The sequence below is a fragment of the Medicago sativa genome, chromosome 2 (assembly GCF_051527215.1).
Source record: "Medicago sativa cultivar Bolivia chromosome 2, Bolivia_mono, whole genome shotgun sequence".
In the NCBI taxonomy this organism is placed as follows: Eukaryota; Viridiplantae; Streptophyta; class Magnoliopsida; order Fabales; family Fabaceae; genus Medicago; species Medicago sativa.
Window position 1 is genome coordinate 79581285 of NC_140750.1, and position 60948 is coordinate 79642232.

The following is a 60948-nucleotide window of genomic DNA, read 5'->3' on the forward strand; positions in this document are numbered from 1 at the left end:
TGGAGCTGCTTTTGTTTTGCTATGATTTTGTATTTGATGATGCTTCTGTTAATTGTTGGGGTTAGGCGTTGAAATTGTAATTGCCACTCCGGGAAGGTTAATTGATATGCTCGAGTCAAATCATACTAACTTGCGAAGGGTCACATACCTGGTATTGGATGAAGCTGACAGAATGTTGGACATGGGGTTTGATCCCCAGATACGGAAAATTGTCTCTCAGGTACGGCTTGCATTCTTTGAAGTTACCTGTATTTATTATTATTTTGGGTGGACACTAGAGTAATTTTATTTGGTAGAAAGGTCATGACTTGGGAAAGATAATATATCATCTGAAGAAGTAAAACCGCAATATACTGAAAAAGATTAAATGACATCAAACACAAGATAGGATGACAATCCTATTCCTATAAGATTTTAGACAAAACCCACTCTTTGAAAACAACCATTGGCTGATATTGAAAACCATGGAAAGGAAGCACTTGAAAGAAATTATATTAAATCCTATAAAGCTGAGACAATTCGATTTTCTTAAAGTTTAGGATTGAGGTCAAAATCCTGTGCACCAAGTTGATAGCAACTGATGATGTTCAGACACAAGCACAAATTGTATTGAATCACGTGGCATTACTCTGTACCTCTTTCTGAATAGAAGAGCCTTATGGTTTAGATAAGCTCATCACATAAGTTCATGACAATGAATCTGAGTTGAATTAGCAAAGGCATATTGTATGGCTTCAGATTAACATTTCTTTATTGTTCTGGTTATGTTAGGATCCCAAGAATGGAATGGAATAGAAAGGACACTTGTATTAAGAAGATAGGAAAGATAAGAGAGAAAACCCTCCTCCAAAGGGCTCCCCCTTTTACAATAGAGTCACCACTCTATTCACTAAAGTTTACAATGCTTAATGATACCCTCTCGTAACTCCATAACCTCCCTATCTATACAAGATAAATCCTAACTACCCCCATTAACTAATAACCTCCCTTACTAACTCCTTAGCTCCAAACTTAACAAACTCCCCTTTAGTCTCAAGTCCTAACAGGTTATCTGATTATTGTTATTTATCGTTGTTATTTATGTAGATTCGGCCAGACCGACAAACTTTGTACTGGAGTGCTACTTGGCCAAAGGAGGTCGAACAATTGGCAAGGCAGTTCCTTTATAATCCATACAAGGTAAGATATATTCTTGTTGGGACTTGTTATGCTGTCCTTTTTAATATCATTTTTTCAATTGTTATGCTGTCCTTTTTAATATCATTTTTTCTGTTGAATGATGTATTCTGGAATTTATAATATCATTCTTTCTTAATAAATCACAGCTGTCAAGAGTTGTTGAGTCGTAAACTTGTACGGGTCTACCTATTTAGGTAGGAAAAATCAAGTCTATTCAATTTAAAACATGTTCCCTAGTAAACTTGTGCTGATTCATGTGGATTTGTTCAAAACTCAGACAGAGTCACGAGTTTGATGCAAATTCTGCGACTCTACGGATACACTGAAATAAGCCTATGAAATGTTTCAGAGAAACTTTGTTTTCTCTTAAGGTGCAATGTTAATCTCCCAACTCCTTAGGGTCTCAACAATTCTTCCATGGAGGAAATCATTTGCCTCCGGCTCTACGAAGCCCATCCTTTCCTGCACACTTTATTAACTTATGGCTTATGAGTTGGTTTTATATTTATGGTCATAACTTGTATTTTCATTCTTTTTTATGTAGTTGGGATGTAGAATATCTATATCTATTAATATGATGGTAATATGTTATTCTTGAATGCAATGTTATGTTTTAAAATATTTTTATCAGGTAGACTCGTGACTCTATAGACACTTCATGAGTTTGCATAACTTCTCGAATCTGACAATCTTGGGTGTATGTTTGTTTATGTATGGCATTGTATTTGTCAGAATTGTGTGGTTATATTGAAGACTGAATTGACAATATCTGTAACAATTGTGCAGGTGATTATAGGTTCCGAAGAATTAAAAGCTAATCATGCTATAAAGCAATATGTTGACATTGTTCCTGAGAAGCAAAAATATGATAAGTAAGATATGATCTACATTATTTTCAATCCATAACTTGAATAACGTCGCATAGAACCGTCTAATAGAGTCATTTTATCTCAGATTGGTGAAGTTGTTGGAGGACATCATGGATGGAAGCCGAATATTGATATTCATGGACACTAAAAAGGGATGTGATCAGATTACTAGGCAGCTCCGCATGGATGGTTGGCCTGCACTTTCAATTCATGGAGACAAAAGTCAAGCAGAAAGAGATTGGGTGCTTTCAGAGTTTAAATCTGGAAAGAGTCCTATAATGACTGCAACAGATGTTGCAGCTCGTGGTTTAGGTACAAAACTCGTGCTTAATTTTTTAAATGATATTTTTATTCAGTGTTAGAAATAGAAGTTGTTCTAGAACCATTTTTAATTGTAACATTTTATGTTCATTTACTCTTTCGTAAGGGGGGGCATATTTATTGTGTGGACCAGGCAATGTTGGGCGATCTTACCATTGTAAATTTTCCTAGTTATGCAGACACACTAGCTCATATTGACAATTTTTTTCTGATGAATAAAGTTTGCCTTCTGAAGTTAGAATTTCCTTCTATTGCTGGTCAATCTCATGTATGTGTTAGTCAGTTTCAACTATATGTGGTGACTTAAATGGCTAATGGTTGTTATTGTGACTGACGACTTCAAGTTCTATTTGTTAATTGCCATATCTCAAAAGCATCGAATTCGATCCTTTGGGCCCGCGGCCCGCCTATCAATGTAATCTTTGTATCCAAAAAGAATCCAAGTGCATAAGATATTGTTTTTGCTTTAAAGTGTCTTTTTGATTGGTTGCACTACTCATGAAGTGTCACTTTTTAACTTAAACCAATATATGTGCTTGTGTATATTGATTTTGTTTTCCTTTTATTTGATTGTTGCTGACAGATGTGAAGGATGTGAAGTATGTGATAAATTATGACTTCCCGGGATCACTAGAGGATTATGTTCACCGCATTGGAAGGACTGGGAGAGCTGGTGCAAAAGGAACTGCGTACACATTCTTTACAGCAGCTAATGCCAGATTTGCGAAGGAACTTATTAGCATACTTGAGGAAGCTGGACAGAGAGTAAGTTCTGAATTGGCAGCAATGGGGCGTGGCGCACCTCCTCCACCTTCAGGTTTGTTAATCAACTTTAGCTTGTATATACATTTGGTCTTTTCACCTGTCCTAAAAAAAATTTGGTTGAAGGTTTATGATATGCGATAATTTTGCTTGAATGACATGAATCCAAACCCAAAGGCACTCATTGTGTCTTTGGCATCTTGGTCTGGCTTTTTTAGTAAAATTATAGTTTAGTGCCACTTACGAAGGGGCAGACTCTAGAGGGAGTTTGTCAGAATAATTGGTGAGAGAATAGTTTGTAACCGGAAGGCATGCCTGGCCTATGCTCAGTTTGAGAAGGCTGGGGTGGGAGGCTTGTTCAATTTACACAACATGCATCATTTGTAGAATTCGTTTCTTATTTGCTATCCACTTTTACTTTATGAATGAATTTTATTTTTTTGATGATCAATCAGGAAGCTTCCGAGACCGAGGCAAGAGTTTTGGCAGTGGTCGCCCGTGGAGCTAACTGATGGAACTCCTACAATTATGCCATTGATGTAGCCTGACACATTGTACTGTCCTACTCCCAAATTATTATTTGTAAGAAAGTGGTAGGATTTTGGATTTCTTATTTGTTAAGACTCCTTTTTATCCCCTTTATTTGGTTGAAATGTCCATAGAACTTTGATAAGCCTTGTATCTACAATCAAACAGTTGTTTTGTTTATACTCGACAGTCCATACCACAGTAATTTGTTTTGCATGAGAACTTGGAAGGGTTAGGATCTCTCTATTTATGAGAGCTAAACACGAGTGGGAAATTAGTGAAAGTAATTATTTAAAATATTTTTGAAAGCGGATCTCACTAATTTCACATTTGTGTCTATAAATGAAGTCCTCCATCTCTTCTGAAAAATGAAGGGGATCTCAACTTGGCCATAGATAAATTTCATTTGATAATATAACCATCCCCTCGCTTCTTTGGAAAAAGAACTGGATTAAACTAAACAAATAAAAGACAACAAACTTGCCATGAAATGCTTCCTCATCCTACTAACAGTGAAGTCAGCAAAATTTGGAACAAGTGAGTTTAAAAATCAATTTCATTATGTTTTGCAAGCTGCTTTGAAAAATCAATTCAAAAAACATGTTTGGCATGGAAGAATTTAAAGTTCTCTTTTCGTTTCAAAATAAAAAGTTGTTTAACTTTAAAGAATGGAAAAAAAAAAAAAAATTCCCCTGATTCATGAATTGTCGTGTATACAGTTATATGAACTACTCAACATTTTTCGTTCCCGCCTTCAAAAAAAAAAAAAAAAACATTTTTCGTTCCCGTTTCACTATTGACCACAAAAAATCATAACATTTTAACTTTATTTAATTGGTACCAAACTTAATTTCTAGTCCTAGTAAAATACTAAGAAGTGTATTGAAATATATATTTTTATTAGCAATACACACACCTATATATCATTATATATATGTATATATTAATATTATGATTGAAAATAATTGAAAATAACAGTCTATGAGATTTTCTTTGGTAGATACATAATTATGAGATTTATTATCTTCTCATGAAATTCATTTGAAAAGTTCATATTTTGATGATCGATTAAAGAACATACCGTTTGTATGTTATCTATGACTTTATATCTACATACGATTTGTGGAGAATATATCATTTGGTAATATCAAATTTTTAAAGGAACATAACATTTGAAATAAATTTGTGGATAATATGTATTTTGAATAAGTGTCATTTTTTTTTTGTGGCCGGGATTCGAATCCCGGACCTTGCATATTTTATGCATTGTCCATACCAACTGAGTTAAGCTCACGTGGACGAATAAGTGTCATTTTAACAAGTGTTTTTATAGTCATTTGTTTTTTTTTTTTTGACAAGTTATAGTCATTTGTTAAAATGTCAAGAAAAGGAAATGATGATAAAATGTATATAAAAAAAATTGTCATGTTCTTAAAACAATGATTAGCATTTTTTAAGTGAAGTTTCAAAATGTTCAAAGCATCGTTCTAAAAATAAAATAAAAAGATTGTTGAACTTTTTAACAAGTGTCATGTTCTTAAAGTAATCATTAGCATTTTTTTAATAGTATTAACAAGACACTATGTACACTTTTCAACGGAGTTTCACAAAATTTAATGAGACTCATATGATTTAATGTGACACGTGTGAATTTTAATCAATTAAATATAATGTGATAGAAAAGTAGTTAGAAAGTAAAGTGTAAAGTGAGAAAATCAATTGTTTTTTTTTATAAATAAATTCATGATTTCTTATGACATGACTACAATGTCGATCTTTAATTTGTTAATTAACAATTGATATTATTCACTTTAAAGTAATCAAAATTATTAAAAAAAATGTGTGTTAGAAAGTATATTGCTAATATTCATCATATATATTTTTATTTATTGATTTATTATAGTCAAAGTGGAACGAACGATTACAAGTATAGTTAGGGTAAGAAGTAAATATATTGAAGTTGTTATCCATACAAATATGAATCTGAGTACAAATATTTTGTTCAAATTGCACGTTTGATAACGGCTTTTATAAATAAGTGTAAAAGTATAGTCGAAACCCTCGTAATTTTCTCCCAACTCAATTTAATCTTTTACAAAAAAAATATTGCTCAAATTAAAAATTAGTCCAACACTTTTATTCAATCAACAAATTAGTGTCGGACTTATTATAACAAAGAAACTAATTTATCTTCAATTTAAAAATGTCAATGATTGATTTGATTTTATCCAAGACGCCTCTGAAAAAATTATCATAAATTAAACTAGATTTGTTTTTTAAGAAGCCAATTAAACTAGATATATTCAGTCTATAAATAACGCCCAACTAACCAACCTACTGTCATCCCTTAACGAAAAGGGTAAAAAAGAATTTATGACCCAAACGACGCCGTATAACTCAAAGAGCTTTTATTCTCGTTGTCGTGTATATTGATTGACTCAGTTTCTTGTTCCATCGTACGCGACCCTCTTCTTCATCAAAATTCTCATAAAAGTTCGTTTTTTTCTTCATTCTCTTCAATTTCTAATTAGGTTTTTCTCTATAACATCAATGAATTTTGTTTCTTTTACAATTTTTCGTTTCACGTGTTTATATTTTTTGGGATTTCATAACCATGTATTGTTAGCTTACAAAAACCCATGGATTTGATGTTTTTGATTCTATATAATAATTTAACACGTTTCATTGTAAAAATGCTAGCTTTTTATAATATGAATATTAATATGCTGCCTTTTATTTCCATTAGTACAAACACTTCTAATGGAAGACGTGTCCGTGTCAGGATCCAACACGACACTGACACGTGTAATTACTTTGAATTATGTTTTTATTTTTCTAATTATTATCGGCGTTGACATGTCAGTGTTTGTGTCGTGTGTGTGCTTCATATGTGAATTGTAATTGTTGTGATCGTGTTTGTGCTTACCCTTTTAGGTAAATTGAAATGGGATCAAGACACCGTGTTCATAGAGAGCCACCAATGAGTTCCCGAAGAGGGTATCCATCGGAAGGTCCTTATGCTCGCGGGCCACCACCAATGCCACGACAGCATATTCCACCTCATCCAGCATTGTTAGAGGAAGAGCTTGAAGTGCAGCATGCTGAAATGAGGAGGCTGGTGGCGGATAACAGGAGGTTGATTGATGATCGGATGACGTTGCAGCGAGACCTTGCAGCTGCGAAGGAGGAGCTTCATCGTATGAATTTAGCGATTGGCGATATTCGTGCTGAACATGAGATGCATTCGAGGGAGCTTGTTGATAAAAATATGAAGTTGGAGTCTGATCTTAGGTCGACTGAGCCGTTGAAGAATGAAGTTATACAACTGCGAGCTGAAGTTCAAAAACTTAGTAGTATCAAACAAGAACTTTCTGGGAAGGTCCAGACACTTACGAAAGATGTTTCTAGGTTACAGTCTGATAATCAACAAATTCCTTCAATGAGATCTGAGATTGATGGTTTGCACCAAGAACTGATGCGTGCTAGGTTTGTGGATTGATTGCTAACACGGCTTTTGTTTTCTATCTTTAAGCATCCTTTTGGTTGGGATTTCTGCATTTGTTTTCTTGAACTGATAATGTTGCATTTTTGTTTTATAGAACTATGGTGGATTATGAAAAGAAGGCAAACATGGAGTTCATGGAACAGAGGCAGTCAATGGAGAAAAACATGGTTTCCATGGCCCGAGAAGTTGAGAAACTTCGTGCTGAGCTTGCTAGCATGGATGGAAGACATTGGGGAGCTGGTATGACTTGTTTTTTATATTGTCCTTTGCAGAATTTATCATCCTTCAGTCGTTAACTCCATATGTATTTACTAGCATAGCAATACAATCTGTGACTTGTCAAAACAATTGTAATAGTCTGATCTAATGAAATGACATGAATAATAGGTGAGTCATTTAATAAAAGACATGAAAAACGGTAAAAATGACATTTCTTCTATTATTTTAAAGACCCTTCATAATTGTCTGAAAGATGGTTGGGGGTGTCAGTAACCGTAATCACATAATACACAAAAGTGGCAGTTTTTTAGAATTTAAGGCAATTGGTAACTGAATTTAAAATAATATAATTTTTTTCCTATTCTTAATCACCTTAACTCCCACGCTTTCTCTAACTTGTCTATGTGATGATTTTGAGAACGGCAGAATTTTAGTATTCATCGAGGGAGTTCATTAGTGATAACAGGGCTTGTACTCATATCTTTCGATCTTTTGACTGGCAGTGTTGAGGGTGGTGGTATCCCACAAGGTGTATACGTAGGGATATGCCAAAAATGCAGATACTGTAGCATCCTATTATTTGTGTTAATTGGATACACATATAATATAGACACATCATGATGTTTGGAGTATCTGTGCTTCATTGACTGAACACTGAAATTATTAATTATATAGTTACTGAGATATTATTCTTGTTCTTTTACCCCTTTTTTAACGTTTGCTTCATTCATGCAGGTTTGCCTTATGGAACAAATTTTGGTAGTCCAGAGGGGGGTTTCCCACCTCCATATGCAGATGGATATGGTGTTCACATGGTAAGTGTCTTCCTTAACACAATAATTTTAGACCTCGTATTCAATTTTCCAAGGTTTCATTTACTTTGCTTGTGCTTCTGTTTAGGCTGCTGCAGAGAAAGGTCCTCTTTATGGGGTGGGTACTGCTTCTAGGAAAGCACACGAGAAGCCTCGCTCAAACCGTCGTTGAATCTAAGTGATTGATGTTGGTGATGAAGAAAGGCCTGCCATCCCTTTAGCTGTGTTAGCGAAGTAGCGGATTGATGCTGTGTATGCATGCCATTTTAATGGTCTTTTATCTCCTATTTGCAATTCTTAATATACTGTTAATTTTAAATTGGCATATGTAGGTTTTATTTGTGCTTTACTGTTTTTACCTGGAGAAAACATTGCTGCAGTATCTTTAAGTTTAAAACTTATTGTGTTGGAATTCTTCAATTTATCTATCTTCCATTGATAATATTTCTTGTTTTATATAATTATTGTTGTGCTTTTGTTTAGTTATTATTTGTTTTGGGGTAAAATATGGTTTCTGTTGGTCACGGGTTGTAACTCAGCATTGCAGCCATGAGGTTTTGTAGCTCCCACGTGTTGAATCATGTGAGCTGAAGTTCAGGATATAATGTGTTTAGCAATATTAGAAGACTCAACACAGATTTTTCATTATTGGTGTTGCCGTTTGTGCTCTGGTTAAACAAGTGGTGTTGCCCAATGTGTTTTATGTCAAGGATTGAGAGTGTGATTTTGGAACTAGTCTTATCTCATATCTCTCATGTAGTGGATATTTGTAACTGTCGGAGAAGTCACCACCGGTGCAGGAATTTAAACTTTAAAGCTTAATTTATGGTGTTAAACTTTCTTGTTTTAGAGTATGTTTCTTTTAGGATAGAATGATAGATTGAAGTTTGCAACTATGTGTACGATTGGATAACAATCTCCCAGGAATGCTGGTGATGTCTGATTTTCTGTTTCAATTGGCAATATGTGGTCTTGCAACTGGTGAAGGAAGCTGCTTGCACACATTATTAAGAATATAAATATGTGAGTGACTTATGTTACAAATGGTTATTTGGGGTGTATGGAAATATAGAATGCCAATGTTCATTTCATGGGCATGAAGTTGCAAGCTCTCAATGATGAGTGGATTTTTTGGAAGTGCTTGCTGTTATGGAAGTTTCCGTACTCACTTTTGGAGTCAACATATGTACCTGCAAAAGATATTTAAGATTGGGAATATTCAAGCATTATCTGCTCCGTATTTCTGTGCAAAGTTTTTGGTGGTAAATTGTAACAACTAACAACTGATGTTTGCTGGCATGGAGGGTGGCTGGTGTGAGTGTATTACCTTTGATTAAAGTGGCATGACATTTGCATTGTAAGTTGTATCAATGCAGGGACTTGTATTTTCCAGTTCAGTTAAGTTGGCATTCTATTATGTTGATTAGGGAAAACCACAAGTATGTTGCACATGGATAGAGTGATATGACATTAGATTTACTTTCCTCCACTGTGTTGTCTTGCTATTAAAAGCTTAAAATTGTTTGGTTAGACTCCGGATGCTGTAATTGGTATTTGCTTTACTGAGATTGAAGTCGGTGGTAGGGATATAGGTCTTCTATTGCTTTTGCAAACTATTTATTTGAAATGGACCAGAAATTGCCCAATCTAAAGATAAGATTAGATGTTAAGAGTTATCCTACCGATCTGTATAACAATAGTATTTAAGGGGGTGGGGTGTTGTGAGTTTTGTACCCTTTTTAAGCTTCAAAGAGAGAAATAAAGAAAAAGCTGTCTGGACTCTGGTGGTATTGGTTTCATAACACCATAAAGTCCATAAAGTTTCTCATTTTTTATAGTGGTTGAGGTGATGAAATATCATTGATCAAGGTCCTTTATGACTCAAGATTGTCCATATTTTCTCTGCGAAGTTTTTGGTGGTAAGTGATAACTACTGCTGTTTGCTAGAGGGTGGCTGTTGTTAGTGGGATGCATTTGTTTTGAACTGGTGTTATTGTTGACACATTGCATTCTAAGTTGTAGCAATGTTTAGGGAGTCATATTTATCCAATTGCAATAATACGACAATCTATTATATTTATGGATGGGGAAACCACAAGTATGGTGATGGTAGATGGGGTAATATGACTTTAGAAGTACTTTGCTCTTCTATGTTAGAAGGCCGGTGCCTGGGCCCGTGGAATATTTGAAGACCAGTTGCTGATCTGAATCTTATAGGTAAGTATTCTACTTCTCTTTTATGAATATAACCATGTAGAACTTGCTATTTACCTTGCTGATTACGATCATAAGATTTCGTAAGTTGTTAAATTAATTGTTGCACACCTGAATAGGATACTAGGTTAGAATTAGTTACCCATATTAATACGAAACTAATTATTGCACACCTGGAATAGGATACCCAGTTAGAATTAGTCATCTTTACCGAAATAAGATACCAGGTTAGAATTAGTCATCTTTAGATTTAGTTACTAGTGAAACAGGATTTTCAGCATAATGGTCAGGTTTATAAAATCTTAAATCATCTTGAGTAGTAATAGTATAACATTGTATCCTATTATGAATCTCAAGAATTAAGATCTTCTGGAGCTAAAATGATTCGACGGATACTTGGAGCTGGCTGAAGTTGTATGGTGGAATAACTTCCATATCTGTTGTTATTATTATAGGTCTCAGTTGTTACTGGGCTTCTAATCCGAGGAAAGGAAAATTAAGTCTTGATTTGTGTACGCAACAAAACTGGCCGCAAATCAAATCATCCCATATTGCTAATTGGTTCCAGAGTACAGGATCACTCAGTTAACTTTGATGCATTTGTAACTAAAGTTAAGTGTTTGCATCATATTATCCAGTGTTGGGATTCACTTATTGAAGAATTTGGAATCCAGTCTTGGGATTCACTTATTGAAGAATTTGGAGTTGTGGAAACTACCTTTTTGAAGGGCATTAAAATCTGGGGGCTTAGAGGCTAGTTTATTTAGGTTATGATCTTGTTATTAGTTATTTGTCGACTTGAACAGTCATGTTAAGAATTCGAATCAGTGGACTCTTGGAGTAAACTTGGTTATGGGATTATAGTGGAATAGATGAACCACCGGTTTGCCTAGTATGTGGAGGTTTTGGGGTAACTACACTAGTAACCTACTTTCCAGCTAGATTGGAAATTGGAAATGGCAGTGTTCATTTTTTTAGCAAGTGTATAAGCAATAAATCTTGTGAATCTTTTGAGGTTATTAGTGGACTTCATGGGGTGGTGAATGCTAGATGTTTGGTACCCTACTTATCTAGTGTTCATCTTTTAAAGAAGATTTGTTCAGATGTCATATAATAGTCATTTTATTTTGTTTGATACTGATATCACTATATAATTTAGCATTGAAAAATATGTTATTTCACTTGTCTTTATGATGCTACATGCGTAGATATGTTTTCCGCTCTGCATATTCAAGTGATTTACCATTTATTTCTACCTAACTTTGTATCTATTATTATGGTTGCAGATGGAGAGCTGGAAACCATTTTTGGGACTGAAAAGTAAGGATAAATCCCCACACACCATAATGCTGCGAGATTTTGCGGAAAACCGAGATGTTCTTCATTAGTTGAAAATGCAAAACCGGGTGAAATGTATTATGGGCTGAGGGCAAGTAGGGCACAGGGATATATTTTACCCTGTGATGGATCAAGATAACACATATTAGCCTGCCTTTGTTGTGTTTTGATATTTTAGCCGTGAGATTGGAAATGAAAGCTTTAAAAGGTATGGTGGAATGTTTTGAACATGAACATAAAAAGCTTTTAAGGAGGGATATATCACTAAGATATATTGAGTTTTTGTTAGTACATGCAGACTACACAAAACTCAGAACACATGATAGTCATGTTTTGTTCAATTGGGTTGTCCTCCTTGGTGCCTTACTATATGCTTTCAGCTTGGTTGATGAAAGAGTTTATCAGCAGGGCGGTTTAGTATTTTTATGCCGATGGTTTAATTGTGCTTTGGTCATGCTTCTCCTGATTTCCAAATTTTAGATTGTCACCCCCTCCTTTTTTTTTTCTTTTCCCTTTAGTTGGGCTTGTGCATTTGACATTTGAGTAGATGGCATTACATTTCCCACCCTATGAGTTTCTTGCACGCTCTATTTGGATTCTAAAATCCGAAATGTTTCAACGTGTTTTGGAGGTTTCTATAGGGTATGTATGCCGTTCGGATCCTATAATCCGAACTTCATAGAGCGTGCGGGAAACTCATAGGTTGGGAAAAAAAAAAGGCGGTCTGAGTAGATACCCATAATTTATTACAAAGTGTAGGAAATGTACCTACTGATGGGGGCCATTTAGACGCGAGTAGGAAGAATAAATTTTAACCATTTAATCATGCATATAGTTTATGAAACTTGCATGTTCTTAAATTGTATTTAGTGTAGTAGTTAAATGAAGTAAAAATTAAGCCACTAGGATTTGGATAGTATGCATGAGGTCCTAGGTTGAAGTCGTTACCTCCATTGTACACTACAAAACTAATTGTATGTTGGTGGGGAAAAAATAATGAATGTTGCATTGTTGAGACAAATGTAACACTTTTTTAACCTTATATATTACTTATGCATCAATTGAAACTATTCTTTCAATTACATTTTTTTTCTTTCATTTGGATACAACTAGAGACTATTTAAAGAATTAGATTTTAGTTTCATTTACACCAACATAAAATAGTGGTTGCATCAATTGAAACTATTCTTTCAATTACATTTTTTTTCTTTCATTTGGATACAACTAGAGACTATTTAAAGAATTAGATTTTAGTTTCATTTACACCAACATAAAATAGTGGTTGCAATAGTTGACAACTAGGTATAGACAATGACTTACGAAATTATATCACGTTATTCACACATTGATATAGTATACAATGATTTATGGATTCCGTTTATCGTTTTTTACTTTTTTTCTCAATCATGCTAGGTTGGGCTCCCTCTCAAAAAGTCAATACACTGTTTACATTATTTATTTAATTCTTTCTTTGGTGGAAGATCAATGAATTATTTGATTTTTACAAACTAATTTTTCACTTTATTTTATCAGTTTTTTTGAAGGATCAATCATTTTTTTAAGGGGTGTTAATTAATCATCTTTGGTGGAAGATCAATCATATCATATTTAGAAGGATCCGACACTAGTTTTCTGAATGTTTGTTTTTCCCTATTACATAGACGAGTTTCTAAATCAAGCTATTACCATCACTACCCACACAAACATTGCATTGGAGAAACTCAAATTCCATCAAAATTAAAATAAAAATATAAAACAATTTTATTAAATTCTCGTGTATACATTAAAAAGTCAAATTTTATTACATACCTAAGGAAGTGTGAACAATTTGTTTTGGTTAAAACTTTTTCTGTGCCTATCAAATTTACATGACTTCTATCTTGTCAGCATGTTAATAAATAACAAAATCACATTGTTAAAAGAATTGGTCGGTAATTTGTGTACATATTTCAACTCCATAATTTTCATGGCTAAGTGGTAATGACAGAGGGTAATAATTTTGATCTTGTTCCTTTCACTAGAGCTTTTGTATCAGGAAAATGATCCTCACCATTAGTTAGATCTTCCACAGATCCATTTTGTGTTACTATCATGGGGTAAGTTACTAGGTGCACACCCTCCATGTCCATAATTTCTTCACTGCTGTAGATTTTCCACATTTTATCTCCTATTGAGCACATTCTCTGCACACATTCTAAACTTTCTGGCTCTAAAAACAACTTCTCAGCACTACCAGTGTGTTCATACCACATTGACATTCTGTATTCGTGAATGTCACCTTTGCTTATGGGATGATCAACTCCATCTTGATGAAACTGGTAGCCTCCGATCGCAATTTCTGTGTCCCTTTGCCCGTCCATCGATCTTTGGTTCACATTTGCTGATCCTATTAGTATATATAGGTCATCCACTGGTGCAAGGAACAAAAACAAAACACATTTTAGTTAAACCAAGATCATGAATGGTGTTTTCTCTTCTTTCTAAAATGAGTTATTGCAATGAATTTAATTGTAAAAAATCACTCCTATTAAGTTTTTGTATTGGAAAGGTTGAATAGCTAACAATAACATACATAGTGACAGTAGTTAGTTGTTGAACATATATATATGGCTTGATCATGGTTTTGGTCTTCTTATTTTCTCTCGCTTACGAAATCGATCCCTCCTTTTAAAATCCAATTATTTGGTCCCTTACTCGTATTTTGGATCTAAAGTGACAACATGACAATTTTTTTTTATTGACGTGGCATAGAAACCTATGTATTATAAATTCACTTGGATGATTCTACATCAGCAGGTTTTATGACACGTCAATAGAAAATTTGCCATGTCCCACTTTTGTGTACAAAAGTCTACAAATTTCGTGAGCGGGTGAAAATATGATGACCAAAACTGCAATTAAACCAACATATATTTATGGTTTAATCATACCTATCACGAGCTTGGAGTGAACATAAACCATGAATCTTCTATTTTTCTGTGCACTCCAGTATTGAGTATCAGGAAGAGGAGAATGTGGTGGAAGATATTCCTCATTTTCCTTCTTTTCCCTATTTGCAAGGCAAAAGAAATTCAAGTAATCTCTCGGATGTCCTGGCTCACCACTTTCTATGATTGCTTCTCCAATCAACTTATACATCATTGTCATTGTTTCTCTTGTCCAATGCAGTATATCTTGAACTGGTTCACTTTCAGGCACTCCTTCTGGCCACATTGGTATGACTATATACACTGCAAACCTTTCTCTTGCTTTAATCTTGTTGACCACCTTGAGTGCAATCTCAATAGGAATCAAATTTGTGCATCCACTGTTCTTATCTTTCTGCCACAAATGGCACCCTCCAATGAAATATTGGTTTTCAATGTACACAAACCTATCGGCACGCCTTATTGCTTCGACGTAAGCTTCATGGATACTACTCTCAACTGTTAGCTTTCTAAACAGTTGGCTAGCTGAGACATGATCAATCGACCGGTATACTTGCACTTTCCAATTCCTTTCCATACAAGTGCTTGTTGAGGAAATAGGAATGAGATTTTCTAAGGTGTTTGCAGGGACTAGAAGAGATGAATCACATTGCTTTGTCCATCTTTGTTCAAAATTAGCTAACACATCCCAAGCCGCCTCGCCAGTAACACAAGCATGAGCATCATGCCATGGCTCTCTTGGACCTCCTTTGTTGAGGCTAGCCCCTGCAATATTTGTCTGGTAGAAATCATGGTAATGTGATTCCTCAGCAAGTGTTTCAAACAATGAATGTTTCTCGGTATCATATCGACCGTCGCACAAATCTAAACCACCCAAAAAGCTCATAATTTCTCTGTCATTGACAGAGTTAGGAGCTTTGGTATCCACGGTTATGGTTTTTTGATGATGAGCAAAGATTGTAGGGAATTTGTCATGTAATCTAGGACACCTTCTGCATACTACTTTTGTGTGTTTAAAGTATGCAAAAGCTTCCTCGTCATGTGTGTTCATCACACCTTTGTTCTTGATAAATGGAAATGATGTTTCATCATCCCAAATCATAACCCTTACAGCCACTCCTTCTTCTGCTTTCTTTTTCAATAGCTCGCCCAACTTTATTTCTCTAGCATGTGGGATTTCTGTTTGAGGATCTCTAACCTGCACACCAACACAAGGATCGTATTAAGGACCGCTCATGGTCTAGTTCAAGAAAATCGAGCCTGGCTGAATCGCTAATGATTCGTTCCAAACCGAGCTGATACTAAGATTCGTTGCACCGGCTCAGTGGTTTCAAAACCTAACCAAAAAAATGTATATCAATATAAAATGTAGAGTATGAAATGAGATTATATATGTACCAGAACCATCTTAGGATTGAAAGACCAGCCTGCAATATATACTAAATATTTTGCACCCTCAATAGCTTTATAAACATCCTCCCATAACTTTCTAGGAACTCCACAATTATCAAAAGGAGGTTGGAAAGTAGGTGAATGGTGAGCATCATGATAGAGCTTAACATGACAATTAGACCTTTGTGGAAATGTAGCATCCCTCAGCCCTTGAAACTCTTCACTACTTAGTAGCTTTGTCCAACTTGGTTCCAAATTTGCTGGCTTGAACCATAATATAAACCTTAATTTTAGTTCTTGATTTGGTTTACCATTTTCCATTAGTAGAGGGAAGGATCCATTGATCAAACTGTCTTCCTTCAACTGTTGTGCCTTGATTTGGAATTTTCCTAATATGGTACATGTTGTTTTCAGTGTAATGGTGATGGTTGAATCAGCTAGATGAGCACACTGAATCTGAAATGTTTGGTTCCAAACACGTTCACTTTCTTGTGTTGTTTTTGCCACTTTCTTATTGTCTATCTTGATTGTCACATAAGCAGGCTTTCCATTTACAAATAAACACTGAAAACACAAAAATTGACATATTTTATGAGTTCACATTATAGAATATGTAGTTGGTTTCTATAAAATTGACAAAGCTTAGTTTAACTCTATAAACAAATTATTTATTTAAGTCTGAAACAGACAGCTCAGTTGGTGAGCTAAGAGACATTGAAGAAATAATAACAGAAGGTCCAAAGTTCGAACTCTGAAAACTAACATTTATCAATAAACAATCAATAAACAATAAAAAAAATTATTTTCATTTCATAGATTTAATAAAGTTGTGTATTTTTACTTTTTAGTCCCCTACCAGTCTTATTTGGACAAAAAACAAAACAAAATATTGTTACAAGTATGACTATAGAGGAATAAAAAATAAATAAAGAGAAGGATCAAATTTTGTCAATATTATAGGGATCATAATATATTTAATCTTAAGAGTTCATTAGAGCTCACATTGAAGGGAAATGAAGGAGAGTAGGGAGTTGCATTGAAGACAGTAGCCTCAATTGTTCCATGAATGAGCTTATCCATTGCAATATCCTTCAAATATTCCACAGAAGAAATTTATGAACTTGCTTTGACCTTTGTAGGGTATCCTTGTAAGTCATCACCATTAAATACCTGTGATCATATATTTTGTATATAAAGGTTGTGAGGTTGCTGTTTAAATGTACATAAGCAAAGGAAATCTTAGAATGCAATTGAAATGTTGGGAGAAAGTTTGGGAAAACTTGTGGAATTATTAACTTAGTCACACAGTCTAACCCTTCACGGCTATGTCATTAACAAGTTTTTGCTTGAAGCACAAGTTTCTTAAACACAATTCACATTTTGCCGTGTGCTCTACTTGATCAATCAAGCATTTTCTCTAGAATATTCTCAAGTAGATATACAATTAAACGTTTGCGGTCAACACTTCATTCTTTTTTTCTTACATAAATTCCCTCAACTAAATGTAATCATATTCGAGACATTGTCGGACATTAAATATGAACACCTTTCTTGATTGACATTTAAATATTAGTTTATCAAATTGTGTGAGTCTAACCCCTTCTACTAGACCTAACATCCGTTACAAGAGAGAAATCAACATCATACATTTAAGAGATGTTGCATCAACACAATAATTTGTTTGAATGATGTCTACTTTGAGTTGTATTTCTCTAGTAATTTCACAACTAAAGAAAATATCTCATCATTTAGCAATTAAGACATTTCGTACTCTTGTCAAAAAAAAAAAAAAAAAGACATTCCGTACTTTAAGATTATACAAAAAATTAAAGGTGTCAAAATGAATTGGGTCTGTATGACCAACCCATTAGTCCATAATTATTCATGGAATGGGACAAAAGCCATTTAACGACTCTAAAAAATGTCTTTCACAAAGTGATTATTGGTATAATATATAATTATTCCGTCCATTCTGACTTCACTTGAATGTAAGAGTCATATGTGTTAATCATAACAAACCGAAGGAGAAGACTTATAAGGAGAAGACTCCTTGGTCTCAAATCTCAATCCTACCTCACAAGACCAAACTCCTGATGGTTATAAGATGATACTACGATTGTGTGTGTTTTTACAATAGTGAAATGATTGATGATTGTGACTAAAGTTAATTTGGTCAAAGAAATGTGGGTTTGCTGGCCTAAGGACCCAACACTCTCGTATGGTTACCTTGCCGTGCCCTTTGATGTGCCGTCCCTACAACGTTCCTTGTGATTGTGATCTTTAACGAGATCGACCACACCAATAGTTGTATGCTTCAATAATTGTCAGCTCCAAATTAGATACTCCATACATAATTAGTAATATAGGATAATTCAGGAAATTCAAAGTTACTAAGTTTTTTTATATTATAGATTTTTTTTACTTTGATTATCATTAGATAAAGTCTTTTAAGTGAAAAAATTTCATTAAGTGTATTTTTTAAAGTCTATTGATTCAATGTGTTTTCTTACAAAAAAGGTTACCAATCGATAAAGAATACTCCACAACCATATTCTCTTTCCATTGAAACGACCTACACCTTCAATCTCATCTATAAGCTCATCCTTGTCTACATTCATGGACCAACACAATATCAAAAACAATGTTTAAGCCTTTGTTTTGAAGTAGCTTTTAACCTCTGTACGTAAAAAAGCTTGGCCAATCGGTCACAGATTGCTTTCACTTTTGAAAAGATTTACCCATTAAAAACTACTTTTGCTTTAAAGTATCTGTCTGTTGTATGTATCTTCAGGCATATTATGGGCAAAGAGTCAACATTCCACCACCATATTTCAACTCAGCTGCTGCTCCTGGTCATCTGTGATGTTCATAATTACTTTGTTATACCATTGATATTTCTGTGTACATATGAATATGTTATACTGGTGAATTTTTACTGTTATCACTAATTAATTTCTTCGTTCTTTGAAGTACTTAATGTACCAAACCTTTGTGGTTGAATGTTTATATATGTACTTATGAATTATATTCAAGGAATTCCATCTTCACCTGCTGTAAGTTTTGATTTTTTCTTAGATCACTTCAAAATTCCGAAGCTTTACATCATCCCCTGAATACCGTAAATTATGATGGATTTGACCTGGGGGAAACTACGCAGGCTGGAACTCCTACAAGCATAGAGACACCAACTAAATCATCTGGAAACACTGATCAGGGTTTAATCAAAAAATTGAAAGTGCTGAGCTAGCGTGGAGAGGAAAACCGGCTATCACTGAGGTTTGTTCTATACGATGATTACCAGAATCAACTGCACTTCCTATCTTCCTTGCTCTACGAGTTTGTTGCTCTGTTAGGTTCGTGTGGATAACTGAATAATTTTATGATGATATATCATATCAACAGTGTGGATACTGAGGGCTCCAGACTTCCAGTAATGGAAGCGATGGCAACACTACAGGGGTGAGAAATTTCTGGCTATTATAATTTTTTCCCGGTTATGTACTTTATTTATAATGACCCGAAAAATTGAAGCATGAAAATGTTTGCCAATGTTATAAACAGACCAATGGAACACCAACAACCACTGGTATGATAAACAATACTAGTTATTCTGGATTACAAATATACTTCTGGTGTCATGTCATGTCATGAATGACTGTAACCGTGGTGTCAACAATTCATTGAGTATGATCTTGATAAATAAATACTATCCAATTGTTAATGCATGATAAGGTGAAGTTACCATGCTTTTAAATTTCTGATTAATTTGAATCATTTGATACCAAGACTGGCACCTCGTTTGAGAGTTAATTACATTCAATTTTTTTGGTTTCATAAGGATGCATTTATCGATAAAACGTTATCTACTAGTAACTTAATGTACTAATTACTTGAACAGATGGAGAAGGGAAAACTGAGATGCAAGATAATCAAGTTTCCAAAGAGACTGCCGCTTCCAAAAAGACGGTGTCAGTTATCGCAACCAGTGCTGCAGAAAAAATGGTTGGACCTCTACTTTCTTCAGGTATGACCACATCACTGGAACTGAGGAACCCTTCGCCTATTTCCACCAGTGTTCCACAGCCTTGTGGAGTTTTGCCTCCTGAAGCTTGGATGCAGGTACTGTAAGATTTTAGTTCTACTAATGTTTCATTTCTCACATCTAGTACATTAGAGATTCTTTTGAATCACACAACAATAATGCAGCATCCTTGTCTTTTACTGACACTAAAGTAATTCTTGGTCTGAATTCCTTAGAATGAGAGTGAGCTGAAACGTGAGAGGAGGAAACAATCAAATCGTGAATCTGCTAGAAGATCCAGGCTTAGGCTTAGGAAGCAAGTATGATTTGATGCAAATTTGCAATTTTTGTTTCACGTGTTCGTGTTTTTTTATTTGTCACGTGTTTTTATGGGTTTGTTTGGATTGGCTAATTTGAGCTTATCAACTAACATAAACACATATGAGACTGTTCGGAAGAGCATATAGAACCAGCGTATGGCATGGCCATAAGCTCTTTTCAGCTTATTTCCATAAGCTCTTCAGGATAGTTTATGAAAACAACTTATAGAATATGGAAACAATTTGACTTTAATTTATCTTTTGCTATAGTAGTTTATACATAAACACTTATATGATGAACATTTATGCTACAAGCACTCAGTTAAGTTGTTTATCCAAACACGGCCCTGATGCATGTACATGTAGCCCTTGAAAGAAAATGTTATCACAAAAGGAAAGTTCATGACAAACGTTCTTATCTCCTCTATACAGGCTGAGGCTGAAGAATTGGCACGAAGAGTCGATGCATTGACTGCCGAGAATTTGGTGCTGAAATCGGAAATGAATGAATTGGCTGAAAATTCTGAGAAGCTGAAGATTGAAAATGCTACATTAAAGATAATGCACACATAAAATTATTTATATCTTGGCATTTCATAGGCTACAAAGCATGGACACAGACACTGGGTACGACATTGACACATCATCACCGGTGATAATTTGACTAAATAGAATAATTAAATGTAACTACAAATGTCAATGCCGTGCTGGTGTCAGACACATGACATGACACCTTCAATATGACGCGTCGCTGCTACATAGTTCATGATTACTGTGATACCAATTATAGATAATTTTGACTCAGGAGAAGCTGGAAAACACTCAATTGGAACAAACAGAAGAGATAATTGTGAACGGCATTGACAAGAGGGCTACAGAGGAAGAAAATGGTTTCTGTGAGAACAAACCCAACGGCATTATTATAGGGTTACTATAGCTTATCAAATTTTGAACAAACTGTTATTTTGTACCATCCATAATTGATTAGATTTTGAAAAACTGAAACAATGTAGATTGTAGGGGGGGTCTCTAATGGTGACCTACGATATTACAATTTTAAAAACCCTTCATTTTTTCGGATTTTAGAATCTAAAAATTGATCGGCGAGAAACTTGATAGATGGGAAAAGAAATTCACTTATATGTAGGTATGGCAAAATGGATGATTGCATTGTTTATATGCTTTGACTTTTGGATACATATTATTTTTCTTTCCATGTTTATTATTTTATCCATACTTCCAATTAAATTAAGAGAAGCTATTTGCTCACGTCTTCAAATTGTTCTTGAATCATGTTATTGTAATTTGTAAGTTGTAATCGTTGGCTTAGCGTAAACAAATATGACAATTATTAAAATAAAAAAATAACTTTAAACGTCAATTATCCTACGACCATTCTTACAAACATTAAATGTAGCTATTGCTGCCTTTTTTTTAGTGAAAGACTTGTTTAAAATATTATAAACTTGAATGGTTTCTTCATTATTAATTATTTTTTTGTTCCAAATAATCTATCGGCAAAACTTAAACACACACTAAATGTTGAAAAGTGGATAATTACATATTCAAATTTGCGCCCTAACATATCAAATTTTATTGTAATCTTTTACAATCTGAGTTGAGGTGTAAGGACTTTTCATTATTTATTGAATTTGATAAAATACATGAACGTACATTAGTGCACAAATTATACCGCATTTTTTCAACAATCTCCGATTCAACTAATGAATTACTAACATTCAATAATTAGCAACAAAAAAGTTACTAACATTCAATCCAATTATCTAAAATGGCTCATTAAATAAATACTCAATTGTGTCACTTATCCAAACAAATCAATAGATTGGTTAAGTTGACTTGGGTGATTTAATTCTCTTTTTAGTGAATAATAATTGAAAAAGATAGATAAATCAAAATTGCTTTTGAAGTTGCCTGATTAATAAAAGTAACGAGAAACTGAGATTGATACAAAAACACTAGGTTTTGGATGACTAACAATAGCACATATTATGGTGCTGTCACTAAACTTTCCTCAAATAAATAGACACGAAAAATGGACAGAAGATGAAAATTGCTTTATTAGAATGCCAAATTTCGTTAAGCACTTCAACAGGTGACATCTTGCATCAAATTCCATATAGAAATGTTTATCTCATACTTCCCTCTCGCAAGATATCAATCATATTGTATATTCTCTTGGGATCTTTTGCTTCAATCTGCATACATCAAATAATTTTTGTATCATAGACAGTATAAGGTGAATGATTGAAGTTGTGCATTTCATGCTAAACAACACAACATAGTAAAATGCCATCTTCTTGATAGCATTATAATTATAGGAAGAGATTAACTGCTACGTGCCAAAAGTGTAAAACTTTATTACACATGCATCCAATAACATTTTTCACTTTGTAGATATTTGTGGAGATAATTTAGAAACTAATGTAACAAAATGACATCATCGAATGGTTTGATTGGATGCATGTGTAAAAAAAAATTGCAACACCATTGTATGTAATAAATTCAATTCTTGTAATAATTGTGAGAAATGCACTAGTTGACAAGTAACCGGATATGGTTTTGGATTTCAATGTGCTTTTAACCATGTAACCGAATATTTTGCTCGCCCCTACTACTTGTTGAAATATACAACTAGTTAGATGTTGTACACCACCCTAATCATGTACATAAAGATTGATAAATTGGATGAGAAGAGAAGTAAACTGAACGGAAGTATATGCACCTTCTTAGCAAGAAATAGAACAGCATCAACAGTACCATCGGCGTATATTGATCTACCACAAACATTATGTTGAAATTCAAACGAAACTCTGCAACAATTTAAAAAGAAACAACACATAATAAAGAAAAATTAGTAAGTGACAAGTATGTTAAAACCTAAAAGAACAAGAGAAGAAAATAAAAATGTTAATTCTTACGTTTCATCTGGTGATGTCAAATGATACATATGAAACGCATGACCCGACAAATGCTCCTCTGGGACTCCCACCATTTCGACTTGTTGCCTGGGGTCTCTGATCAATTGTATCTAACAGAATTCATTGGAAAAAAGGGGGAAAGTCCAGTGAGAATTTTTGGTTCTTTTAATACATAGACAAATAAGTATGCTAATTTTTCAGTGCGGTGTGTGAGCCAGCCAACATGAAATCATGCACATTAATCAGAAAAATGGGATTAGCAACAGTAGAAAAAAATGTGATATAGAGTTGTAAAAAATGAACCGCGCAATGTGATCTAACACACCTGATCCATATCGAAAGACACTCCAAGTTTATTGAAGCAAGATATCACAGCCTTGGCAGTTCCAGATGCATCAACTTTGCTTGCTTGATGAGACTCTAATACCTACAATCTTGGAAGAATGCATCAGATTTTAATATTGTATCAAACAGAAGCTTTAATAAAGGACGAGATCCAATATAATTGACGAATTTATGAAACCTAATGTTATTTTTACCAACATGAAACAGTTTAACTATGCATATATATAAGCAAGATTTACCCTCTGAAACTGGATAAAAATATACCAATCACAGACTAGTAGCAACATAGATTATGCTATACTATCTTTTGTAAAGAGATGAATCTTTTACAATACTTTTGGTCTTGCAATAAGTTTGGAAATAATATAAGTGTAACCACAATTTTTCTTTCAAATTACAATCAGCACTCCACAGGACAGTACTCTCCAAAACAAGACATGCCAGTACCATTCGATTTACTTAAACACAAGGTTGAACACAGGACTAGGCCAGACCATGTGTATAAAGCAAACCACAACAACAAAATTTCAATATTATGGCAAGCAATCAGTAAATTTAACCGAGTGTAGACAGACCAGACCAGATTCATTATAGACTTGATCAATAGTCCTCAAATCCATGATTCAGTGCAAGTACGCACACATGGGTTTATAGGCGAGTTAACTTAATTTTGGTATCTGAATGCTATGAGTTAACTTTTGTTTAACAACCATGCTTGCCCATCAGTCAATTCAAGTTTTTAGCAATTTAAAATTGTACATATATTATTTGATCAATCTGTTTATTTGTGATGGGAATGTAGCTAAGGATAAGGGTATTACGGGCATACCAAAAATATGGAGGGTTTATGAAAGGAAGGCTTTGTTTGCGAGTTTGGAGGGGAAGAGAGGGGGGGGGGGGGGGGGGGGGGGGGGGGGGGGGCTTTGGGAAAAAGGAAGAAGTGGAAGAAATAGATGACTCATAACACAAAATCTTCCTCAAAAATTGTATTGGAGAAGGGTTTCAGGGGGTTATGAAGTGTGTTTATATGAATTCTTCAAATTTAATCTATGTTGTTATAATATTCTTAAGCATAGAAAAATATTAATCACAAGCATTAATTTATCATTCTCTAAAAAAATACTCTTTCAAAAAATGTAAAAGATTTCTCAATTTCTCCCTATATTTCCCACCCCCCCAAAGCCTTTTTCCCTTCCCCTCCCCTTCAATCTCCCAAACAAAGCCTAAGAAGACTAGTGAGGTGGCTAGGTAGTGGAATATCCTCTTTGTTTGTATATAAGAAGATCCATAGGAGAGATAGAGAGGGTATGATGGGATTAATTCTGTTAGGGCCAGAGAATAAATATTTTCTGAGTCTGGAGCTTTGCTCTAAGAGTAGATAGAGAAATCCTCTGGTACTATTTCCTTTATCATCAATAATACACCCATTTCCCATTTATTCATCTGTGTTTCTGTTGATTTTTCTGCATAATTCCCTGATTCAATTTACTGTGTTGGTCTGGCAGCTACCAATTTGAGTAAAATTATCATGTCATTTAGTCTTTTAGTTTCAGTAAGAATGTTATGACATAAAATAAGGAATGAAATAATTGTAGAAAATATTTTAGAGTCTCGTCTTTATGCGGTTTTGTGGACATGCTTGGAGTAGCCCAATAGAAATAGCAGTAAAGAAGGCAGGCCATTCGATGTATAACCCAATAGTTGGTAGAGTGAACCAAAGAAAATTGTGACCCGAAAACCATTAAGAGAGATTCAAATTTAAATGGCCTATCATTGGACATGATCTATATAAGAATTCCCACAGCCACAAAATGTAAATACAGCCAAAGAGATACCTGTAAGGAATACCCAGAAAAGGCTCCAGGAAATTGCTCTGCCATAATTTCCATAGCTGCAAGAAAAGCAACAACCTAAAGGGAAAATATAGCAGCGTAAGGATGACAAAATACAGTAGTGTGATAGGTGTGAAAAATAGGAAAGTTGTAGAGGTTTTCAGGATAATGATTTACCTGCTTTCCCATTTGTGGGGATATCACAGCATAATTCTTTGAGTCTTCAAGAGTCTTATACAACAAGTCCCTATCTCCGCCGGTTGTCCCCATCACAAAGGGTACCCCGACCTTACTGTATAACTCACCATTGCCTGGAAAAGGGAATGAATCAATAAATAGCACAAACACCATTCTAATCTTCATAAAATAATTCTAATCCCATATCATAAAAATTAAAGTCCAATCACAATTCTAGCGTGAAAGTCCAGAGACGTGAAGGCCAAGTACAGCCACATATTCTCTCTGCCATAAAATATAGTATCATCAATTCATGCTTAAGTTGTAAATAGTAGTGTTCCAAAAGAATGTACATACCATTGACTGCATTTGGTACTGAGTAGTCCACAATAATTAAATTTGGATATTTATCAAGGACGGACTCAAGGAAACTCGCCCTATCAGATGGACCGTGCACAAGGAACTCCCTTCCACAGACCTCAAAAGTCTGTCCAGACTCTTCTTCACACCCAAACGACACAGGAACAACATTTAGTCCAGCAGCTTCTGCTGCATTAATGACAGCCTTTCCCATTTTTCCAGTACACGCATTAACCTAAGCAGAATAAACAAACAATTCTCTTTTAACAAATAATTCATAATCTAATCCAGTGTTCCTAGAGCAATGCACAATAAAATCAAACCAATTAATTTCATTTCACCACTTGAGCATTGAAACATAGACCCAAAAATGAATTAATCACCATACCATTATTGGAAGTGCAGTGTTCTGGGTGGAAGGTGCAGACTTTTCAAGAAAAGTTTGAACATTTGTGGCTGCTGATATTGAAACTGTTGGAACCAAACGTGATCTCCTCCTCTTCTGAGAAATGCTATTGGAAAAGAATGAGAGGTTGTTTTGGTGTCTGTGGAACACGTTTGTTGCGATTTTTAACGTGAATGTTGACATTGAAGAGTGAGATTTGAGAGATTGAGATGAATTTGCAATGTTATGCGAACCGTCTCAGGGTTTTGAGTTTTGATTCGCGTTGGCCATTGTTGTGGGAAGAAGACGGTGTGGACTTGTATGTGATCTTGTTTTTCATATCGACACCCCCACTGTTTATCCATAAGTATAACCACATATTGCATATTTAGCTCGTGGTAGTGTAGTTAATGTGTTTATGCAAGTGAAGTATGCAAAATTGGTAGTGTATTTCACTCCTATCAAATACTTTTTTCCTTTGTTCCTATTTTAGTGGAGTAACTTAACAATTAGCTTTTAGTGGTTAATGAGTTCCAACCAATTGTTCAAGAGAACTTGAGTTTGATTTTTGGTGGAAAAATTCTTGGTTAGACTGTACTTACTTCCATACCAAACTTCGAATTACGAATGCCCCTTTCCCCGAGAAACTGAAGGGCTAAGACCAAAACAAAATTGTGCAGTTAGCTGAGTGGTTAAATGTAAAATAAGAATATATTAGTGAAGAAAGTAAGTAATGTCTCATTAGTAAGGTCGAAATGACAAATAGTACTCACAAGTAAATATTTCCAAATGTAACACTATGATACATATGGTGTATTAACTAAGTCTCACCCTTTCCTAGGTCCCTTGCTCTCACGTCATGCCAATTGCCTTCCCTTATGATAGTATTTGTCTGTGTTAGTTGCTTCTCAAAATCTCAAGACAGAGAATTAGAAAATTGGATTCAAATTTTCTACTGTCAAAATATTATGCAGTCCTTGTAGTCGGCAAATTGAAATCATTGGATGATGGATCAGATGACTAACATATCAAGTTCTTTATTTTGAATTAAGTTTGTTGAAGTCAAAATGTGAGTGTGTTTGATCGTATATATTTTATTGAAGTAATTAAGTTGATAAAAGCATACCAATCCAACAAAGACTCACCAAGAGAAACTCTTTCAAAGAAAATATGATCTTGTAGCATTTGATTGTGATTAAGATTTTAAGCCGCTAGGATTTGGATAGTATGTGTATGCATGAGGTCCTAGGTTGATACCTTGTTGCCTCCATTGTACACTAAAAAAATAAAGTAAAATTCAACAATTAATGGTATGTTGGTGGGAAAAAAATGTAATGAATGTTGCATTGTTATTTTAGTGTGACAATTATTTTGAGACAAAAAATGTGACAATTTTTATGAGACAAATGTAATACTTTTTTCGGGTCAAATTCCATCAATATTAAAATAAAAATATAAAATAATTTTCTTGAATTCTCGTGTATACATTATTAAAAAGTCAAATTCTATACATACCTAAGGGAGTGTGAACAATTCTTTTTGGTTAGAACTTTTTCTGTGCCTATCAAATTTACATGAGTTCTATCTTGTCAGCTTGTTAATAGCTAAAATTAACATACATGATGAGAGTAGTTAGCAGTTGAATATATATGGCTTGATCATAGTTTTGGTCTTCTTATTTTCTCTGCTCACGATATTGATCCCGCTTTTTTAAAATCCAAATATTTGGTCCCCTACTCGTAATTTTGGATCTAAGAGTGATGACGTAACAATTTTTTTACATCACTAGACCAATCTTCGATGGTTATAAAACATGGCTTCTTACTAAACTAAATGCGATGTATGATAGAAAGACTAGTTCCATTGTGTGTTTTTTTACAAGAGTTAAATGATTGATGATTGTGACAAAAGTTAATTTGGCCAAAGAAATATGGCTTTGCTGGCCTTAGGACCCAACACTATGGTGAGTCGTTAGCGGTTACCTTGCCGTGCCCTTTGATGATGTGCCGTCCCTACAACGTTCCTTGTGATTGTGATCTTTAACGAGATCGACCACGGTAGGATGCTTCAATAATTGTCGGCTCCAAATCAGATAATACAGAATTATGAATATATACGAGTTATGTATAATTCAGGATATTCAAAGTTACTTATTATATCTGTCCATATGATTATAGATTTTTTCTTTAGTGAATTGGCCATCCCAAGGATCAAGTTAGTAAGGCCACAACTTTACGTTCAAAAATTGGACCACTTTATGGTGTAAATAAGCATCTTGTTGTACTAGTAATATTTAACTTTTTTTTGTTTTTCATGTTTTCTGAGTTCAATTATTTTTTTTACATACCATGAGTTCAATTTCTTGACATTAACGTTACATATTTTATTTTAGGCCCCAAATTTGTTTTGACTAGCTCTACTTATGCAAGACTTTTCGCATCTTAATAATCATCAAATTACTTTATCAAAACCAAATGAATGAAACCAACAGCAACAACTTTACAACTTAAAAAATGTAGAGTGAGACACTCAAACATGTGTCATTCGTTTCTAGAGAACACCTCAATCATCAACACGTATTTTTGTGACTAAATTATCATAACAATATATGAAACTAATTTTAAATTTTAAATTTTTGTTTTTACCTTTTACACATACTTTTATTCTCTATCGTTTTTTTATGACATCTCTATTTATTTTTTGGTTTTCTTATCTGCTTTCTTTTTTTTTAAGATAAATAAGATATCTCCTGTTTGAACATCGGTCCCTATATATCACAATGTATTACGACATCTCTATTTATTTTTTTGGTTTTCTTATCTGCTTTCTTTTTTTTTAAGATAAATAAGATATCTCCTGTTTGAACATCGGTCCCTATATATCACAATGTATTATCCCATCAACTCAGATATGTTCATGGGAAATTCTTAACTGCTTTCTTAATATTTTAATTGAAGTGTGAATACAATGTTAATTTTCTAATATGTAAATTGGTTAGGTATTATCCTCACATCACACCTTATAGTAATACAAATAATAAACAAAAATGCCGTCTTGTAATAGAACTGGTCATCTTCATCCACACCAAACCAAAGCACAGCAACACACACCATGACCACCTATGGAACAATCCCAACCCCATTATCCCCGCTCCAAACAAACATCGAATTAATATCACGTACCAACGAAAGCATCAAATTCGTCATCGGAACTCGCCGTCCATGGAAACTCTTCTTCAACGTCCATTCATTCAACCTTCCAACCAACTTCAACGACGCAATCTCTCGGTACAAAACCAACATCTGCTTCTTCGAGATGAACTACACTATCATACTCCTCATCATCCTCTTCCTCAGTCTTCTATTGCACCCAACCTCGCTCATTATCTTCCTCGAACTCATGGCAGCTTGGCTCTTCCTCTATTTCCTCCGTGATGAACCGTTTATTGTGTTTGGAAGACTCATCAATGATCGTGTTGTTGTTTTTCCGATGTTGATTCTCACCGTCGTGTTCATTCTCTTTACTGGCACAATCTTCAACGTACTTGTTGCGGTTTTGATCTGTGTTGTTATTCTTCTTCACGCTGCTTTCAGAAACACGAATGATTATTCTATAGCTGATCTATTTATTGATGAAGAAGATGTAATTTCGTTTTCTCATCCAAATGTCTCATAATTTTTATTTTACTTTGATGTAAAAGAATTTTCTTAGAATTTTTTCATAGTATTTGAATTTTATAGTATTTTTATATTAGCCTAATTTTAATAATTTCTGTTTTATTTTCTATTTTAGATTTTCGGCTTACAAGAATTTTGTTATTTCCCTATTTAAGTTTAACATTAATTTGTGACCTAAGACGACACATTTATTCATTCAATAATATTTTACAGAGTTTTCTCAATTTCTCGTGGATTTCAAAACCCTATTTACACAAGTTTGTCGCTTGCAAACTTGTTTCTTTTCAATCTTAGGCTTAGCGCTTGCTACCTACGTTGCCGACTGCGTCATATTTCCACACTTGATAGTTTTTATACCCTCTACAATTGTGGATGTTTCCCCTATTTAGCATTACACTAAATAAATTTTAAATGACGATAAAAGCATCATCTCTTTTGTCAAAAAAAAACAAGCATCATCTCTCTCTACTTTTCGTAGGTTCCATTTAATGAATCATAATAAATTAAATAAATTTTGGTGCAATGTAAGACTTATGAAAACACCATCTATCTCGTTCAATCAATCAAAAGTTTCTAATATTTAAGGTTTATGCTTACGACACATAACAAAGTAAGACTTATCCCTATTATTGCTGAAGGCCCCTTCATGAAATATTTCCCCCTTGAGTTAATAGAGGACTTATATTCACACAAGTGTTCAAGCGATGTGTAATTTTCCCTCTTGAATTATTCATTTTTCATGCAGTTTCCTCCTTTGATCTGTGATTGGGACAAAAATTCCCTAAATTGTTCGCTCTTCATATCTTCAATGCCTTTTCCTGGATCATTCCCATGATCTATACCAAAAAAACTCAAAATACCTATTAAGCTATTTGGTTAAAGAAGAATGCGACATATAACGTCTCTAAATAAAACATATATACAAAACATTTCTCAAACCATAACTAACTCACACTAAAACATCTAAAAAGTCCTTAAAAGAATAGAAAAAACTCAATATACACTAAAAATAATAGCATATGATGAGGCGTTATCATGACCTTAAACTTGAATTGTTGCTTGTCATCAAATAACAAAATAGTCATCGTTAGAATTTGCAAGTCAACAAAGAGGTATTTTGTCTTTTTTTTTCCTTATTATGACTAAACTACATTTTAAATTTACAACTCCAAAAATCAAACTTGAGTTCTTTTTCTATATGTCGTGTTGTTAACTCTACAAACATAGTCATCGTTAGAATTTTCAAGTCAACAAAGAGGTATTTTGTCTTTTTTTCTTATTATGACTAAACGACATTTTAAATTCACAACTCCAAAAATCAAACTTAAATTCTTTTTCTATAGGTCGTGTTGTTAACTCTACAAACATCTTGTTGGTTACACACCTCTCTTTTTTTATGTTACCATATTATAGCTACAAAATCCTAACTGTTGATTATCAATGATTAATATTTGTCGAAGAATTTGTAATACACACAGTGTATTTCATTCGTCGAATAATTTGTAATGCACATCGTGTATTTCTTCATTCTCAGCAGAATCATCGCTGTGATTAATATTCGTTGAGAAAGCTATAAAACACTCAAGATGGATCATGTCTTTCAACTAAATTTTATTTGAATCAAGAGTTAGAATTCCAAGCATGACCACCTAACTACGTTTTTAAATCTCTTACTATTTAGATCATTCCATGATTGGTACATACCTTCACTTTTAATTCTTTTTGTTAGATAGGTGAAACGACAAATAATTATTTAAATTCATACGCATAAATGTAAGGGCAGGGGTTTGAATCTCGATCATAACATCCGACCTAACAATTTCGATGGTCTGTCAATTAAGATAGAATTTTATGTTAGTTGAGTATTTGTTGGATGTTAACGCTCCATTTTTAGAAGAAATGACCTACTGTCCCCGTGAGCTTAGTTGAGTTGGTAAAGACAATGCATAATATATGCAAGGTCTGAGGTTCAAACCCCATACACTAAAAAAAAATGACCTACTAATCTGAAAGTAAATAAAATATAACAAAGATTTATTTCCACCCGAAATCAAATTCTATTTCTCCCAAATAATTCAGATGGGAAGCTCATTAACCACTAACCACTTGAGCATGAAAACAATGTTAATTATTCCAATATGCGTTATTTTTGGGTATGAAAATACTATTATGTATTATCCTCACATCATAGCATATAATAAAACAAATAATTAACAAAACAAAAATAAAATAAAATAAAATAAAATGCCGTCTTATAACAGAACTAATCAATCATTCATTCATTGATTCAATTCAATAGAAGAAACAGTCTCTTCTCAAAATCATCATCGTCTTCTTCATCCTCTCCCACTTCAACAACAACGATGACAAACTACGGCACAATCCCAACCTCATCATCATCCCCACCTGCAACAAACCTCGAATTCATCACACGCGCCAAAGACCGCCTCAAATCCGGCCTCGGAACTCGCCGTCCATGGAAACTCCTCTTCAACCTCCGTTCCTTCAACCTCCCATCCAACTTCCACGAAGCTATTTCCCGTATCAAAACCAACATCTCTTTCTTCCAGATGAACTACGCCATCATCCTTCTCATCATCCTCTTCCTCAGTCTTCTCTGGCATCCAATCTCACTCATCGTCTTCGTCGTTCTCATGGCTGCGTGGTTGTTTCTCTACTTTCTTCGTGATGAACCTCTTGTTATCTTTGGTCGCCTTATCAGTGATCGTGTTATTCTTGTGCTTATGTTGATTCTCACCGTTGGATTGCTTTTGCTTGCTGGTGCGATTCTCAATATTCTTATCGCCGTTGCGGTTGGTGTTGTGGTTGTTCTTCTTCATGCTGCTTTTAGAAACACCAGTGATCTGTTTCTTGATGAAGAAGAAGAAGGACTTTCGTTTTCTCCACCTGGTGCTCCTGCTTCTTGATCCTGTAATTCTTCTTGTTCGTTTTCATTTTGTTGTTTCTTCATATTTGTCAATGATTTTAGGGTTTATGTTTCTTTTTTGGGGGGTTTTGGGGTTGTTAAATTGTGAAGAAGAAAAATTGTTAGATCTTTGAATTGTGTATTGGTCAATTTTTTGTTGTTTGTTTGTTATTAGCTACAAAAAAAAAAAAATAAACAGTTTTTATTTCTTCAATGTTTTATTTTAATTTTTTTTTACGTATATATATATATATGTTGTTGGATTGAAACTTGAAAGTTATGCCAAAAGATGATGAATTGATAGACAGATTGGCGATGATGACAGAGTGAGTCTCTGCATCTGGTTAGTTGTAGCTAGCAACCACTCAAAAATATCTTTGAAAGGTGAAAATTGAAAAGGAGGTGAATATATCACTTTCAATTTTAAATTTGTTTAATAAATTTATATTCTTTTCATAATTTAATTATTTGCATAAAATAGTTACATATTAGGATGATTTATTGTATTTTTTGCATAAATCTCGGTAAAAATAGTCTATGCATCATAACCCTCAATAAAATAAAAATGATTCAACACAAGATCCAATTTTATGTTCAACGAAATAATAGAATAAAAGTATATACTAGTTTAGTTTAGGTGCCGTGTTCATGAAAGCTTAGATTAACTTGAATGATGCAAGAATAACATTATTTATCTAGCATCTCAACAAGGGGCAATCTAAATATCTACTTAGATCTAAAATTGATCCGTTGAAATAGGATCAGGGTCTCTTTTATTGATGCAATATAAAAAAAAAAAATCAGTTCATCTTTATGCTTTAATCACGGTTTAAATTTGAACAAAATTAACGGGTGAGTCTATTAATTGGAGTCCAATCTAGTAAATTCTTAAGCACCTGCATGTTTAGGGCTCGTTTAGCATCACGAAAGCATCTTGTAAACTGTTTGGTAAGTCAAAAAAAAAAAAAAAACATCACTATACTGTTCAGCAAGCCATTGCTACTAAATGCACTAAATACCACAATAAGACGGTACTCCAAACACGACCTAAGAAAATGCACACAATTGATTGGTGTTATGAACAAACCACAATGATCGATAACTCAAGCTTGCGCCAATCTTGGCTTCAAATCCAGACACAGTTGATTGGTGTTATGAACAAACTGCAATGATCGATAACTTAAGCTTGCGCCAATCTTGGCTTCAAATCCAGACACCAACACCTATAATCTGATTTTGAGATGGCATAAAGTTCATCTAGTGTGAGGTTGTCTAGTTCCTTGGATCTCCAACTGTCGCACATGTCCACGATGTTGTCACTCAGAGTCAATGTTCTATAGCCTTTTTCCTCGTGACTTTGACCTCGTATTCTCTTGTACAGTCTCATCACGGAAATACAATCTTCATATGGATTGTGAGTGCCGGTTTGGATACCATAGCTGTAAAGCAAAAGCGCAATTACATTGAAGACAGGTTAAAAAACACGTTAGGATCATATTAAAATACAGTAGCTAATGGTCATACCACAGATATGTAATTGCAGCAATATATGCAGGTCAATCAGATATAAAGTCAATATAAATACACAAGTGGACCAATTAAATAATGGAGAAAGGAAAACTCAATTGGAAGAAGCAATTCAAGACTTGACGAAGCATGAGGGAAAAATGTAACTTGCCCTAGATATGTTCGGGTAAGATACTTGAGCGAATGGCTGGTCAAGTTTGTCTTCATCAATGGACGGTACTTTGCTGTGTCTCTGCAACACAAAATATGAGCACAGGCGACATGTTAGTTTTATAATAAATACAAATATCTGCTCACAAATCAGAAACTGAACTTCATTCAACAATAAAATTTACTACAACATTTATTCAGATTATGAAAAATCCAAGCAATTGAATAGAATGGATCACCAAAATATGGAAACTTATTTATGTTTAAAAAAAATCGCTATAACAACTATACGGTTCAAGTGAATTCTACAATGCACCTTATAACCTTGTAAGCGACAAAAAAGGGAAGAAAAAAAAACAGATGGAACTCATCAGTTTCCGATAATTGTTTTGTTTTAATTCATTCATCAGTAAAAGACGGCAATTACTTAGAGAGCTGAACAGGAAAATAACTGAAATAACTGGTCGTAAAGAATGATTTTTAGAATGATGAGCACAAATGAATTGGTTACTCAAGAAACATCTACCTGATCAAGTGATCAGGATAACTCATTCCCAAGCAATCCAAATCATGTGCCAAATCATGCCCTACAAGAAGCCTGGCCTTTCCACCATCCAACCTAACTTTTCCAATGGATTCTCCATTGTATAAAATTTGCAAAATCTTTTCCTGAACTTCCTTAAGTGGCTTAACATCTCGAAGATGCTCTTCTGTCAACCCAGTTATATCATACCTGAAAAATGTCAAACAAAGTCAACACCATTACTCACTATTCCTCATCTAACTCTCTCTCTCTCTCTCTCTCTCTCTTTTTACAATAAAGGAAAACAATCATACAATAAAGGGATGAAGTACCTGTAATTAGTAACAGGGATTTGAGGTTTTACATATGTGTGGAAGATTAAGTTCTCATCTTCATCAACCAAGCACACTCTAGCACAAAGTTCCAGTGATCCATCACTTCCACCACCAACCATTTCACAGTCCATAGCAATTGCTCTCGGGCGGTAGTCCGCCTCATTTTCATCAGAAGAATCCAGAAATTTAATATGGATGTCTGTACAAGGAAATTCGTTTGTCCCCTGTAATAGTTCCACAAACAAAGTTAATGTTCGTACAATAACAAAACAAAAGACACGGGAAACATCCATTGTAAGCAAGTTTTATTAGATGATTTGAATTGTAGACATGAGAAACTGTATCTCGTTTGACTGATTTCAGTTCCTAATAACCAACTCACTAGAGGAACAGGGGCAGCTAGGCGACAAGTTTCTCTATGGTCACTGAGAGAAGCATGACTGTCAAACCGGGTCAAACAAAGTTGACAACCGTACTGAGAGAAAACCCCTGAACAAAGTCCTTTAGCCAAAGGGCCTAAAACATAGAGAAAACAAAAGATCACAAAAAGAATTTAAAATGAGTTACACACAGCAAGCCATATTGCTGAAATTGGATCAAATATGCAAACTCATAACTAACCGGTTAGATGCTCCCTCAGAGATTCAAAAGATTTGCAATGCTTTTGACAAACCACACATTTAGGTTGATGGATAGAGTGGTACGCGGTTTTCATGTGCTCAACGAGATGTTCTTTCTTCTTGTATTGCTTATAACATGCCGAGCATTTGTGTCTGTACAATGCGGGAAGAAGTTAGCTACTTTTAAACAAGCATATGCAATTGAAAAAGTCTACCTAAGAACGCGAAAAGCAAAAGTACAGAGGGTTTGTTAGTATTGACTTATTTGAGCTTATCTACTGATCACATAGACACTTGTGCAACTACTTGTGAGAACTTATGAAAACAACTTATGACATGTCCATAAATTGTTTTCAGCTTATTTCAACAAGCTCTCCAGGAAAACTTATGAAAACAACTTATAGTTTATTTAAAAACACCGATCACAACACTGACACGTCAACACAGTTAATCACATGTGTCAGTTAAACACCGAAAACGCCTTCAATCAGAAGTGTTGGTGCTACAAATTATAAAAGCAAATTTGAGAAAAAATTACTATATAGAAGATACTAATTAGCGCACACAAATGAACAATAACTAGAAATTATTAAAATTGCAATTATTTAGTTTGAGTAGCTTTCAACTGAATATTTACAAAGCATGCAAAATGATCATTGTAGAAAATAAAATGTAGAAAAACGAAAAACAAAAATGGAGGAGTAGAAATTTTAACCTTTTGGTTGGGGGTTCAGGAGGATCTTCTTCGTTGCCCATTCCGATTATTGCTGAAAGGAAATGCAGCGATTTAGCGTATCATTGAAAGAGTGAAGGTAAAATCAGTGAAACTCTGTAAACCCTAACGCGATGCTGGAAGAAGAAGCGGTAAGAACCCTGTTTCCTCTTCTTATTAAGTCGAAATGAGACAGTTTTATGATAAATTATCTTTTTTTTTTTTTGAGAGAATGATAAATTATCTTTAACTTTGTGTCAAATTTTTAAATCTTATTTATACAACATCAGAGTTTATCAAAGATTTATTAGATAATTGATGATTTACTATGAAGTTATTGAATATAAAAAAAAAATAACAACATTTTCAAAATACAAGATACTAGAGAAATACATTTTCCAGATATTTAAGCGTCTTCAATTTTTGGCTATAAAATGATATAATTTTTTTTAAGGAAAAATGATAATTTATGTAAATTATCATTAATTTAATATTTATACATTTGAAATTTTTGGATGTGTCACTGCTATTATCAGATACTCCCTCCGGTCACTATTATAAGCAAATTTTGACTTTTTAGGTTCATTCAATAAATGATGTATGTGGTCTATATTGTAGACCACATACATCATTTATTGAATGAATCTAAAAAGTAGAAATTTGCTTATAATAGTGACCGGAGGGAGTAAATCGATACTCCCTCCGGTCTCAAATGTAAGCAATTTTTCACTTTTTAGGTTCTTTCAATAAATGATGTATGTAGTCCATATTATATACTACATACATCATTTATTGAATAAATCTAAAAAGTGAAAAGTTGCTTACATTTGAGACCGGAGGGAGTATATAAGTCTCAAATTCATACAAGTGTCCCGCAAACAAAAAGAATTTGTTCTTTCATTGTCTAATTGTAGGTGAACATCATGCAGTAAGAGGAGTAGTTACGAAACATGTACAGGAGTACAATCGTATATTTTAGTCTTAGAAATTTCGACAAATTCACATGTAATGTTGTTGTAGTCCACTTCTCGGTTGGTAAAGAAGGGGGGTAGTTCACTACAAACTATCAGCGTTGTCTGGCAAGATGGTTTGGTTCCTAGTTAGAATGACCTAAATATTTGGTCCAAGAATCCCAAGGATCCTAGCTTAATAAAGGACAGTAATCTTATTCAACAAGAATCAAATGTGTGGTTCAAAATACATTTATACATCTTGAAGCAAATCAAATTTTCAGTATACTTAGTCCTAACACTCTAACAATGGATACATTCACTTGGGCGCTAGACAAAACTGATTTTTACTCAATAAAGTCTAGTTACCACACTATTGAGGTATTTGAAGAGCTAAGTAACCACATATCTTCTATCCTTAACCCTATCGATCATCTTTGGAAGAAGATTTGGAAAATAAAAAACTCCACCCAACCAAATCAATCTTCTTTTAAAAATTCTATGCAATATAATTCGTCTCATAGTTGATTCACGAAACAAAAACATTAATTGTCCTACTGATTGCCCTAAATGCTCTTTAGATTATGAAACCCTAAATCAGACATTCAAAAAGTGTTAGTTGGCTGAAAAGATTTGATTTGGATCCCTATTAGGAATTCAATTTGACAACATTGAAGACAATTTCATCATTTCGCTAACAAATATGATCATGCGGGTATCTATCGAAGTTCTAAACATTATAGCCACAATTTATTACTACATATGGTGTGCCAAAAATTAAAATACATTTGAAGGCAAGCAAACACCAACTCATTAACCAATAGAAAACGCCGTAAATTGCCAGAAAATTTATCAGAGAATTGAAGATTTAATATGCATAACACAAATATCACCAAATATTTAGATCAATCAAAGTTTAAATAAAGCAACATCATCTAACAATGTAATATAAAACTTCCCTTTCTCAATACCTTAAAAGTTGATGTAGTTAGATGCATTGACAAATTCAGAAGATTCACGACGCTTCAACTATGGGATTAGGGTTTCGAATGGTAAAATGAAGCAGTTGTTTGTTGGAGAAAACAAGATAATCATAATGTATGGGCCTTAGATTTTCCTAAATGTTTGGGCCTAAGAGCCCTATTTCTCATCTTTAGATTTTTTGTTGAAGAACTTCTTTTTCCACCCTCATAGTCTCTCACGCATCCTCTATTTTTCCTATTTTATCCTTGTTCAAATTATATAATCTTACGCAAAAATATGCGCTTCATATTATAATAAAACATCCTCATTTTTCTAGACCACATACATAAATTATCCAATATATCTAAAAAGTCAATTGTTTCTTGTAAAAAGGACCTGACGGTGTAGTATGAGAGAGGGAGAGAGAGAGAGAGAGAGAGAGAGAGAGAGAGAGAGAGAGAGAGAGAGAGAGAGAGAGAGAGAGAGAGAGAGAGATGATCATTTTTTCTCACACAAAGATAGACAATCGCAATCCCACAAATATTGTTTTAAGAAGTAAACTATGTCTTAATGTCATAAAAATAGCTGATAAGTTGGATGATAACAAATTAATTGATCAAGCTCCATGTAGTCAAGTCAGCATGGACGGTTTTGATTTAAACTCAGTATTTTAAATCATAAAGTTAAAATATTTTTTTAACCGCGTGATCTTAATCGAACGATCACCAATGTGTAGTGAAACCATTTTTCAAATTGATAATACTTAAAGATTGAAAGTATGAATATTGATGATTTTTCAAATCAAAATCAAAGTCAAACCCACTTCACGCTATTTCCATTTTCTAAATTAATTGATAGTACTTAAAGGTTCAATATTGATGAAACTTACTTTACCTCTATTTGCGGTTGAACCTTCAAACGAATCTTCATCTGTGTTGCTAATTTACAAAGGATTAATATATGTTAAGATATGTGGAGAAATGCTACTTTGGAGAATATGAAGTTCCAAATAATGTTACTATATTTTAAAAAATCGACTATTAAAACCTCTAAGACTATTTTTGGCCTATTTTTTTTTTTTTTAATCGCCTGTTTACCTTGTTTATCATTACCATAAAGATATAAAGACAATGAACGGAGAGTTTGGCCTTGAGGATAACGTTCATGATACCTTGTTACTAGTTATGTGAATATATACAGGATAAATATGTTTTTGGTCCCTACAAAATTGGGAACTTCTAAGTTTAGTCCTTACTTAATTTTAATAGGATTTTTAGTCCCTACAAAAAATAATTACTTATAATTTTAGTCCCTGCTAAAACAAAGTTTGTTTAGTTATCCTTAAACTCTTAAACTTTTGAACGATTTTTTTGAGATAAGTTTAGAACACTATGAAAAGTTCGTTTACGAAAATTTAGAATTTTTTAACATGGTACGAATTAAATATGAATTTTTTAAAACGACAAAAGTTAAAGATAAAAGTAACAAAATCTGGATGTAGAAATCAAATTTTGCAATAATTTTTTGCGGAAGAACTAGTAATGTTCTTAACACATCTGCAAAAAATTGTTCAAAAATTTAAGAGTTTAAGCATAAATTAAACAAATTTGAATTGAGTAGGGACTAATATTGAGTTCAGAAAAAAAAATTAGGGACTAAAAGAACTATTAAAATTAAGTAAGGACTAAACTTAAAAGGGTCCAATTTTATAGGGACTAAAAACATATTTAATATAATGCCAAAACATAACTGAGAAACAAACACTAGACATGTCACAAGATCACGTTCAGCTTCTTAGCATTGTCAATTGTCATTATCAGCCAACCAAGATCACTTTGTTTTGCATACATTCAAAAGTTACACATCATCATTAATCATTAAAGCTAACTCAAACTGTCCTCGTTTGTTTGCTACTTGCTTGTTATACTTACATGTTCATCAGTTTTTCATACACACATCAATAATCAATTTAAAGAACTTTACACCTTTTTACTTGGATTATACATTTCTTTAAAAACTTAATATGAACTCAAACTACACAAATATCTGGTTTATTACTATAAGGAAATTTTTTATTAAGAAAAACTTGTTCTTATACAAGAACCGTTCCAACATATGGTATCCACTCTATCTTCCTCCAACATTAGTGATACTCACGGTAAATTATTATAGTGTAAACCAGTAAACGCACATAAGCAATGGAAAGAGTTTACAAAAAAAAGCTTTTTTATCCACTTGAAGAGCAATAGAGCATAGATGAGCCATATACTATAAAGCTCCATGAGTTTGTCGAAGGCCATTTATACAGGCACATGTTTACAAAATTTCTTAAAGAATTTCAAGAGTTTAGCTTCTATTCTATATATTCATTACTTTGTTAATCCTACGTTCCCTCTACTATACAGAAATACAAAATTATATCATTGCAGAAATATAGAAATAAAACTATAAAATCTGAACGTAGGGCAAGAATGCAGTTTTCATGGTGAACCACTTTTCGAATAGGCAGGCCTGTAGTTTAGTTCTTCAGAGTGAGCTTCAAAGGGAAGGAGAACCACCGTAATGGCGTGGCGATTCCACGACCGTGTCCCCTTCTAGTATTCGCAAAACCTTGATCAAATAAGCACAAGTATAACATCAAGCTCGGGCGAGGAAACCATAAAACGATGTAACAAAATGTCAAGAATCAAGGTCATAGGGTAACTGTATGCCAAAATATATTAGAATGAAGCCATTGTTTTTCTCGCGTGTCAAATAACTAAGGTAAGAATAAAACCTATATCTGTTTCAATCAAGTTCAACGGAATATGCAATTGTAACACAGTCGTATACAACTTCAACAAGATAAAAAATCTGTTCCAAGAAGTTTTCTTTACCTGTGACATGCGTGGTCTAGAATAAGGATCTCGTCTTATGCATAAGGATGCCGTATGTATCATGCAAGAGACCTCATGTTCTGAATAGTGACTTCCCAACCTCGGATCAATCAGTTCCTCGATGGCGTACTCTTCTAACAGTGGTCGTGCCTGTTTATAATCCAAATCCCTCCGACAATTACTCAAGGAAAGTCATGAACAAGCGAAAATTTCATAACTCTACTGTCAAATTTCTCTTGAACAATAATATTTAAAAATCTTGAAATGATGCCATTAACTGATAATTTAAGAAACACAATTAATTAGATAGAAATGTCATTTAACTTACCCACTCAGTAAGACACTGTTGTCCCTTGGGCCGGTTGATATCCACAGCTTTGCGCCCTGTCACAAGCTCCACTAATACCACTCCAAAGGAATAAACATCAGCCTTTTCAGTTATTTGTCCACTTTGAGTATATTCAGGAGCCAAATACCTATATAGCGGCAGCATAGGTTAATTGCATCATTGTTATTGCATTGTATAGTTAGCAACAGAACTAATTAAGGAGTAAAAGACCACATACCCAAATGTTCCAATAACTCTAGTCTCCTCTCCAGTGTCTCCATCAGGCTGCCACCTTGCAAGTCCAAAATCACCAACCTGGTAGAATTTACGACAATCAATTAATGAATTGACCATTACAGCAGATAGATGAAATAATTATGACATTAGTTATAGAATACAAAGATTCTATTGCACAAGCCGGGACAAACAGAACACTACCAGTGGTTCAAAATCATGAGTGATAAGAATGTTGTTAGGCCGCATGTCACGGTGAACAATGCATCCCACCCTGCACTCTTCATGAAGATATCGCAATCCTCGAGCAGCCCCAACAGCAATTTTCTGACGAGCTGACCATTCTAATGGTTTCCGTTGTCTCCCTGAAAGATTTCCAAGTCACGTATTAATTTACAAACTACAGTCAAGACAGTATCACCAGTAACATTTAGCCAATATATATAGCCAGTCCTAGTATAGCTTAAGGACATATATAAATCCGTTAGCTTTTCGAATTGAAATACTATTCTAATGGTTTCCGTTAACATACATGAACTTGGCATTTTATGGACTAAAATATTATTGCACATTGAATCATGAATCAGAATGACTTCCAGTAAGTTCAAGCAAATTCAGAAACACAATTCTATCACGACATCATTTAGTATAGAAGCAAAAAGAAATTACCATATAAATGAGTGTCTAATGATCCATTGCATATATATTCATACACCAGCAGCCTTCTTTTATCCTCAATACAGAAGCCAATCAACATAACAACATTCCGGTGCTGTGCACAACTCAGGACTTCTACCTCTGAGCAGAATTCATGATCCCCTTGAGAACTAGCCAATTTATGTTGCTTAACAGCAATGACTTGCCCTTCTGGTAGAACTCCTCTGTGAACAGATCCAAAACCTCCTTCTGCCAAGAAGTTGGCTGGTGAAAATCCACCAGTGGCTAGCTCCAACTCAGCATAGCTGAACCATCTTGGAGGTTTTCCAAAAACAGGAGCTTTGTGTTGACATATTGAACATAATGGTGGTGGGCCAGGTGCGGCGTTTCTAGATAATGCTACCGCTTCTCTCACGCTTCCAGTAAATTCCATGTTAGTCTTATAGGTTGAGTTTTCAATTTCGGCTTCTCTGTCAAGCCTTGAGAACTTTTCTAGCAATGCTCTAGTTGTAGACATTTGAAGCCTGTCACAAGATCTCTCTGAGTCCGATGTTTCGTCTTCACGTTGAGATGATTGTTTATGTAAAAATAAATCTGCAATCCACGGCTGAAACCTCAAGCTTGCTGAAGAAGCAGACAAATTTTCACTGTCTGTGTCAGAAATGATATCATCAGTTTCTTGATTTTCGGTGATAGTTTCCTCTTTCTTTGACTCGACAATGATCTCAGAGGCGAAAAACGGGGAAGTTCCAGGATCAGAGCTTGAAACCGATGAAGTTCCAACTTCAGTTGCAGTAAATGATGTCTCTAGCTCGGGGCTGCTAGTAGGCGTGACAACTTGTCCTATTGTGGTGGAATTTAAAGAGCCGTTTTTCTTCTTTGATTGTTTTCCAGGCATCACACACTGCTCGGAAGATAATGGACATGTTTCTTCAAGATCCTTCTTTTGCGATCCAACCAAATTCAAGCGAAGCACCTTAGCTTGGGAACCTTTCATAACCGCAATGTTGCACTGCAGCTCTTCCATGCATTGTTTTTCCTCGTGCTTGAGCTGTCTGTAAAGAAAGCAATACCAAAATACAAGAACACAAACCAAATTATAATCACAGTTCAATAAAATAGTATACCAGAAATTGAGAATTCATCAATTTTGTTTCGAATTTCTAATACAAATTATACAATATAGATAGACTATTACTTATCTAATACAACCCAATTGGCTTGAGCTTTCTTGGCTTCTGCGGCCACTGCTCCACAAGGTGATCCAGAAACAATTTTAATCCTGACATTTATCTGCCAAACAACAACGATTAGCTTAGCATATATCGATACAAACACAGCACACAATAAACCTTTATACATAAAGGCTACTAACCTTCTTTGGGTCATAGACATCATGAAGCTGAAGGATCATTTGAGAGCAAGAATCAGTTATATCATTTTTGTGCTCCGAACTAGCTCCCAGCATTGTTGACTTCTTGTGTCCATTAGCACAGTCACCAGCAAACCTTGGAAAACCCCATAATTTTCGGCCTATGTAGGTGCAGTAACATAGTTAATTACACAAAGAGGAAGAGTGAAGGTTCAAATAAACGAATAACAAAGTCCAAAGTCTTCAAGAATCAAGAGAAGTTAAATCAAACCATGTCATCCTACAACCTTTATGTTCAGATAACAAAACAAAATTACAAAACTAAATCTATAATGGTTATAAAAAGTAAATAAATCTTTATGACAATAGTATAAGAACCAAATGATTTAGCGTATGTTTAGTTTCAAAGTAGGGAGAGTCAAAAGTGATTTAGCCTAAAAAATTGATTTTAACTTGAAACTAAGATTTGTAGCTTTTGATTCACACTCAAATTTATTATTTAAGTCACTTTAATGTAACTGTATCCAAACATAAACCACATCACATTCAACTCATTTTTAACTAAAATCAATTTTACACAATCATTTGATTCAAAATCAACTTTTGTCACTGCAGAACTGAACACACACTTAGTTAAGAATCACATATATCAAAAAGGACATGCACCAACAAATAACAAAACAAAAGAATGCAATAGAAAAATGACCTGAATTTTGTGAAGGAACAACCACTAGCAATGTAATGCAATCCCCAGGTTGAACAACATGAGTTAGAGACCAAACAAGAGCACTCTTTGGAACTTCCTTTGACGCCTTGACAGCAACAATAACCTTTCCAGCACCATCAGAACCTTTTTCATGCTTCCCTCGCTTCGATTGTTCTCGACTCATTATCACAACTAAACTAATAATCCCACTAAAATTCCCTATCACTCAATAACCATAACCATCATAGATTTTCTTGGCTCTAACTAGTTACCTCTATTTTCTATAGGACTAAACTAAAAATAGAACCTTATGGCATAGATTCCTCTACAGAAATAGTAAAATGTTACTGACATTAAAGTGATCCTAGAGATGTCTTTTATACCCTGTAAAATCCCACTTTCAAGTTAAATAAATCAAAGAATGAATCAAAGAATAAAAAATTAAACTAATATCAATAATGGAAAGTTCAATCAATATCAACAAACATTTTAAGTGCATAAGAAATTAAGAATGTGAGACATACAAATAGGTCAACTATATCATTTCATTGCTATGGAAGAATGAATGAAGACTAAAAACATCATTGGCCACTAAAAAACAATGAGAATAAGGACGGCCAAAAAAAAGATCCAAACCTTTCTTTTTCTCTATTATTATATGCTTTATCAAACATTATTACATTAAACTTCAACCCGTTCATCATAAAATAAAAATATAAAAAACAAAAACCACAACCAAAAATAATGTACTAGTACTCTCTAGACTAACTAAAACAGTTCTGTAACAATAATATCATCAAAACCAAACATTATAGCCAAAAGCATGAAAACAAAGAAACACAATGAGCTAAAAGGATTGTGACCCTTTATTTATTATTGGTTTAAACTTGAGAAAGTGAAGTGTATGTTACTTACATTGTAGCATTTTGAGTTCCATTGAACGGTCGTTTAAGAAGAAGCAGAGTACAGAAGAGAATGAAAGGAAATGTATGAAAGTGAAAATGGTGTGAAAGGGAAGAAGGAATGGACCACTGAAAAAATGATGAGAGATTTTAAGCAAAGATAAGAAAGAAGGAACAATCCTCAAAGAGTATGGAGAGTGAGTACAAATATAGTTCTGTTCTGATGAGTTGAGAGTGTGTGTGTGTTGACAGAGACATGGCAAAGAGAAAACACAGAACCGTATTAATTGTTATTATTGTTGTCATAAACTTTTCAAAATATAGACATTTTTATTTTATTTCTCACCGTTTTTTTTAAACTCAAATTTGTCTCCACAAAAACAACTAAATTAGTCATTCACATTTTAATAATGATGATAAATTAGTCTTCAATTTATTAGTATAATATAAAGACTAATTCATAGTATAAAAATATCATAGACTAATTTTAGTGTTACTTTTTTTAGAAATAATATTTGAACAACTCTTTTCTTTCTTTCATACTCAGTTTATGTTATTTTCTTTCTTTATATTGTCTTTGTTTTTGTGTTAATATCTCATTTACTTTATAAAATTTTAGTTGTCTCAAACTTGTCATGTAAATTAATATTCAAATAGCATAACTCTATTTTTTTTATAAACTAATGAGTCCACGTGTTTTAGTGCAAGTGGTAAAAATATATAAATCGTTAGGTATATCGTGATCGACGTTTGAACTTTAAATACTCTACTTATATATGAGTTTTTTGAACCTTTTTTTTTTATTAGCCTAGTAGCTGGAGCTCACACATTTAAATGTGGAAAGGTAGGGTGTTCAAGGTTCGAACCCCGCCCCTTTCATAAAATATGGAATGTCCATACCAGTTGAGTTAAGCTCATGAGGAAGAGTTTTTTGAACTTTAAACACTCTACTTATATATGAGTTTAAACGATTATTTAACATTTTGTATATTAAAAAAAATAAAGCTCTTATAACAGATCATTTACATCAATTTGGTCATCTATACAATTTATCAAAACATCATCGTTCAACTATGCATCTTTTATGATTATTTTGCGTCTAGGTAATTTGAAATGAAAGAAACAGTCGAATTTTCAAGCTGAATGAACACTCCTTGCATCAATTAATGAAAAAATTAAACTTCAAAACTTTGTGATGGTTAAAAGCAAAATTCACTATTTACTCTTTTGATTATCACTCTTGATTGTTTAACCTAATTGATTATCACTCTTGATTGTTTAACCTAATTTTGTGTTTGAAAGCTATCACTTGACCTGTATTTTTCATTCTCTCTTTTATACTTGTTCCATTACCTTGACTGTAACCAGTGGCGGAGCTGCCTTAGCTCTTACTTTTTAGAGCTCACATCCATCCTATATACTCTCTCCGTCCCGAATTAATTGAGCTTAATTTCACACTTATTAAGAAAAATGTATAAATAAAGGGGAAAGTGGAATATATTGAATTGAGAACGATGAAAATAGTATTAATTAGAGTTATAAAAGGGAAAAAGTGAAATATATTGAATTAGGAATGATGAAAGTAGTATTGAAAATTGAAATGACTCAGTTATTTTGGGACACTTTTTTTTAGTAGATAGCTCAGTTAATCCGAGACGGAGGGAGTAATACTACATCATAGATCTCCAACACTAACACATACATATCATATAGTATTATAAATATTAGGATAGAATATGATAATTAGATTACATATTATAAATAATGGGTTTTGTTACAAGCCACCCTTTGGTGGTGTCTTTTAACAAGTCACACCTTAAGGTGTGATTTTCACTTTTTAGTTATAATTTTGCTAAAAGACACCTTCATAAAAGTAAGTTGGTGTCTTTTCGCAAATGCTCATAGAGTAACTTGATAAAAGACACCTTCATAAAAGGTGTCTTCTATCATAACCCATAAATAATACATGCATCTTTCACCTATGTGTTTTTCTACTCTTTATTTATTTTATTTAGCTTCATTTAACGAAAACAATACTTCTATAATATTATACACCTAAATTTAATTTATTTATTAATTGAAATAATAATAACAATTATAAAAGTTCTCTCATTCTCAAAAAAAAATAGCTCCAGTATATTTTTTAAACACTTATTTTATTTTATTTTCATTTTAAAAATAAGAAAATCTACAAAAAATTATAATAATATTTTAAATATGTTTAATGTTATAAATTTATACACCTTCGAGTCACTATTATAAGCAAAACTTTGCATTTTAGATTCATTCAATTAATAATGTATATGGTCTTTATTATAGACCACATACATTATTTAATGAATAAATCTCAAATAAAGTTTTACTTATAATAATGACCGGAAGATGTATGGAAATATTGCCTTCATTATTTAAACTTTGTGACTCCGCATGTGACCGTAACCTTTTGATTTAACGTAAACACAGAATTTATTGATCATGAACAAACTAGCACAAGTACTAATGCGATTCAAAATTGGTTGCATTTAATGTAACATCGAAAGTTTCAAAAATCAAAGCAGATTTTGTTAAATTTATTACTAGTAAGAAATCAAATCACTTTGTGGAGAGAGACGAGTGAATCAGATTTCAAGCAGAGAAAGTGGGGCTACGCTATACAGTACTCTTGTATATGAGATACGCCCCATTTGTCATATCTATGGATTTAAGGTAGTTTATACACTCGTCTTTTATTGTATTTTTTTTTTTGAAAGAATACTCCTTTTTTATATTTATTTAACAATTCGTCTTCGTGAGCTTAGCTCAGTTGGTTGGATAATGCATAAAAATATGTAAAGTCCGGGGTTCAAACCCCGGCCACTACCAAAAAAAAATTTATTTAACAATTCATGTATTTGATTTCTTTTTTAAAAAATTGATGTATTAGATTTCTTTTAACAAAAATTGATGTATTTGATTTATATTATAAATATATAGTATTAACTATTTAATGAATTTTACGGAAAAAATTTGTTTATAAATAAGATCGGATGTAGTATATGGAAATGAAGGACATAGTAATTTTTTTTAATGTTTTGTTAACTTGTGCGCTAAAGGCACGAGATAAGAAACTAAATATAAAAATTTAATCTTGAAATAGGTGCATTTATAATCTTAAAAGTTTAAAAATTTGTCTTTTTAATATAATACTTCCTCCGTTTTAAAATGAGTGTCGTTTTAGCCAAAAATTTTGTTTCAAAATGAACGTCACTTTCAGTTTCCAATGCACTATTAATTACTTTTTCCCAATAGTACCCCTTAATTATTACTATGCACACTACTTCCAAAATACTACTCGTATTTTACTTTAATTTATAATGATGGGAAATGCATCAATAGTTAACAAGGTTATTTTAGTAAAAGTGTCATGTCTATGGACAACATTATTGCATTTCTTAATATGTGTGTAACAACTTAAAACGACACTCATTTTAAAACGGAGGAAGTATTTTATTTTTTAATTTTATTTTTAGATCCTAATCTTATTTTATAGGAACATATTAAAATTTTCTATTTTTAAATTCACATTATCTTTGTTTAATGTTAGATTTGAGTTTTTTTTTTTTGAGTAAATTAAATTAAATCTATGAAAAAAGATGGACTGGCTCTACTAACTACCTACACTTGGATACGAAATCGGATTGCAGGAGGTATAGAAACATCATAATAACATTGCATAAATAGAGAGGAGACGTGACATTTGTGCACACGTCTGTAGTGTCTGCATGTTCTTTGCTCAATTCTTTAATCTTTAAACGGGCGTAGGTAACCACCACCGTCACAGAGAAATTATAGGCCTCGATTTCATCATAAAGAAAATGTTTGTAATTTTCCAGACGGCAAACGGTGAGGGTTTTTTCAGAATTTTTTTTTCCTGCCCCTATCACCAAAAAAAATGATCTGTCTGCCCCTTGTAAATGCCCTTGTTCTTCATTTGAAATGGCGAGCATGACATTTTTTCAACCATCATCTGCAAGCTTGTAGGCTTTCTCAGACTTTCTCTGTACAACTCTGTGTTTCTAATTTAAGTTGGCGAGCACGAATTATTTAAGGTTTTTTCTTGTTCTCTCTTTGAAATGGCGAGCATGTTAATTTTTTTTTCCCATGCTCCACATCTAAAATGGCGAGCATGCATTTTAGATGCACTAAATCAAACAAAGCCTTATGAATTTGCGGTGGAGGAGGTAGAAGCACTTCAAAGACAAAGAACAACATGTCGGTGATGGAAAACCAAAAACAACAAGATAATCATAAAGGACAGTTGAAAAAGTGTCAAAGGAAAAGAACATCTTGTTATTCTCGTATCAATAATCTCGATGATGGTTGTCTTATGCACATCTTTAGTTTCCTTCCTCCTATTCCAGGTATAACAATTTTTTTCATTTTTTGTGTAAAATTTTAATCTTTTTGTGAAATTCAACAATACCCAGAATTTTGTTTTCTCAAATTTTGTTACTTTGATTGGTTATTTTGGTTTTTAAATTGTTTTTGTTCTTTATTGGTATGAATAATTGTGTTTAGCATTGATTTGCATTTCCTTTTGTTTTGACATAAATGAAAACACTAGGTTTAGTGCATGTTTGGATTCACTTTGGAAGAGCTGAAGTGATTTTGAAGAGTTGAAATTGATTTTAATATGTTTGGGATGCTCGCCATTTTAGATGTGGAGCATGTGAAAAAAAAAAAATTAACATGCTCGCCATTTCAAAGAGAGAACAAGAAAAAACCTTAAATAATTCATGCTCGCCAACTTAAATTAGGAACACATAGAGTTGTACAGAGAAAGTCTGAGAAAGCCTGCAAGCTTGCAGAGGATGGTTGAAAAAATGTCATGCTCGCCATTTCAAATGAAGAACAAAGGCATTTACAACAATGGGCAGATATATCATTTTTTTTGTGATAGGGGCAGAAAAAAAAAATTCGTTTTTTCAGGGTTGCATTATATTCGATTATTATAAGAAGAAAAAAAAAATACTTCCTCCATCCCAATGAGCCAAAAACTCATTTAAAACATATTCGATTAAGAATAGTTTTAAGTGCATTTGTTAATTATTGGTGCATTCTCCACTATCATAAATGTAAAGTGAAATATATTGAATTGAGAATGATGAAAGTAGTACTAATTGGAGTTATAAAGGGAAAAAAATAATTAATATTGTATTGAAAAGTGAAATGACTCAGTTATTTTGGAACAATTTTTTTTTTTTGCAAATGGCTCAATTATTATGGAAAGAAGGGAGTAGTTTTAAAAGTTTATCGAATAAATGTATTTGATCTATAATGTTGATTTGATTATTCAAATAATTTAAATATAAAGTTTTTGTATAATATTGATCAAATAAAGGATTATATTGTTATGTTAAAAAAATTATATTAACAAATTATATTTTAATTTTAAAAAATTAGAACCAATTTTCAGACAAATATCTATATTTTTGTTCTTAATATGTGTCCTTAGAGCAAGGTTTTACAACTCGAGAGTTTACCTCAACTCGTTTTGTCTAGGTAAACTCGACTCGAGAACTTGTACGAGTTTACCTAAATTATAATTATAATATTTATTATATGCATGACATATATAAGCTAATATAATATTGTAAATATGTCAATAGTGCAAAATACGACTACGAAGGCAAATATGTTGGTGTAAACCCTAGAGGCCAATAGTTTATGTTAAACATTATCTTATGTATCATGACTTTTATTATGAGTAATACCTCAAATTCGTCCTTGAATTATCAGCAATCCATCAAATTCGTCCCTGAATTTATCGAAATATCTATTTAGTCCCTGAATTTTGCAGACGTCCATCAAATCAGTCCCTCCGTCCAAAAGCACCGTTAGTGGTGATGACATGTCCCCTTGCATGTTGTGTTGTCCTGTACACGTGTCAACAAGGCAGCCACGTGTACAGGGACGAAATTGATGGAAATGGAGAAAATTCGAGATTTAACTTTTGAGGGTAATTTTTCCTGTGTTTCCAGTTATACCCCTCTATTACCATTGTCTTTCATCCTCACATTTTTTTCACTCAAAAGCATCAAACCAGTCCCTAATCTTTCACCTTCCCGCCTAAACCGTCACCCTCTTCACTTCTCCAAAAGCATCATCATCAAGAGGAAAATGTTGATGGTACTCAAGGAATGGAGGAAATGGCTTGTGATACTCAAAGAAATGATGAAGTCAATGTTGGTGCAACTGTAACCCAACAAACTCAACCTGAAGAAACAGTGACTCAGGTAAATGTCACCCAACAAACTCAGAATGAAGCTTCAAATGTGGAACTGTTGTTGAGAACGTTGCTACTGAGGTGCAACAAGAGAATGTTGCTACTGAGAATGTTGCTTCTGAGGTGCAACAAGAGAATGTTGCTAATGAGAATGTTGCTTCTGAGGTGCAACAAGAGAATGTTGTTACTGATTATGGACATGTAACTGATGCAGTTTCTAGATAGGTATAACTTTATCTAAAATATGGATCGATTTGAGACTTACTGGCATAATTTGAGGACTAATTTGATGGATTTTCTTATAATTTAAGGGCTGATATGATTGATTTTATTTGCAGATAATGAGTACAAGGAGATATGGCATGAGAGGACCAGTGATTCATTCAAATGACATGCATAAACAAACACCACTGAGGGGTCCTGCTCCATAGAATCCAACTGGTCCTGGAATTGTTAGAGTTCCAAATCCAAATTACGGGTCATCCGCTTCTACTCAACCCCAATACATGGAGTTTATCCCAACTCCAGGATTTCCAAAGCATTGATGCTTGTTTAAATTATGCTTTTGGACTAGTTTAATTTTTGCTTTTTGGACTTGTTTAGTTTAGGGTTTTTTGGATATGTAATCACTTAAGAACATCAAATGATTTGATGACTTGATGGCTATGTAATTTGCATTTTTTGGCTATGTAATGACTTATGAACATCAAATATATGACTTATGATGGTATGCAATGTATGTCTTTTTATAATCAAAGTATCTATCTTTTACTTTTTACTTTATTCAACAAATGTATGCCCAAGGATCAAAGTGATATCTGGTGTGAAAATTCAAGGACCTATTTGATGGTAATTTCACTAATTTGAGGATCAATATGATGGATATGCATATAATTTAGGGACCAATTTGATTGAAATTTTTTGGCAGAAGGGTTTGATTCATTCATTGACAACCTCTTTTCATTACATCTTTGCAACATTACATGGACTTGGCACAATACAATAGCATTCTAAACAACTCAATCAAACATAATACTCCTATCAATATCTTAATCAACCTAAGCTCACTTCCTACACAGTTAACTCTATCCATCAACTTTGCCTTCCAAACCTCTTCTCTGCCCCTATCATTTGGCTTCTCTATCAACCTTACATTTCTTCCATGATCAACGCCATTGGTTTTAAAATAGCCTAGTTCTTCAGCTTCATCAACCCACACAAAAAATTTACAATTTTCATCATCATCCTATACAATCAAAAAACAAAATCAGTACTATTTAAACAAACCATTCACACATCACATAACCATTGTTAAACAAACCTTAGGCAGAGGGCAAGCATAGAAAGGCCTTCCTGGGTTTTGGACAGTGTTTGCTTTTCTTACAACACAAATTCTAGGACACCAACAATGAAGCTCTCTCACATCATCATTGTACATAGAGCTTGAAGATAAAGACCGGTTGCTGTAGTTGTTTTTGCCCATACGCCCACCACCCATCATATGTTAACACCGAATCTTCAACAATGACCAATGATATTTTAATTTCGAATTGAATCAACAAAATTAGGGTTTTATGTTTTTTGAATTGGGGAAGAACACCTACTCAATTCATGGAAGAATTTTGGGGGATTTTGAACTCTAGGTGACAAATAATAACATTAGGGTTCCATATTTATGTATTTGGGGAAGAAAGAGCCATTAATTTGGAAGTGGAGAAGGAGCCGTTGCTGAGTTCGTTGAGAAAGAGCCGTTGCCAATTTTCTGAAAATCCATCAATTTGGTCCCTGCTTGCGTGGCATCTGACGTGGCAAGCCTTGTAAGAGGTTAACGTTACACGTCACCTCCGTTAACAGACCAGCTTAACGGAGGGACTGATTTGATTGACATTTTGTAAATTCAGGGACTAAATAGATATTTCGATAAATTCAGGGACGAATTTGATGGATTGCTGATAATTCAAGGACGAATTTGGGGTACTACTCCTTTTATTATTGAATAATATATGGCACTCTTTATTATATTTGAATAATGTTAATAAAATCTTTAGAATAGATAGTTTGTGTAATAATATATTAAGTGTGACTTAATCATGAGATTGCATTATCATAAAGAACGCTATTTTTAAATGTATCTGTAGTTAAAGCTTTAATATGAATAAAGGATAATATTAAAGCGTCGAGACTATTATGTATGTAGACTGATGACCGCATTTCACGGGTCATAGATATGAGATATTAAGTCTATACATAGGTATAAATATTAGGAGTAATATTTATACTGGATTGACCCACCGTGAGAATACTACATAGTAAGTTATGAAATTGTCATAAGATATTCTCACAATGATAATAGTGTATATCATTCTTAGACCTGAAACCACTATGATCCCTAGATGTGGACTCAATTGCTATGTTGTCATTCTAACGTTGTCTGTAAAAGGATAACCATAACGTTGGTTGATGGGTACTTGATGAATCATGCTGAGGGACATGAGTGTCCTAGATGGGATTTGTCCATCCTCATAAACAGGAGATATATCTTTAGGCATCTTGATGAAATATGACTCTAAAACTGCATGGCCATGCCGAACTAAGTCAATATAAGATATTAGACTTATTCGTTATTCAGTATATTTCGAAATCAAGAAATATAAACATTGATCTATACAAGGGTGACAATATCTATGCCTTGGGATCAATAAAGATATCGAGACAAAGGAGTAATTATACACATGAGTATTATCATGGAAAGGTTTCGTCAGATCACTTGACATTCTTGTCACTTGGGTGGAAATGATGTGTTGCTAGATACCGCTCATTGTTTATTTAAATATTAGATTAAATATTATTGCCAACGTGACTAGAACCTATAGGGTCACACACAAAGAACAGTCAAAAGAGAAATATATAAGTATGACTTATATAAGGGGTGCGTTTAGTAAATAACGCTAATTAGTTAGCAAAATTACTAAACTCGTTGTTGGGTTTACTGAAGCCCAATAGTGACTTCTGACTTGCAGAGCACACTAGAAATTCTATAAATAGAACTATAGTGCTGAAGTTTTTGGTTACATGTTTTGGAGCAACCCTTCTTCTCTGCACTTCTGATTCCTTGGCTAGCACCGAGTTTTGGAGGAGCACTGTTCGTGTGGACTTGCTAGAGGCTTTGTTGCTTGCTGCTTGCTTTGTTGTGATCGTGATTCCAGTTCCAGTATTCAATTTCCAGACTCCACACTTTCGAGGTAACAATCGAATCACTGATTCATGTTTGAATTCGTAATGATCCAAGGAAAGAAAATCGAAAATTTTATCCGCTGCTTTCTTTTGAATTCAATTCGATTTTCCTTCAAATTATACCAAACTACCATAATAAAATGTTATGCTCAACTTAGCATCAAAATACAAAAATTAACGCACAAAATCATAAGTTTCCTAAGTCTCTAAGTTTAAGTCACCCATTAAACCATCCAAAAAAGCAAGTTTCACAAGTTCCTAAAGTTGTTGATTAAACTATCTAAAAAATAAACCAGTTAATTTCTTCAAAAGGTCAACAAACACCACCACCGCAACCCTAACTGATGTCGCAATCACTGGCGTCGAAATCTGAATTTCCACCGTCGGAATCGCAATCCTAACTGGTATGTGCTCCCCTATTCATGGTTTGAGACCTCAAAGAAGAAAGAAAAAGATACGTTTCATTTTAGGAACAACATATATATTACTGTAAATGTAACTATTTAGTAAACGTTTCAGTCTTTGGGCTTGTAGAAAAGAAACTGGGTTTTGTAAAAAATGGGCCCAAGAAAAGGGCCGATAATTTTTATATTTTTTTTAGATGTAAACTCGGTAAACTCGGTCGAGTTTACACGAGTTTACCGAGTGTTAGCTCGGTCAAACTTGTCAAACCTTTCGATTTTACCAAAAATCGAGATTACCTCAGAGTTAACACGATTTTGGTACCTAAAAACGTAAACTCGGTAAACTCGGAGAGTTAAAACTCGATTTGCGGAACATCGCCTTAGAGGATATGTTATTATTCCCTCCGTCCCGGTATATCTGAGCCAGTTTGGTTTTTCACACAGATTAAGAAAAATGTATAAATAAAAGGGAAAGTGGAATATATTGAATTGGGAATGATGAAAGTAGTATTAATTAGAGTTATATTGTATTGGAAATGATGAAAGTTGTATTGAAAATTGAAATGACTCAGTTATTTTGGGACACTTTTTTTTAGTAAATGGGTCAGATATTCCGGAACGGAAGGAGTAAGAGTTAAGACACACATTAGCATTTGCTTTTCTTTGTCAATTCACATGTTTTATCAACAAAAAAAATATGGTAGAATTTATTTATCTTAATAAAGTAACGCAATACACATTAAACTTTTATATATATTAAGGATTATTTACACATGAATAGAAGACAAACGGACAACAAGTTGTGACGCTATGTCTTTTTGGATGCAAAACCAATTATTAGGGATTTGGGCTTTTACAATATGAGAGACAACTTTAAAAGTTGCGTTAAACAAAGTGGTCAAATATGAGAAATCGTGTTATACAATCAACATGCTTTTATATCATTTGTTTTAGACACTTTCGATTTACTAGCATCAGAGGTTATTGATCATCTACTTATAGTTCAAAAGATTATGTATAACAATGTCATATGTCTTCTAAGTCCGAATTTACGAACCGAGGTCAATATAGAATTTATCTCTGTTTTAAAAAAAAATGTCGTTGGTTAATACTAGTACTAACATTTTTATAGTTGATTGTTGAAAAAGTACATAAATCTTTGGCCAAATACCTCCCTGGGTCCTTTAAGTTTCACGTTTGTAACAGATAGGTCCTTTAAGTTTCAAAGGTTACAGATAAGTCCTTTAAGTTTCTAAGGTTTCAGATAGGTCCTTTAAGTTTCGAGTTTGTTTCAGATAGGCCCTTTCTATCAACCTTCGTTAAGGACCTATCTGAAACCTTATAAACTTAAAGGACCTATCTGTAACCTTTGAAACTTAAAGGACCTATCTGTTACAAACGTGAAACTTAAAGGACCCAGGGAGGTATTTGGCCTAAATCTTTCCACATAATTATCGTCGTCACATACATTAACTTTTAAATTGTCAATTTTTTGAAACTTAAATCCTGGATATTTTAAATGTGAAGGATTCAATATTCATTATACAGTGTGGTAAGTGGCAGAGATTTTGTAACTTCAATGAAGCAAGGGTCATTTAATGCTACTTTGGACCTTGCTTGCCCCTAAAGATACTGTCTGCAACTATCCAATTAATGTTCTGCCTTGCCTTGGGAACTCGATTTTCTTTTCGTTGTTGTTGCATTAATTTGTGACCAACTTTTTCTAGCTTATTCCCCCTTGTTTCATTTGCAGAATGAAGTTTCAAAATTGCATTAACTTGTGACCAACTTTTCTCTTGCTTATTTCCCTGTTTCAATTGCAGAATGAAGTTTCAAAATTGCTTAAAACTCGTATTCTTTTTAGGAAACCTTGAGTTAGAGCAACTCCAATTGGGTGATGTTTGTGGTCTTTTTACTTCATGCTCTTATTTTATGCTTTGTTTGGATGAGAAGAGACGCTAAAATAGAAGAGTACTACACCCTCCGTTTCAAAATGAGTGCCGCTTTAGTCAAAAAAAATTGTTTCAAAATGAATGTCACTTTCAGTTTCCAATGCAATAATAACTTTTTCTTTTCAATTGTACCCTCAAATTAATACTCTGCACACTACTTCCAAAGTATTACTTTTAAAACTAACCAATAGTTAATAAGGATAATTTGGTAAAATAATCATTTTCTTTCTTTTAATCATTGCATTTCTTAATATGTGTGTAAACATCTAAAACAACACTCATTTTGAAACGGATGGAGTATTAAAGAATGAAAGTGCATAAAAAACACGTAGAAAGTGAGATAAATGTGTAGTTGTTAAAAGTTGTTTGATTGTAGTACGAGAGAAATAAATATTTTCTTCGATTTTATTTATAAGAAAAATTCGAATCAACAAAAACTGATATATTTGATTCAAAAATTAGATCAGATACATTAATTTATTTTTGACTAAAACGTCTTTTATAAATAGGACCAAACAGAGCATAACTATTTAGTCGCAAATAACTTAACAACCTTATGTAAAACAAATAAGTCACAGGGGGTGAGCTCAATTCTTTATAAAGAAATTATCGGAGAACACAAAAAGTAACATAAAACACCACATTTCTAGGATAGGTTCTGTGCTTTTTTAAAGAGTAATAATATTTTGACATCCATTTGATGACAACTTTGTTTTTCTCGGGTTAGGATCCTCTCCATTTGTGATTTGTTCCATTTGTTGCAATTTGGAGAGAGACACAAAAAATTTAATGATGGTGGGATCCACTTAGTGATAGGACCCACCACTTACTTTTTTGTGTCTATCTCTCTTCAAATTGCAACAAATTGAACAAATAACAAATGGAGAGCATCTTTACCCGTTTTTCTCACTTCTTATTGGTCAAAAACAATGGAGAGAGAAAAAGGAAGAGAGAGGATAACAACATATGAGAGAGAAAGTTGTCCAAAAGTTGTCAAAAAGTGGTTGTCAAAATATATTTCTCTTTTTTAAAATATTTTTTAGTTTCGTCTTGTTTTCCACACATATGATTTGAGGAACAAATGTTATGCGATGTTGATGCAGTTTGTGTTCTAACATCATCGTTTTTCTTTTTCTATTTTTTTTGGTACAAACATCGTTCTTCTTTATATGTAAATACATTTATATAAGGGTTTGAAATTAATTAAATGTTGAATTAGAGGTGTTCATGAGTTGAATCGAGTTCAATTTAACCAAACTCAATACCTATACCGATTGATTGTCTTTGTTTTGAGTTGAGTATCAAATCCGTATTTTAAATTAAAACTAAATCAAATTAACCTGATCATTAATAATAAATTTAATCTTCTAACAAAAAATTACGAGTGTTGAAAAAAGTTGTTGCAATAATAAATTTATCTTAAATGTATACATGTATTAATTTTTATTACAAAACAAATTGATAGATTAATACCTGATGTATTTAAAAAAAGAGTATGACAATTTATAAAAGGTCTCATACTTGCAACCATTCAAAAATAGAGATATCAAAATTGGGGAAACTAAGATTGGAGATATTAAACATTTCTTCAACCTATCAACAAGCATCTGCATAGTTTGTTTGAATTAGACAAACAATCGAACAAAGAAAACCGGGAGAGTGTAGAGGATGAGGGTTGTTCGGTGAAGGTTGGAGACGGAGAGTTTGGTGAAAGAAGCTGAAAACCAGGTCAAATACAAACTTTTTAATATTGAAATCGAAACATGTTTTATATTTCCCTAAAAAAAATTATGTTTAACTGTTGTGCATAATTTTTAGCACATGAGTGTATGCTAAACCAGAAGGCTGTTGTCTGGATTAGGGAGCGTGTTAGTGAAAGTGGGATGATTGAACAAGAACATGCTAATATCATTAATTGAGGCGATTTTTTTTTTGTTTTTTGTTTTTGTGGTGGCTGGAGTTTGAACAAGAATTTTTTTTTTGTGGTGGCTGGGGTTTGAATCCCAGACGTTGCATATTTTATGCATTGTCCTTACCAACTGAGCTAAGCTCACGAGGACAGTCGATTTTTGTTTACATAGCCTATAATCGTACAAACTCCTCGAAGGAATGTCATAGCCTATATATGTTTTTCTTCAATTTATCAACTACTCCCTCCGGTCACTATTATAAGCAAAAATTGATTTTTTAGGTTCATTCAATAAATGATGTATGTGATCTATATATAGACTACATATATCATTTATTGAATGAATGTAAAAAGTGAATTTTTGCTTATAATAGTGACCGAATGGAGTATTTATGATATAGTTATGGTTATATATATACACACACATCCCCACTCGTAATGGATCCTCTCAAATTATCTCTTGTAAAGTTTATGGTAAACTTATGGAAAACATGAGATAGAAAAAATGGAGGATCTATTTCCGTCTCCATCCATGCATTGCATGAACCGTAATGTTTTATGAACACAAAAATGAACATGGACACCGTATTTATACCATAGGAGGATACAATTTTGCTTTTTTTAATCACTCCTTCTCTTACCTTTGTGTTTGCATGCACACCCAGCCAGCCTTGTATTTTGTAAGATGTCGGTAAGTTGTCTATAAAATGTGTTCCAATATCATGTCTCTTGAATGAAATGTACTTGTTGACAAGTCTTGTGTTATTGTTACATCAGATTCAGCAAATTAACGGACAGTAGTCAAGAGTGAACCATCTAAAATAAAAACACATTTTCTGCCCAATCTTGGGCACACAAGAGTTTCTCTTATAGAGGATACATATTACAAACCCAAGCAATGTGATGATACTTGAGATTTTAATTTGAAATATCACTCAAACAACTCAACAGGCTCTATCTTAGTTTTAATTTAAAATTATAGTATACAGATTATAGAAATAAATAACACCAATGCAAATCTTGTCGGTAGATTGATGGCTCATTCTAGTAATACTAGAATTGTAGCATCATGCACATGCCTTAAAAAATGTATATATTGGTTGATATTTTAGTATTATACTCCCTTCGTCCCGGAATAACTGACCCATTTTCTAAAAAAAAGTGTCCCAAAATAACTGATCTATTTCAATTTTCAATACAACTTTCATCATTCCCAATACAATATAACACTAAATAATACTCCCTCCGTCCCGGAATAACTGACCCATTTTCTAAAAAAAA

General features: G+C 33.5%; 7 protein-coding genes and 2 pseudogenes across 13 annotated transcripts in view; 5 read left to right on the plus strand and 4 right to left on the minus strand.

The window, feature by feature from the left end:
• Positions 1 to 3841, plus strand: part of RH20 (DEA(D/H)-box RNA helicase family protein) — a 5930-nt gene extending 2089 nt beyond the window's left edge. Inside the window, exons 5-10 of the mRNA XM_085747156.1 lie at positions 66 to 220; positions 1087 to 1179; positions 1966 to 2051; positions 2134 to 2360; positions 2953 to 3186; positions 3587 to 3841. Of these exons, the coding sequence (XP_085603282.1) occupies positions 66 to 220; positions 1087 to 1179; positions 1966 to 2051; positions 2134 to 2360; positions 2953 to 3186; positions 3587 to 3639 (848 nt within the window). The 3' untranslated portion in view covers positions 3640 to 3841. The remainder of the gene's footprint in view (positions 1 to 65; positions 221 to 1086; positions 1180 to 1965; positions 2052 to 2133; positions 2361 to 2952; positions 3187 to 3586) is intronic.
• Positions 3842 to 6099: 2258 nt separating this feature from the next.
• On the plus strand, positions 6100 to 12768 carry LOC146951192 (DNA double-strand break repair protein). 5 transcript variants are annotated; one of them, XR_015027822.1, is made up of 6 exons: positions 6100 to 6190; positions 6594 to 7145; positions 7259 to 7404; positions 8119 to 8198; positions 8284 to 8447; positions 11696 to 12768. XR_015027822.1 is itself a non-coding variant. In XM_085747161.1 (5 exons), exons 2-5 carry the CDS (start codon positions 6604 to 6606, stop codon positions 8365 to 8367), a joined length of 852 nt encoding a protein of 283 aa, XP_085603287.1. In that variant the 5' UTR covers positions 6100 to 6190; positions 6594 to 6603; the 3' UTR covers positions 8368 to 8639. The 5 variants fall into 5 exon arrangements, 2 of the variants coding, with proteins under 2 accessions (XP_085603287.1, XP_085603286.1); XR_015027820.1 differs by having other exon boundaries at positions 6100 to 6152; positions 8284 to 8467; XR_015027821.1 differs by having other exon boundaries at positions 6100 to 6152.
• Positions 12769 to 13506: 738 nt separating this feature from the next.
• On the minus strand, positions 13507 to 17370 carry LOC146951193 (phospholipase D alpha 4-like). The gene is made up of 4 exons (XM_085747159.1): positions 17069 to 17370; positions 16073 to 16630; positions 14678 to 15872; positions 13507 to 14157 (listed from the first exon to the last, which is right to left on the minus strand). The coding sequence occupies exons 1-4, from the start codon at positions 17144 to 17146 to the stop codon at positions 13718 to 13720; spliced, it is 2271 nt and encodes a 756-aa protein (XP_085603285.1). The 5' UTR covers positions 17147 to 17370; the 3' UTR covers positions 13507 to 13717.
• Positions 17371 to 18561: 1191 nt separating this feature from the next.
• LOC146951194 (transcriptional activator TAF-1-like) lies at positions 18562 to 21604 on the plus strand (annotated as a pseudogene). The gene is made up of 7 exons (XR_015027823.1): positions 18562 to 18745; positions 18858 to 19119; positions 19224 to 19342; positions 19469 to 19652; positions 19965 to 20185; positions 20324 to 20407; positions 20840 to 21604. The product of XR_015027823.1 is annotated as a transcriptional activator TAF-1-like (transcript).
• Positions 21605 to 22323: 719 nt separating this feature from the next.
• On the minus strand, positions 22324 to 26905 carry LOC146951195 (4-hydroxy-tetrahydrodipicolinate reductase 2, chloroplastic-like). The gene is made up of 8 exons (XM_085747162.1): positions 26449 to 26905; positions 26058 to 26295; positions 25701 to 25834; positions 25527 to 25601; positions 23672 to 23773; positions 23347 to 23456; positions 23151 to 23238; positions 22324 to 22623 (listed from the first exon to the last, which is right to left on the minus strand). Exons 1-8 carry the CDS (start codon positions 26647 to 26649, stop codon positions 22555 to 22557), a joined length of 1017 nt encoding a protein of 338 aa, XP_085603288.1. The 5' UTR covers positions 26650 to 26905; the 3' UTR covers positions 22324 to 22554.
• Positions 26906 to 29492: 2587 nt separating this feature from the next.
• LOC146951196 (PRA1 family protein F3 pseudogene) lies at positions 29493 to 30204 on the plus strand (annotated as a pseudogene). Its single transcript, XR_015027824.1, has one exon. The product of XR_015027824.1 is annotated as a PRA1 family protein F3 pseudogene (transcript).
• Positions 30205 to 32403: 2199 nt separating this feature from the next.
• LOC146951197 (PRA1 family protein F2-like) lies at positions 32404 to 33262 on the plus strand. Its single transcript, XM_085747165.1, has one exon. The coding sequence runs from the start codon at positions 32486 to 32488 to the stop codon at positions 33047 to 33049; it is 564 nt and encodes a 187-aa protein (XP_085603291.1). The 5' UTR covers positions 32404 to 32485; the 3' UTR covers positions 33050 to 33262.
• Positions 33263 to 33926: 664 nt separating this feature from the next.
• Positions 33927 to 37295, minus strand: LOC146951198 (RNA exonuclease 4-like). The gene is made up of 7 exons (XM_085747164.1): positions 36919 to 37295; positions 36205 to 36356; positions 35966 to 36099; positions 35581 to 35807; positions 35252 to 35458; positions 34727 to 34807; positions 33927 to 34487 (listed from the first exon to the last, which is right to left on the minus strand). The coding sequence occupies exons 1-7, from the start codon at positions 36957 to 36959 to the stop codon at positions 34229 to 34231; spliced, it is 1101 nt and encodes a 366-aa protein (XP_085603290.1). The 5' UTR covers positions 36960 to 37295; the 3' UTR covers positions 33927 to 34228.
• A 3741-nt stretch (positions 37296 to 41036) lies between these two features.
• LOC146951199 (inactive protein kinase SELMODRAFT_444075-like) lies at positions 41037 to 45350 on the minus strand. The gene is made up of 9 exons (XM_085747166.1): positions 45002 to 45350; positions 44299 to 44456; positions 44122 to 44216; positions 42936 to 43978; positions 42471 to 42631; positions 42271 to 42347; positions 42033 to 42180; positions 41705 to 41854; positions 41037 to 41438 (listed from the first exon to the last, which is right to left on the minus strand). The coding sequence occupies exons 1-9, from the start codon at positions 45183 to 45185 to the stop codon at positions 41367 to 41369; spliced, it is 2088 nt and encodes a 695-aa protein (XP_085603292.1). The 5' UTR covers positions 45186 to 45350; the 3' UTR covers positions 41037 to 41366.
• Positions 45351 to 60948: the final 15598 nt, after the last annotated feature.

Bases quoted from the DNA above. Each gene is read 5' to 3' on its own strand.
- LOC146951192 (XM_085747161.1), top strand. From the start codon at position 6,604: ATGGGATCAAGACACCGTGTTCATAGAGAGCCACCAATGAGTTCCCGA. The intron at 7,146-7,258 runs GTTTGTGGATTG...TTTGTTTTATAG, and splicing joins CAAGAACTGATGCGTGCTAG to AACTATGGTGGATTATGAAA. The intron at 8,199-8,283 runs GTAAGTGTCTTC...GCTTCTGTTTAG, and splicing joins ATGGATATGGTGTTCACATG to GCTGCTGCAGAGAAAGGTCC.
- LOC146951193 (XM_085747159.1), bottom strand. From the start codon at position 17,146: ATGGATAAGCTCATTCATGGAACAATTGAGGCTACTGTCTTCAATGCA. The intron at 16,631-17,068 runs GTGAGCTCTAAT...TTGTGTTTTCAG, and splicing joins CTCCTTCATTTCCCTTCAAT to TGTTTATTTGTAAATGGAAA. The intron at 14,158-14,677 runs GTATGATTAAAC...TCCTTGCACCAG, and splicing joins TCACTCCAAGCTCGTGATAG to TGGATGACCTATATATACTA.
- LOC146951195 (XM_085747162.1), bottom strand. From the start codon at position 26,649: ATGTCAACATTCACGTTAAAAATCGCAACAAACGTGTTCCACAGACAC. The intron at 25,835-26,057 runs GTATGTACATTC...TCCCTTTTCCAG, and splicing joins AGTACCAAATGCAGTCAATG to GCAATGGTGAGTTATACAGT. The intron at 23,239-23,346 runs GTAAGAATTAAC...AAATTGTTGCAG, and splicing joins TTGACATCACCAGATGAAAC to AGTTTCGTTTGAATTTCAAC.
- LOC146951197 (XM_085747165.1), top strand. From the start codon at position 32,486: ATGACAAACTACGGCACAATCCCAACCTCATCATCATCCCCACCTGCA.
- LOC146951198 (XM_085747164.1), bottom strand. From the start codon at position 36,959: ATGGGCAACGAAGAAGATCCTCCTGAACCCCCAACCAAAAG. The intron at 34,808-35,251 runs GTAGATGTTTCT...TTTGTGTTGCAG, and splicing joins TATCCTGATCACTTGATCAG to AGACACAGCAAAGTACCGTC. The intron at 34,488-34,726 runs GCAAGTTACATT...TTTGCTTTACAG, and splicing joins CTTACCCGAACATATCTAGG to CTATGGTATCCAAACCGGCA.
- LOC146951199 (XM_085747166.1), bottom strand. From the start codon at position 45,185: ATGAGTCGAGAACAATCGAAGCGAGGGAAGCATGAAAAAGGTTCTGAT. The intron at 42,348-42,470 runs GTAGTGTTCTGT...AAATTCTACCAG, and splicing joins CTCATGATTTTGAACCACTG to GTTGGTGATTTTGGACTTGC. The intron at 42,181-42,270 runs GTATGTGGTCTT...GCCGCTATATAG, and splicing joins AGAGTTATTGGAACATTTGG to GTATTTGGCTCCTGAATATA.